The 69,101-nt window shown below is 52.9% G+C and overlaps 2 protein-coding genes across 3 annotated transcripts; one reads left to right on the top strand and one right to left on the bottom strand.

Moving 5' to 3' along the window:
* Positions 1 to 9,383: 9,383 nt before the first annotated feature.
* Positions 9,384 to 32,063, bottom strand: ALPL (alkaline phosphatase, biomineralization associated). Its single transcript, XM_070956310.1, is given in 12 exon segments — positions 9,384 to 10,007; positions 10,009 to 10,196; positions 10,483 to 10,602; positions 10,912 to 11,103; positions 11,202 to 11,336; positions 13,194 to 13,263; positions 14,220 to 14,363; positions 20,921 to 21,096; positions 25,939 to 26,113; positions 30,354 to 30,469; positions 31,744 to 31,863; positions 31,997 to 32,063. Coding segments are annotated over 12 exon segments (1,584 nt in total). The 3' UTR covers positions 9,384 to 9,926.
* A 10,968-nt stretch (positions 32,064 to 43,031) lies between these two features.
* ECE1 (endothelin converting enzyme 1) lies at positions 43,032 to 68,419 on the top strand. Of its 2 annotated transcripts, none has more exons than XM_070956352.1 (18): positions 43,032 to 43,055; positions 53,355 to 53,438; positions 56,698 to 56,839; positions 56,937 to 57,140; positions 58,386 to 58,513; positions 58,907 to 59,053; positions 59,157 to 59,222; positions 60,018 to 60,209; positions 61,110 to 61,252; positions 61,381 to 61,495; positions 61,908 to 62,018; positions 62,313 to 62,489; positions 62,606 to 62,709; positions 63,661 to 63,771; positions 64,957 to 65,024; positions 65,198 to 65,388; positions 65,470 to 65,565; positions 66,093 to 68,419. In XM_070956352.1, the coding sequence occupies exons 1-18, from the start codon at positions 43,053 to 43,055 to the stop codon at positions 66,267 to 66,269; spliced, it is 2,259 nt and encodes a 752-aa protein (XP_070812453.1). In that variant the 5' UTR covers positions 43,032 to 43,052; the 3' UTR covers positions 66,270 to 68,419. The 2 variants fall into 2 exon arrangements, with proteins under 2 accessions (XP_070812453.1, XP_070812454.1); XM_070956353.1 differs by lacking the exon at positions 43,032 to 43,055 and adding an exon at positions 45,458 to 45,546.
* The last annotated feature ends 682 nt before the right edge of the window (positions 68,420 to 69,101 follow it).

Raw genomic sequence — 69,101 nt, 5'->3', positions numbered from 1 at the left:
GCCCTTCCCGTGATGCCTAACCCACTGGCTTTGGTTTATTCCTGGTTAACAAAGGTGCTTATTTATTTATTTATTTATTTATTTATTTATTTATTTATTTATTTATTTATTTATTTATTTGCTTGTTTATTTATTTGTTTGTTTGTTTGTTTGTTTGTTTAGTATACCGCCCTAAAATTTAAAAGCAGTTTAAAAGACATTAAATAATTTTGGCCATCAATTTAAAACAACCCAGTTAAAACCAATTTAAAACCAATTACAAATTAAAACCGCGAGGATGGGATCAAGCTAGCCCGGCTAGATGGAATAGATGTGTTTTCAGGGCCCGACGAAAAGTCCGGAGGTCTGGTATCGTGCGTATCTCTGGGGGGAAGGTCGTTCCAGAGGGCAGGTGCCGCCACAGAGAAGGCTCTCCCCCTGGGGGACGCCAGCCGACATTGAGTCCTACGGGAGAAAGGCGGTATAGAAATATAATAAATAAATTGTCTGGCCGACGGCACCCTGAGGAAGCCCTCTCTGTGCAAGCGAACTGGCCGGTGGGAGGCTATTGGCGGCAGAAGGCGGTCTCGTAGATACCCTGGCCCTAAGCCATGGAGCGCCACTGGACTTTCAGGAGGCCACTGGACTTTTCAGGAGGCCACTGGACTTTCTGTTTTTTTTTTTTCTTTTGAAGACGCTTCTCTTCTCATCCAAGAAGCTTCTTCAGCTCTGACAGGATGACGGTGGGGAATGGAAGGGTTTACATTCCTTGCAGGCAGCTGGTCATTGGCGTCCTTTTTAAGAGAGCCGTTGAGGCCACTTGGAGATTTATCTGTGTCCTCAGGGTCACCTACGTAGGGCAAATGGTTCCTGTAGTCTTCAATTTTTTCTCTCTGGAAATCCCTTCCTACTCCCACACCATTCAGAGAGTGTTCATCCCAAATTATGTAGCTAAAAGTCTGTAGAGATTCTCAGTCACCCAGGTCGTGGTTGTCCCAAATATGCTTTTTTTCAGGAGGCAAATGGACTTTCTGGTTTTTTTTCTTTTGAAGACGTTTCTCTTCTCATCCAAGAAGCTTCTTCAGCTCTGACAGGATGATGGTGGGGAAGGGAAGGATTTCTATATTCCTTTCAGACAGAAATCTGGTGAGCTTTTTCTTGGGTATTGTAACCATCTCTGGCTAAAAACCATCTCTGCCTGCTTTCTATTTATTTATTTTATTTGCGCTCTCTGAACCCAAATTTGCCCCTCCTGATTAAACTGGCCGAGGGTTGCCAGGTGATTTGAGCGGACAGTCCGTTTTTTTCACATTATGTTCACTATTTTTTTTCACAAAATAGTGGACATTTTTTTTAATTCAAAAGCTTTATGATGAAATGGTACGTAATTTAAAGCTGTACAGTCTAAGAGAATAAGGATAGGAGAATCGCGTTTTGTCTTTTTTTTTCATAAGTTACTGAAACTGTTCCAGTATTGGGCATCAATTCCGGTATCAAATGCAAACGTTGAACGAATTTTCAGCGTCATGGGAAATTTGTGGACTGACGAAACGTAACCGACTGCTTGTACCATCGGTTCGAAGTGAACCTTGTATATTTTTTAATATTGCTCAACGTTGTACTGAAATTAAAGAATTATTCCTTAAACACAAAGAATTGATCAAAGCTGCGCAGTCAAATAAAAAATACACATGACAGCAAAGTAAAATGTAATTTAATACTTTACATATTGTTATAATATATTTGATGTTTTGAATTTTAAGTAAAGTTTTGAAGTGATTATTTTAATACGTGTTAAAATGTTTGTAAGAAAATATATAATTTAATTGTAATTTTTTTTTTTATTTTTTTACTACTTAACACACACCCCGCCCCCCACTTGTCTGCTATTTTTTGGAAGCAGACCTGGCAACCCTAGGTAGCCCCAAGCTCGCCCCAAAATGCCAGGACCCGATGTGCCACATGCTGCTGCTTGGCATTGGAAGAGAGCTTGTGTTTGGCTCTGCGAAAAACAAACCCACAAAAAGTATTTTTCAGGGCACTTCCCTGTCTCCTGTCCAGTTGCTATTCTTAGTGCCCGGGCAGCCTCTGCCTGGTGGCTCGGGGAGGACAGAGGCTTCCTGTGTCCGATTTTGCCAACCCTCCAGGATGACCTGACTGGTTGGTTTTGGAAGGGGCACCGGCCTCTTCTCCAGGCAGCAGGCTAGGTGCCAAGTGTTGGCACAGCCCCTTTGCTGCCACCTCTGTTTCCTCTCTTATCTGGCCATCAAATTCCTTCTCTCACCTGAAGCTTGACAGAAGTTGCTTGGCCCCTTCTCACCTCCTTGGGCACCTGCCCTCTGGAGATAAATATTTATCCAAACTCTCCTGCTGAACAAACTTTTTCCCAATCTGGCTGCCAATCCAGCTGGCCTGGGCTCTCGATGGTCAGCCATTGGTCCAGCTAGACTCTCTCCTTCCAAGCCGCGCATTGTTGCCTTGGGTGCCATCTGCCAGGAAAGGAAAGGCTCGGTTTAAGCCCCATTTCTGACAAAAGGAGGTTGAAAAAGCCAAAAAGAGAGAGAGAGAGGTTTCCGCAGAGGGAAAAGTTTCAAAAATGAACCTCAGTAGGGGGGGGGGGGTTGGTGGCCAGGCTGTTGGCAGACCTGACATTCAACTGGGCAGACGGTGAAGCCGATCAACTCTGGCCTGTCCCTTTGTCCACAGGGCTGGCTGGGCCAGGAGACCTGGTGGAATCTGACCGATAACCGCAAGGCATTTGAGGCCGGGAGGGGAGGAGGACCCATCGTCCCCGGTGGCCTGCTTGTGGGGCCTGGCAAGAATTGGAGCCAGAAGCAGCCCAGAGGTTCCCTTGTGGCCTCCGCTGCGTCGAAGGACATCTGCCCATCCGGAGTGGACCAAGAAAAGTGCCCTTTCTTCCTTGCCCCCCTGCCCTTTGGTGCCCACCCGGAGGCAGGAGGGGATGTGGAAGCAGGGGCTTCTCTTGAGGCTCTCCACCCTCCCACAGCCGCCCGGACAGAGGGGCCCAAGTGGCATCTGCGGACACAGAGGTATCTATTGTGTGGCTTGGGGTTTACTTTAGCGTCCCTGCCTGGTTGCACGGCCTGAGATTAAGGCATGCGGAGGGCGTTTCTTCCCAGAATCTGACTTGCTTGGGGGCATCTTGTAGGGAGAAAAAAAAAAATCAACCTGGAATTTCATTTCAGGAACCGTAATTGCGAAGGGGTCTGGAAGTGATCGAGAAGAGCGAAGCTGTTCTGCCCCAGCTTCGGATTCCCAGAGAATGTGACACACACCAAGCTTCGCAAACACTGTTTAATTCCAAACAAACCCCTTTCAAGAATGCAGGCTTCCCGTGAAAAGGGTCCTTATCAAAGTTATTACGAACAAAGTCCGACAAAGGTTGGCAGCCAGCCCAGAAAACCGGATATGAGAAGTCGCTCACTCTCCAAGATGCTCTGTAGTAATGAGACGTTGTTTCTAGCAAGAAAGCACTAGTTGCGTGCAACTTAAATAGGCTAAGGGAGTGGCCAATTATCCTCAAGCCCTACTCTCGAGTAGACCTCCTCCTCCTGAGTAGCCACTCCTGCCTTTTGGCAGCCCTGCGTGCTCGAGCATTGAGGAGAGGCTCCTCCACTTCGCTCTCTCCACTGGAAGGAGCCTCTGGAGGTTCTGAAGGCCCTGGCTGAGTCTCTGCCTCTGACATCACATCCTCTTCGGCCTCCTCGTTGTCTGACGCGAGTGCCGGCTGCGCAGGCTGATGGCGCAAAACCACACTAGCCTCCTTGTCGTCGGGATCAGCCACGATCCGCGCAGGCCGCTGGCGGGCCACAACAGAAGCTGATCAGTGGTAACAACCAATTCAAGCAGAGAATCCTGCAGGTACAACCCTCCCTGACCAGATTAACAGAATTGGAAGGGACTTTGTAAGGTCATCTAGTCCAACCCCCTGCCCAAGCAGGAGATCCTACATCATTTCTGACAGGTGGCAGTCCAGTCTCTTCTTGAAAGCCTCCAGGGATGAAGCTCCCACAACTTCTGAAGCCAACGTCTGTTCCATGGGTTGATTGTTCTCGCTGTCAGAAAATTTCTCCTTATTTCCAGGTTGAATCTCTCCTTGGTCAGTTTCCATCCATTGTTCCTTGTCCGGCCTTCAGGTGCTTTGGAGAATAGCTTGGACCCCTTCCTCCTCTCTGTGGCAGCCCCTCAAATATTGGAAGACTGCTATCCTGTCTCCCCTGGTCCTTCTCTTCACTAGACCAGCCAGGCCCAGTTCCTGCAACCGTTCATCGTCTGTTTTAGTCTCCAGTCCCCTCATCATCCTGGTTGCTCTTCTCTGCACTCTTTCTAGAGTCTCAACATCTTTTTTTATAGTGTGGTGACCAAAACTGGATGCAGTACCCTAGGTGTGGTCTCACTAAGGCTTTATAGAGTGGTATTAGTACCTCACTTGATCTTAATTGAATCCCTCTGTTAATGCAATTTAGGATTGCGTTGGTTTTTTTGGTTGCCACCGCACACTCCTGGCTCATATTTAACTGGTTGTCCACTAAGACTCCCACCCCAACAAGGCTCCTCAAGTTGTCGACATCTGTCTGGGAAGCACCTGTGGCATCACTTCAGGTGAGATGGATGAGGCCTCCTGTGGCCAGATCCAAGGAGGGCCAGCGCTGTTCCCTTCTGCCCAGATGTTTCCCATTAGGGCTTCCGTCCAGCTGAGGCACCAGGTGCCAGGGCTCCCGAGCTTCTCTCTCGGACTCTGAACTTTCCACTGAGGCTCTTGGCCAGTAAGCGGTTGCGATGTTCCCCCTGGCCAGGAGCCCAAGCAAACTTTAGAAAATTATGCTTGGTTGTGGCTAATTTAGACACAGAGCAAAAAGGAGGGGGGTATTTCTGCTCACAGGGGTGGGGAGGGGGGGGTTCAGTATCTGGCATTTCCTCTCCGAGATCCGAGTCGCCCTCCTTTAACCACTGGCCGAACATGCCAAGGGAAGGAGAGCAGGCAGATCTTTTCAAGGCAATTCCATTAAAGAAGTCTTGCAATGCTTCTCTTTTGAAATGGGACCCTAATGTGCGATTGTGAACTCTGACTGGCCCAGGGAGACCCTCTTGTCGGGGAGGGGGGGCTTTGCTGAGCCGAGGAGGCCCCCAGAGCTGCCGGCATCTGTCCCCTTGCCCTCCGTTGACTGCCGCCCTCCGCCTGGCGCTGCCCCACTTGCAGGTTTATATTTTACAGATTAGCAAGAGTTGAAGGGACTTTATAAGTCAGTGATGGCTAACTTTTTTGTCATCGCGTGCCAGGAGTGGGAGGCTGGGGAGGCGTGCGCGCACGTGCTCACACCCATAATTTTATGCATCCCGCCCCCACGCATGCACGCGCGACCCCTCCTCCCCCCTCCTGGCACACAATGGCCCGGTAGGCCCGTTTTTCTCTCTCACCTGGCTCCAGAGCCTCTGTAGGAGTCTGGGGAGGGCAAAAACTGCCTTCCCCACCCTCCCCGGAGGCCCATTTGCCAACTTCTGGTGGGCCCAGAAGGCCTGAAAATCAGCTGGCCAACATGAGCATGCGTGCCAGAGTTGAGCTTGCGTGCCCACTGATATGGCTACGCGGGCCACCCGTGGCCCGCGTGCCACGGGTTCGCCATCACGGTTATAGGTCATCTAGTCCAACCCCCCCTCCCCGCTCAAGCGGGAGACCCTACACCATTTCCGACAAATGGCAGTCCAATCTTTTCTCGAAAGCCTCCAGTGATGAAGCTCCCACAACTCCTGAAGGCAACTTCTGTTCCACGGGGTTGATTGTTTCTCACTGTCAGAAAGTTCCTCCTCATTTCTAGGTGGAATCTCTAATTCAACCTAGAAACGTTCTCATCCGAGAAGCTCCTGCTCTGTTATTTGTCATTTTCGGCTCCTGACACCTTTTGACTAGAGTTCTGTGCCTGGTTGCGCTTGTGGGACGCGGAGGGCAAAACCACTAACCCCTAAATATAGGAATAAATGTATTTATTAAGGTGCCAAATCAGACACTCTGTCTGTTTAGTCCAGCGTTGTTGACTTTGCTCGGCAAACAGCTCTGCAGCACCCCAGACGAGGGGAGGGCGTGTCCCCACCCCTTGTCCTCAGTAATAGGGGCTTTGGGGCGAGCAAGGCGATGTGCCCCCTCCCTCCCTCCACCTGTCAGCCCAGGTGTCAAACTTTCCCAGATTTGAGTGGATAGACATGACCTGCAAGCCACCAGCCTCTAATGGCAAATTTTTGAATCTCCTCTTGGTACGCATTCCACAATTAAAGCACCCCGAAGCCCCATGGCAACCCATCAGCCCCCCCAGGATGATACAATTTATATTGATATTGTTTCCTAGTATGATTTGATTGCTTATTTGTACCCTGTGACTATCATTAAGGGTTGTACCCTATGGTTCTTGACGAGTGTATCTTTTCTTTTTATGTACACTGAGAGCGCATGCACCGGAGACAAATTCGTTGTGTGTCCAATCACACTTGGCCAATAAAGAATTCTTTCTTTCTTTCTTTCTATCTATCTATCTATCTGTCTGTCTGTCTGTCTGTCTGTCTATCTATCTATCTATCGTTTCCTAGTATGATTTAATTGCTTATTTGTACCCTATGACTATCATTAAGGGTTGTACCTTATGATTCTTGATGAATGTATCTTCTTTTTATGTACACTGAGAGCTTATGCACCGAAGACAAATTCCTTGTGTGTCCAATCACACTTGGCCAATAAAGAATTCTTTCTTTCTTTCTTTCTTTCTTTCTTTCTTTCTTTCTTTCTTTCTTTCTATCTATCTATCTATCTATCTATCTATCTATCTATCTATCTATCTATCTGTTTCCTAGTATGATTTGATTGCTTATTTGTACCCTATGACTATCATTAAGGGTTGTACCTTATGATTCTTGATGAATGTATCTTCTTTTTATGTACACTGAGAGCTTATGCACCGAAGACAAATTCCTTGTGTGTCCAATCACACTTGGCCAATAAAGAATTCTATCTATCTATCTATCTATCTATCTATCTATCTATCTATCTATCTATCATGTTTCCTAGTATGATTTGATTGCTTATTTGTACCCTATGACTATCATTAAGTGTTGTCCCTTATGATTCTTGATGAATGTATCTTGTCTTTTTATGTACACTGAGAGCTTATGCACCGAAGACAAATTCCTTGTGTGTCCAATCACGCTTGGCCAATAAAGAATTCTTTCTATCTATCTATCTATCTATCTATCTATCTATCTATCTATCTATCTATCTATCTATCATCTGTTTCCTAGTATGATTTGATTGCTTATTTGTACCCTATGACTATCATTAAGGGTTGTACCTTATGATTCTTGACGAATGTATCTTGTCTTTTTATGTACACTGAGAGCTTATGCACCGGAGACAAATTCCTTTTGTCTGCGCAATTGCACATTGTGTGCGCAATCACTCTTGGCCAATAAAGAATTCTAATCTAATCTAATCTTCTCATTCTTTCCCTGCTCCTCCTTTGAAACGTGTGAATGGGGTGGGAAGGATGGGCCCCAATTCAACATCCGGAACCGGATGGCCCAACCGAGCAGAGAGAAGAGCTGACTCCAAAACTTTGGAAGAACCCTCTTTTGTGAAACGTCCTCAGCAGATGGCTTTCCCATTGCTTTCTTGTCCAGCTGTTTCCCAAATCAGATCTGCGGTTCTGGATACTCGTCGTGCCCTGGAAAGTGCCCCATTTGTCCTTTCAAAACAGCCAGTTCTTCAGCTGGTCCAAAATAATTTTATTTCAGAGTCCTCCTTTCCCCCTGAATTTCAATTTTTTAAAAAGTTATGCAAACAAAGACCCAAAAAAAAAAAAAAAATTCAACTTAGAGTTGTTGGTTTTTTTATATAAATTGAGAGCAACGCCCACTGATCTCTCTCCCCCAAAAAGTGCCCGTGTTCCTGCCAGTCGATCTGGGCGCCTTTTCTTTGGCACAGAAGCCTTCCATCCACCCCTCAAAGATGAAGAAGCTGCTTGTCTGACGCTTTTCTCTGTCTGGAAGCGAAAATCTCCCTGTGCTCTTAAAAGACTTTGTCCTGCCAAAGTAGCAGGGAGAGGTGAAGATTCTGTCCAGGAGTGGTACTCACTTACCTTCACTACCGGTTCGCAAATGTGCAGAGCGTCAGAAACAGGATGTGATGATGTCAGAGTGGATGGGCAGAGCCTCCCACAGCCACCGCTAACCATTCGCTCGAACCGGCTAAAACCAGCTAAATACCACCACTGGTTCCGTCCTTGCAGAGGGCAAAGAGGCTGCCCCCAACTCTGTTTCCTACACTCCTTCCCTGCTCAACAGTCAGGAAGCTGAAGAGGAAGACCGGAAGAGCTGTGAGAAGCCAAGCGGCACCCAACTGACGATGACCGGGAGCCCAGACTGGTGCTCTTGCGACCACCAGAAGCTTTTGGAGAAGTTCAGAGATGGACCAGCCTTCCCATCTCTTCCCCTTCCATGCACGCACGGCCTCTAAAGGCAAATCCTTGCCCATCCAGCTGGGAGGGGGGGGAGTCTTGCGGAAACGACTTCCATGGTGTTAAAAGATCAGTTGAAGGACAATGGATGCGCTTTGGTTGCCCCGAACCTACAGCCCATGAGAAGCAAAAGGAAAGACAAGGAATTTGCTCTCAAGGCATGAAGAGCCAGAGCGAGTCTGACCTCCAGGTGGGACATTCCCTGCCGAGACCTGTCTGACTTCAATTGTAGCCTTCCTATTTTGTGGAGGGCAGCGGCCCCCCTTCCAGTTCTCCTTTCCTTCCCTCCCCCCCCCCACTCAGCCTTCTGCACCAGGAGGGACACAGTTCATAAACAGGCTCTCCCCTCTCACCCCCTTAAAGATTTCCACCACGGCCCTTGTAAGCAGTCCTCCTCCCATACACCCACCGCAAGGTGGAGTCTGCAGTCGTTCCTGTCCACCTCTCAAATTAAGCCAATTTTTTTTTTTTTTTGCCTTTAACCAGGGTTTGCTGAATAAGCTGCAAACAGTAACCGGGTTTGTACACTGTGCTAATCTGCAAGCCAAGTCATTTACAAACCGCAGTGCGTAACGAGAGTTCACACTGGGGTCCTTACCCACCCTGGTTTATTACGATGGCACCCACTGCCACCTCCTCGCTTCACCGGATTCCTTCCCCTGTGGCAGAGATCTCTGTTTTAAAGTCACATTCTTAGCGGTGGAGGAGTGGATGTAAAGCACGACCTGTTTTCAAAGCCTTCAGAACTGCTAGAAAGGGCCATCCTGTCCCAGCTGTTGGCAGTGGAAAAATTTGACTTGATAGGGGTGAGGCACAAATCTACTTTTTATGGGGGTTTGGTAATTTATGGACTTCCCTGCCTGGGATGTCCTGTGACTTGCTTCCTTTTGGGGTGGGGGTGGGGTGGGGGCACTTGGAAGCTGCTAGGAAATTCTTCGAGCTCAAATCAAATGCGATTGCCTCTTGAGTTCCGCCACTTGCAAGCGAAAGGGAGTCAGAGCAGGCAACCGGGACGGCAGGCAAATGGGACGTATTTCTGTTCTGGATTGGCTTTGGAAGAGTTTTGGGGGAAACACTCTTTGGAAGAGTTCAAGGCCCGGAGATGCCTACGGTCTGTCGAGGTGAGCCAGGCACGTATGCTCCTTCCTTCTCCAATAGGACAAATCCTTCTCTTTTAAGAGGGGTGAGGAGGGGAAAAAAAATATCCCGGCTTTTCCAGCTGCTCCGATTGGCACCGATCCTAACACCACGGACTGTTCTGTTCCAGAGCACAGCAGTTCCTGCCGAGTTGTCCAATGTGGTTTTCCCCCTCCATGATGCCAGAAACCCCCTCGAGGGAGGTTTGAGGCTGGAAATCTCAAAACAGGCCCCCAAAAAAACAAAAACAAAAAAACACCTCGATCCGAAGAGTCCGAGGAGCTGGAGCCTTTAGAATAAAACTCGGAGCAGGAGGATGGAGAAGATGGCCGAAATCAGAGGGATGGATCCGGAATGGCTGCTTGGCGCGCCCCGAACGGCAGTGCGCCCGGTTCTCACCGATGCAGGCTGCGTAAGCCATCACGTGGGGGATGTAGTTCTGCTCGTGGACCCCGTGGAGGAGGTGAGCCATGGGGCCCTTGGCGAAGACGGCCACGTCCTCCCCTCCGTGGGTTTCCATGCGCAGTGGGACGGCTGACTGCGCCTGGTAGTTGGTATCGGCTGCGGAGGGAGAGAGAGAAAGTGAGTGCCCTCCAGAGGGAGGGGGAGAAAGACGAAGGAAGGCAGGATACGGAGCCGGTACCCGTTGGCATTCGGAGATGAGTCAAGGGAGAAGAGATGCCCCGGCAAACCTTTGGATGGACAAGCGCCATGGCTGATCCAGGGGTTCTAAAACAGGGAGAAATCCAGCCTGGACTGGCCCAAGGGCCATTGTAGATGACCCTTTGGAAATGAACAGGGGTCTCGCTGAACCCCGTTTGCTGGAAGGAAATTGACTGGTACTCACTGAAATTGACCGCAGAAATGTTCTCTCTCTCTCCGGCTATCATTTTGTATCCGGGTCCGTTTCCGTACAGGATGGAAGTGAATGGCTTCTTATCCATGTCGCTCTGCATCGGGGCCAGCCCTAGAGAAAAGGGAAGCCATCTTTACCAAGGCTTCTCCCATAACCTCTTTGGGGGCCTGTCTCTATGTGGACATGAAAAGATCGATCTCGGCATTAAATGAACCCAGAATTTATTTCCCAGCCCCCTTTCGCCCGGGGCAAGGGAGACCCAGTGTTATGGCACCAGCTGGGACCAAGTGGATGTGACCCACAAGTTGGGCTGTCCCCCAGGGAACTGTGCCCTCTGCTGTCCAAGGGGGCATTTCGCTGACCAAGAATTCAAGCATTCACACAGTGTTACAGGCGTCAATGGATGGAGACGTCACGTACCGAAAATGGAGTTGCCACGGGTTGTGTAGCCCCCAAATGTGAACACGTGGGAGTGGTCTGCGGTCACCACCGTCAGGGTGTCTTCGGAAGAGGTCAGGATGCCAGCCTTGCCAATGGCCCGGTCCATCTCCACCGCCTCATGCAGGGCCTGCTTGGCCTTTCCCTCGTGGTGTCCGTGGTCAATCCTGCCGCCTTCAGAGAACAAGGAGGGTGAATTCCAAGCTTGGTTCCTTCTCCCCAGCCCTCTTCAGTCACCCCTCTCCCCCCACAGCCCCCTTCCCGTGGCTCACCCTCCACCAGGAGGAAGAATCCACGGGGGTTCTTCTGGAGGATTCGGATCGCCACTGTCACCATTTCAGTCAAGGAAGGGTCAGTTTGGTTGTTCCTGCTGAGTTCATACATCATGTCGATGGGCTCGAAGAGACCTGCGGAGAAGAGGGACAGGACTTGGCAAGAGCTGCCCAGAAGATGCCACCCAAGCAACTGAAGAGGGGGATTTCACCAGGACCTCCACCCTTCAGTGTCTTGCTGTCCTGGGGATGAACTGCTGTGTGCATAGCTGCATGTCAAGACACTGTTGTGGCCCGTCAGCAGCCAGCAGAGCTGGCAGCAGATTCGGACAGTGAGGAGGTTGGGGAGGAACATGGGCCAGTCCTGGTATCTGGAGAAGGCTCGGATGAGGGCTCTGCATCGGAGGCAGAGAGGGGGCCAGCGCCGTCTGACAGTTATCAGCTGCCTTCGGAGTCAGACATCAGTGAGGCAGACGAACAGCTGGAGCCTGTTCCCAGAGTGCGCATGCGCAGAGTTGCCAGACGAAGGGAACAGCTGAAGAACAAGGGTCGACTCAGGATTAAAGCCACAGGTGGACGATGAAGGGCCCCTCCCAGAGTGAATAAAAGAGGAGCGAAAGGTGAGGGGAGTTTGCAGGAGACAATTAGTTCGCTTAATTGGTTCGTGACTCCTTGTCATGTTTTGAAGATATCGGCCTGGCAGCTCTCCAAGCCAGATAAGGTCTGTAGCTGTAAATTCTCCCTTGAAAGACTTGGCTGAAGGTGAATGAAAGGAATTCACAGTAACTTAATAAAAAGGGGTTTTTGTCAGGACAAGGAGTCTGCTTCGTGCTCTTGGGAAGCCAAGGTCAGAACAGACACATTCTGGTTGCTCTTGCGAGGGTCTGATCCTTGCCAGGGTGCCAACCTTCATCTGCCTGTCCTCCCCTCTCCGGAACTCCCCTACGCCCTTCCTTGCAAGAGGAAACTTTCACACGGAGTGTAGAACCTCGTAGCAATGAATTATCCCAAAGGCAAAAAAAACGGACTGGCAGCATCCTCAGAAGAGATCGGTCCCCCCCCCTTTAACCCATTAAATGAAAATGAGGCAGTGGGCAAGGCGGCTTCTCAGGGCTTTAAATTGCCCGCAAATCCATCCCATGCTGGAGGGCAAACGACATGCCCGAATTCTTAGGTCCGTGATGGAGAACCTATGGCACGCGTGCCACAGCTGGCACGCAGAGCCCTCTCTGCAGGAACGCAAGCCATCGCCTAGCTTAGCTCCACCACGCATGCGCACATGTGTGCCTCCCGACGGCCAGCTGATTTTCGGGATGCACGGGGCACATGCGGGAGATGCATGCACATGCACAGGGAGAGGGAGGGAATGCAGGGGGGTGCGGCGTGCCCCCTCCCAGCCTGCTTTTGGGCCCAGGAGGCTGCAGGGAAGCCTGCTAGGCCCAAAATGGGGAGAGGAGGGAGCAGCCCGCCCTAACCTACGGCCCATTTTTGGGCCCAGGAGGTTGTAGGGAGGCCTGCTAGGCCCAAAATGGGGGGAGGGGGGGCAGCCTGCCCTACCCCATGGCCCGTTTTTGGGCCCAGAAGGCTGTAGCGAGGCCTGCTAGGCCAAAAACGGGATGGTGGTGGGGATGCGCTTGCATGCGTAGGGGTGCCTGGGGGGGTCATGCACGCATGGATGGGGGGAGTGTGCGGGAGTCTTGCACACATGCGGAGAGGGCGGCACATTGCATTACATGTGCGCACTTTCGACACACGGCCCTTCCCCCCCCCTAATTTTTTCCATTTGGGCTTGGAGAGCGAGCGTTGTCCTTTGCTCGTGTGATAAGACATCTGGCACCGGGACAAATTCAGTGGCGGGGTCGGCCAAGCAAGTCATGCCAAGAAAGGTCACTCCAGAGGCCTTAGGGGCTCTCGAGGGGGGAGAGTCTCTGCTAAAGGGGGCCCAGAACCCTGAGAGTCCACCTGAGCTCCCCACCCGTCTGCCAAACTCACCCAAAACATAGTCGACTTTCGCTGGGTCCAGCTCCATCAGCCTCGCCCGGTTCCATAGATAAAGGGCATTCTGGGAGAAGAGGAGAGGGGGGGGGCTCAGCCGAAGGATTTTGGCAGCCGGATCCCTGCCCACTCCCCCTCTAAGGACAGCCAGGGCAGCTCACAAAGGAGGTTGTGGCTCAGGAGCGCCAGGCTGAAGACGGGCTTCCCTGACATAACTTGGGCGATCCTCAGTGGATCTCTCGCCGAGAGAGTCCAGGAGGACGAGGAGTGTGGGGTCCTTGGTGCTTTCGGAGACATTTCATTATCCAAACCAGGTAACATCATCATTGCTAGAAGGGAATGGGGTTGAAGAGGAGGAGGAGGAGGAGGAGGAGGAGGAGGAGGAGGAGGAGGAGGAGGAGGAGGAGGAGGAGGAGGAGGAGGAGGAGGAGGAAGAAGAAGAGGAGGAGAAGGAGGAGGAGGAGGAAAATGACTGTGGAGTTCTTGGTGCTCTCTGAGCTTCGTTTTTTTTTCTCGGAGACGTTTCATTACCCAAACTAGGTAACATTATCAGTGGGAGGAGGAGGAGGAGGAGGAGGAGGAGGAGGAGGAGGAGGAGGAGGAGGAGGAGGAGGAGGAGGAGGAGGAGGAGGAGGAGGAGGAGGAGGAAAATGACTGTGGAGTTCTTGGTGCTCTCTGAGCTTCGTTGTTTTCTCGGAGACGTTTCATTACCCAAACTAGGTAACATTATCAGTGGGAGGAGGAGGAGGAGGAGGAGGAGGAGGAGGAGGAGGAAAATGACTGTGGAGTTCTTGGTGCTCTCTGAGCTTGGTTCTTTTCTCTCAGACGTTTCATTACCAAACTAGGTAACATTATCAATGGGAGGAGGAGGAAACCAGTCAACTGCCTGTCTCCTGAGTTTTCTCCCAGATGGATCTGATGCCCAGGAGGAATCTAAACTACAATTCTCCTCGGTTAAACCTCCTCCTCTCATCCATCGTAATCAGAAACCGCTTTGCCGAGCTGGCCGCCTGCTCCCCTCACCTTGTCTTTGGGCTTAGTGTCTTTCCACTCCTGGACCAGGTTCCTATTGTCCAGCCTGGTCCCTCTGTACTTCTCCTCATCCGGGTACTCCACGTCGCTCGTGTTCTTGGGGAACATGTACTTCCGGCCGCCTCCCATGATGACCTGAGTGATAATCAAAAAGGGTCGTTTGCGCCAAAGTGCCCGGGGTCAGTTAAGCACATCAAACCTGCAGGCCAGAGAGACCCTCGGGAGGACAGAGCATCGTTGAGGGGAGAGACGGCACCTAGAAATACAAGGCCCTGAGACGCAGAGGCTTCCCCGTAACGGCACAGCGAGGCCTCCATCGCCTCTGATGCTGGCCCAGCCAGCTCTCTTATCCGGCCAGGGATTTGGCAGAGGCTGCGGGAAAGAGGCCCAGAGCAATTTGAGGCAACCTGAATGCTGCCCAAGGGCTGGGTTGGCGCCTTTAGGATCCTTCCCCAAACGAAGAGGATTTTAATTCAGCTGGGCAAGCATCTGAGGCGGCCTTGATGGAAAACATATTTATTTAACCACAGTCCCTTTCTGCTGGCGTTTCCAGCCTCTTCTTTGGATTTAGAGTCTTAGAAGGTGAATCACGAAACTGCAGCAGCGACGAAATAATCATAATAATTACACACCGAGAGATCTATATTAAATAGAATTGGCTGCCTAAGGTATAATTATTTCCAGCCTAGGAACAAAGTTAAAATTATATATTAAAAAAATGCCCCTATTAAGCTACTTAAATGACAGATTTAGCTCTCCTTTTCTCGGAGGATTTGTTTTCAAACGGAAAGGCGCACCTATTTATTTACCACAGGAAAAAAATGCGGTGCCCGATGCCACGGGCTGACGTTGTCACCGAAGCAGGCACGTCCCATTGGCCGGCTGGCCTAAACTCACAGGGCAGCTGCCCTGTGGACCCGAGGGGCACCCGGTGCCAAGGGCTCTGTGGAGGACAGTTGTAGGCTCCCAGCACCCGGAAGCAGCTGGCATGGCCATGTGCCATGGTTGAGCCAGGTCTTGGGAAGCGAAAGTAGCTGTTTCAGGGCCTCCTGGCATCTCCTCTGCCAAGGCTACCTTCCCATGCCAGCCAAGGGTTTCATAACCAGTGCAAGGAGTGAGATCTCTGCTTATGGGGAACTGCATTTCCAGCAAGGCCACAGATTCTGAGAACGGCCCCCGACCAGGAACCGGCCTCTGGGATAATCCAGGATAATTCCTTCTGAGAATTCCTGCTTCGTGTCCAATGAGCTTCGGTAACCTGGGTGTCTCTTGCCCCATCTGTTGTGGCCCGCCAGCGGCCAGCGGAGCTGATGGCAGACTCAGACAGTGAGGAGGTTGGGGAGGAACATGGGCCAGTTCTGGAGTCTGGGGAAGTCTCTGATGAGGGCTCTGCGTCGGAGGCAGAGAGGGGGCCAGGGCCGTCTGACAGTTGTCACCTGCCTTCGGAGTCGGACATCAGTGGGATAGAAGAACAGCTGGGGCCTGTTCCCAGTTTGCGCATGTGCAGAGCTGTCAGGAGAAGGGAACAGCTAAGGAACAAGGGTCAACTCAGGAGTAAAGCCACAGGTGGACAGTGAATGGCCCCTCCCAGAGGGAATATGTGGATTGACACACCGAGCAGCCCTTAACCTGCTTTTCTACTCCTGATGGTTGGTCGTTTTATAGAATCCAGATGCTGCTTGGGATCAACCAAGCAATTTTTCTTCTCCAGGGGGGTGGGTGGGTGGGTTGGAGGGCTGGACCCAAAGCAACTTTCCTTGAAACGAGGGAAGCCGTTTGGAAACGAAAGGGTGCACGGCTCCTATTGAGAACCACATATGCCACGAAGCACCGCTCGGCTCCTCTTGCAATGTGCCGCCTGCTCCGGTAAAGCGAGGAAGAAACGTTGTTGTGGCCAGAGGGTGCTGCGCCCTCTCTCTGAACCGGGTGGCACTCATGGGATAGCAGATTGGTTGGGTTTGGGCAGGGGTGGGATTTAAAAATTTTAGCAACCGGTTCTCTGCCCGGTTGCTGGGTGGGCGTGGCCATGGTGGGCGTGGCCTACTCTGCCTCCTGCACCACGGCAGAGGGGGTATTTTCGCCCTCCCCAGGCACCGGAGGCTTTCCTTGAGCCTCTGGGAGGTAAACCTGTCTCCCACGCTGCCATTCTGACCCCGCAATCTGCTTCAGCACCCACGGGCACCCTTTGGCACAGCTCCCCCAGGCACTGCCTGCATATCAAACCGAGTCCAAAGCCAAGTGATTCCTGTTTCCACAGTACCCAGCCCTATCACACATCTGTGGAAGTGGGTGCCCGACCTAGTTTTCAGCTCCGAAGAACAACACTTCTGGAAGGTTATCGTCAGGCGTCATAGAAAGAATTCCTTGCCGGCTTGAAAACTGGAAAAAACTGGAGGCTTCAAAAAACCCCTGTTTAAAAAAAAAAATTGTTCAGAAGCTCAGGATGAGAGCAGGAGAACTCCGGAGTGGAATTAGCACACAAATGCACGCAAACAAGAAGATATTGTTCCAATTGTCTACTTTGGCTGAACTAATAGATTTCATTTCAGGCACATTCAAAACTCATTAAAGCCACAACGGTTGCCCAGTCACGAAAGTTTATTTTAATAATGGTTTTATGCAATCGTTCGGGCTCCAAAGGGCGTGTTCCAAGAGCTGGAATTAATTCACGTGGGTGGATTAAGGCTGCGGTCTTTAACGTTTTTTTTTATACGGTGTTAATTTGTTTAACACTCTAAACTTTAGAGGACGCTGGCCCTTCAAGGATGGCCAAAGGCGATTTGATGATTCCTTGGTGAACTTTGGATTGCTCTCTCTTCTTTCTTCCCTTTTCTCTGGGCTAGGAGTTGTGTTTGAATCAAAATTATCCGGGTTAGGAGTTGTGCTTCAATCAAAATTATCCGGGTTAGGAGTTGTGCTTCGATCAAAATTATCCGGGTTAGGAGTTGTGCTTCAATCAAAATTATCCGGGTTAGGAGTTGTGGTTGAATCAAAATTATCCGGGTTAGGAGTTGTGCTTCAATCAAAATTATCCGGATTAGGAGTTGTGCTTCAATCAAAATTATCCGGGTTAGGAGTTGTGCTTCAATCAAAATTATCCGGGTTAGGACTTGTGCTTGAATCAAATTTATCTGGGTTAGGAGTTGTGCTTCAATCAAAATTATCCGGGTTAGGAGTTGTGCTTCAATCAAAATTATCCAGGTTAGGACTTGTGCTTGAATCAAATTTATCTGGGTTAGGAGTTGTGCTTCAATCAAAATTATCCGGGTTAGGAGTTGTGCTTCAATCAAAATTATCCGGATTAGGAGTTGTGCTTCAATCAAAATTATCCGGGTTAGGAGTTGTGCTTCAATCAAAATTATCCGGGTTAGGAGTTGTGCTTCAATCAAAATTATCGGGATTAGGAGTTGTGCTTGAATCAAAATTATCCAGGTTAGGAGTTGTGCTTGAATCAAAATTATCCAGATTAGGACTTGTGCTTGAATCAAAATTATCCGGGTTAGGAGTTGTGCTTGAATCAAAATTATCCGGATTAGGACTTGTGCTTGAATCAAAATTATCCGGGTTAGGAGTTGTGCTTGAATCAAAATTATCCGGATTAGGACTTGTGCTTGAATCAAAATTATCCGGATTAGGACTTGTGCTTGAATCAAAATTATCCGGATTAGGATTTGTGCTTGAATCAAAATTATCCGGGCTAGGAGTTATGCTTGAATCAAAAGGAAGAAAATCCGAGCTGCCATCGAGCCCTCAATGATTTAAACCAGCAGCCGAATCAAAGGCGAAGAATTACTCATGCTGAGATTCAGAAATGTCGTAAATCCGGAGAGGAAATTTTCCAGGAACACCCGTGTTCTGATTTCATTGCCAGAAAGAGCCATCCAAGCCATTAATAAGCAATGTTGCAACCTGTAATTGAGAGTGGTTTTTCCTTACAAAAAAAAAACAAAAGCCGAGTTTTTGTTAATGTGGTTGGTTTTCCTTCATGCTCATATATCAACTTTGTGTTTATAGTAAGAGTTGGGGTGTTGAAAAGCCCAGAGTCAGATTCGATTACGCAGAGCAAAGAATGGTGAAGAGACCAACAGGAGGACTGTACTGTCCCCCAATGGGGGGAGAGGAGGGGGGGGTTTCTGGCCATGGGAACTATCCGTGGCTGCCAAGATGACTCAGCCCCCTTCATCCTGGCTCTGGGGCAGCCGCCTGCCTCTTTCTTTGCACTTTTCCCTTTCTCAGCAGCCAGCCTTGAGTGGCCCACAGGAGGATTTTTTAACTTCTGAAGGAATTTAAGGAGTTGCACTTCAGGATGACACACCGGGAAGGGAACCAACAGGAGAGTTCTGAAAGACATGTTGGCTTGGACTCAAGAAAGTGAGCCAAGCTTGTTGTACTGGAAGTGCTCGTCACTCAACTGAAGTCTCCTTGTGGGTCTTCAAGAGGCAGGTGTCCCTCCCCGCGAGCCGTCCCTCTCTTTCCCACGTTTTCTTCCATCAATACAGGGCCCGGCTTGCCTCATGGAGGAACTTGATGTGACCGACAGCCGTCTCGTTCCGAGCCTCATTGGAGGCTGATCAGAAGGAAGTGAGCTCTGTCGAAATCCTGGCCCAAGAATGACGTTCTTGGCCGCCGTCCATGAGACAATGATCCACATCTGCCCTTAAAACAGTGTTTTGACCTAGGCTTCCCCAAAAACCACGAAGCAGAATTCTGGTCCCGAGAAACAGTCTTTCAAAGGTGGATTTATGACCACAGACCTTATCTGGCTTGGAAAGCTGCTATGTAATTTTTTTGCAAATGCAGTGCTGTGCAAGGAAAAACTTGGCACAGAGTCTCTGAGATTCATGGATCTTTACACCCCTGAACCGAACGAACGAATGAACGGTTTCCTGCAAAAGCCCACTCCTCTTTTCTTTCCTATGGGATAGGTCATTCATCATCCATCTGTTTATGAGCTGAGGTGGCGCAGTGGTTAGAGTGCTGTACTGCAGCTACTTCAGCTGACTGCTAGTTCAGCAGATCAGCAGATCAAATCTCACCGGCTCGAGGTTGACTCAGCCTTCCGTCCTTCCGAGATGGGTAAAATGAGGACCCAGATTGTTAGGGGGCAATATGCTATTTAGTATACTGTCGCTTGTTGTAAGACGCCCAGAGTCCTCGGAGAGTGGGCGGCATAGAAATATGATTAATAAAATAAAAAAAATAATAAAATAAAAATCTGTGGCTTTACACCCAAGTTGACCCTGATTTCTTAGCTGTTCTGGCAGCTCTGTGCAGCTCTGGGAACAGGCTCCAGCTGTTCCTCTGACTCACTGCTGTCTAGCTCCAGAGGCAGCTGATAACTGCCAGACAGCCTTGGCCCCCTCTCTGCCTCCGAGGCAGAGCCCTCATCCGAGCCTTCCCCAGCCTCCAGGTTCCTCCCCAACCTCCTCATTGTCCAACTCTGCTGCCAGCTCCGTTGGCGGGCCACAACAAACAGATCAGTAGGTATCTTCTTTGGGGAGATGGCTTGACTGGTGAAAGTGGGCAGATGGAGGCCAACCAAGACTGGGATTCGGAAGGAAGGGTGGTCCTCCCAATCAATGTGAGAGGCAGAGAAGGAAAATCCATCTTAGAAGATCAGAGGTTGTTGGGTGGAACTGAGATCCAGTGTTTCTCTCCCTTTTGGTTTTGTTTTCTTTTGGTTTTTTTGCTTGACAGAAGATCAAACAGGTTGTCAGACTACGCTGCTATCTCAAAATTAAATGAATTTCCAAACTGCCAATCTTTAAGGAAATCTTTCTTTAATTGAGCACAGCCACCGGATCATGACTCCGCGCGGACAAGACTGACCTTTTGCCCCCCAATCCCTCCCTTTCCGATCCCCAAATCTCTGCTTCTCATTGGCTTCAGACTTGTTTTCTCATCATTTCCCAGGAATGTGCCCCCTCCCCTCATTTCCACGACAACCCGACTTCAAAGGGATTTGGCAGGCAAAAGTTTCAGAGTTTATCTCTCGCTCTCCTCTGCTCTCTATGCCAGCGTTGAAACGCTGACACAGGTGAGAGGGGAAGTCTCCATCCCATTCTCAGCTCCTGGGTTCAAAATGCAGCAAAGCAGACCCAGGCCCGGATCCTGAAGGGGCTTCTTGGTCTGCTCACCAAAGCCTCCTTGCTGCAGATGGAGAACCGAAGTGGAGAAGGAAGGGACCTCCCGTTGCTCAAACTGGGTGGGAACACCTGGCTCATTGTCTGTCTCCTTTTACTTGGATAAGTCCTGGGGGGGTGTCTCCCTGGAGGGTCTTCATCCAGGGAGCCCTCCAAGGAAGAGAAACGGCACTCTGGACCAGGGGTGAAATTCAGCAGGTTCCAACAGGTTCTGGAGAACCAGTAGCGTAAATTTTGAGTAGTTTGGAGAACCGGCAAATGCCACCTTTGGCTGGCCCCGCCCCCATCTATTCTCTGCCTCCCGAGTCCCAGCTGATCGGGAGGAAATGGGGATTTTACAGTATCCTTCCCCCAGGAGTGGGGAGGGAATGGGGATTTTGCAGTAACTTTCACCTGGAGTGGTGTGGGAATGGAGATTTTGCAGTATCCTTCCCCAGCCACACCCACCAAGCCACGCCACACCCACAAAACCAGTAGTTAAAAAAATTTGAATTCCACCACTTGCAGCTCCCCTGCCCTAAATCAGCTTCCCTGAATCGCTGGACTCACCTCGATGTCTGGGATGTTTTCAAACAGCTGGTGAGCGATGTCTTTGCACCCCTGCTGAAGCGCTTCCGGGGGCATCTCGTTGTCCGAATACCAGTCCCGGTCGGCCGAGTGCGCGTAAGCAGCACTCGGCGTGGCGTGATTGACGCGGGTGGTGGTGACAATGCCCACAGATTTGCCTGCCGGTCGGAGGAAGAAAAGGCACATTAATCACCGCCACCACGGAGGGTATTGGGTCTTGTGGGCACAAAGGGCCCCTGGGAGGATGCTAGGCGCGGGCAGAGCTCCTGGGTTGCAGTGCCAAACTTTTTCTTGGCTGCTGAGCTAAATCTTTCTCTGCAAGGGGTTCAGCCTTTCCCAAAGTTTATCAACTTGGCTGAACTGTTTTTTTTTTTTTAATTTTTTAGCTAAACTTTGCACTGCTGGTGGTCTCGCTACAGTTCGCACCCATGGAAAGGACAATGGGACTCTGTCCTCCCGTCGGCTCTTCCCCTCTCCCCCCCCCCGCCTGTGGAAGCTGGAGGGGGGAAAAAAAAATCCGGACATTTATTGTGGTTACTGATTTTGACTCTCCATTAAATGAAACTCTGAAGTAGACAGCTGGGCCCAATCTGGGCACTGAGAAGCATCAAACTCTAACCTTTGAGCGCCAGTTAGTTAATAAGTCCCTGTTGGGCATTTAACTAGAGATTTAATATTTATCTCCCCTCTGAAATTTGGCTGTTTAGAGTGCACGGAATCCTGTTGAAAAAGTTTTTTTAAAAAAAAAGCAAGCCGTGAATGAAATGTTTCTGACTGTGCTTTTACCAGCAAAGAAAGTGAGAACTTTCCTTGTTACTGTGTTTCCCCGAAAATAAGCCCTCCCTGAAAATAAGCCCTCCCCTGAAAATATTTAAGTGCATGCACAGCCAGTCCCCGCCATTTCCTCTGGTTAGGGTTAGGGAGACAAAGCTGGAAATCAGGTAAGACGGCAAAAGGGGCCTCGTCTTGCTCCACGTGCCCCAAAATAATAAGACCTCCCCGAAAATAAGGCCCAGCGCTTATTTTGGGGTTAAAAAAATTATAAAACAGGGTCTTATTTTCAGGGAAACATGGTAGATAGAAAGTAAATGAAAGTAAAGTAAATGATAAAGTAAATTAGAGAAAAGTAAGATCATAAATGTTAGTACTGAAAATAAGAAAATAAGGTAAATAATCACAGCATTTTAATGTAAGAAGAAACTCAGCTTAAAAGCTTTTTGGTTATATTATTACTATTGTTACTATATCATTATTATTATTATTAGCTTTATGTCAACGTTGTAACAACGCTTTTTTGAGGGGGGGGGTCTTTTTTATTTGTAAATGGTATACCCTGACAATGCACTGTTTTTCAAAAAAAGGCCAAGCACTTATTTCGGGGTTCAACCAAATATAAGACAGGGTCTTATTTTCAGGGAAACACGGTATCTTTTCGTAGCCTTGAGGAATTCCCTTGGTTCAGGCAGCCACGTTCTGGGAAGTTTGCTGGTCTGTGGCTTAGTGTCCTGTGGACCCCCTCCCCACGTTCTACAGGCCGCGGTTGTCGTGCCTTAATGTCGTGCGTTAATGTAGCCCGAGGTGGCTTATTCAGCAAGCACGGTTCTGAGCCACATCCTTTAGCAACAGGAGAGTCTTTGCTGTTTTCACGCCAACATTGGAGGTGCTAAACTTTCTCCAGGGCGTATGATCTATTTTCTGCAAATCTTAACGCTTAGTTGGGAAAAGGGCCTCCTTCCCGATTTCATTTTATCGAACGTCTCCAAGGTGCATACCAGAAGGGAAGCCTCTATCACCAGGAACGTGAAGTAATTCCTCTGAAAATCTAAGAATACGTCTCTTTCAGGGATGGGCTGTTGGGGGTTCGCAGGGGTTCGGGAGAACCTCTAGCTAAGATTCTGTGCAGTTCGGAGAACCCCCAAATCCCTCTCCTGGCTGGCCCTGCCCACCCTCCCCTCCCCTCCCAGGAGTCCCCATAAGTGCAGGGCATGCATGGAGGTTCGAGGAGGGTGAAAAACGGGCCTACCAGAAGTTCAAGAAGCCCGGAAACAGGCCCATTTCCGGCCTCCAGATGGCCTCCGGAGCCTGGGGAGGCCGTTTTCGCCCTCCTGGAGGCTTGAGGAAAGCCTCTGGAGCCTGGGGAGGGCTAAAACGCCCCCCCCCATGGTGCAGGAAGCCAACTAGCCACACCCACCATGGCCACACTCACCCAGCAACTGGGCAGAGAACCCCTTGCTAAAATTTTTGAAGCCCACCTCTGGTCTCTTTCCTTTCCTGCTCAGCTGGATTGTACCATTCACCCGTGTGGATTTCACAGGCATCTCAGCGTATATAATGCCCCTCATTCTCATCCTTGGTTGTTTCCCTTGAGCCAATTACTTCCTTTCCAGCCTTTACTGGAAGCTATTAAGCATCAGCTTTCCAACTCCTGGCTTCAATCCAGCTGCTAATCTGGGATTCACCTAGCTGAGGGGGTTAGCAACCTGCAGCTCTGGAGCCGCATGTGGCTCTTTCACCCCTCTGCTGCGGCTCCGTCACTCAAAATATAAGTCACACCCATGCGACACCTGCCAGCACGCAATTTGTTGAGCTTTTCAAACCCCGGTAGGCCAACCATGGATAAATCCAAGAAAAGAAAAGTTTCAGAAGAAAACAGAACTATAAGAAATAGTCAGGCATGGGAAGGGTTTTGTGGCTCCCGGACGTTCTCTTTTCTGTGGGAAACGGGTCCAAATGGCTCTTTGAGTATTTAAGGTCACAGAGCCCTGATCTAGCCAGCAAAGGGACACCCTGAAAATCTCCCCACCATTTTTGCAGCTTCTGCCATCACAATCGTCCTTTTCCAGCCTGATACCTGCTTGGTTTCCTCTTGCAAAGCTGAGTCCCTTAATTTCAGAGTTAGATGGTGGTTAACCACAGGAACAGGCCGAGAACAAAGAGCTGCAGGGCAGGAAGCTGGGTGTAGAAGAGAAGTCGTGCGGGGATGAGACGAGCGTGCCAAAGCACCTGCTCCTCCCTTTCCCCTCTTGTGGGCAAGGATTTTCCCCACCTTCCCCCAGCGAGGCTGTGGGTTGAACCTCAGCCCTTCCTATCCAGGGCTGCTGCCACCAACTAGCGACGGATCCCTCGCGCAGCTCCGACGCCACCGAGCAAGGGCGCAAGGCCACGTTCCACACGTCGCCACTTTCTCCCGGCCCCAAGTTCAAGGCCATCCTCACCCCTCTGGAGGAAGGTCAACTTTTCTATTCTTCCTTCCGGTGTCTGGACCAATTTCCAAATTGAGCCTTTACGAGAAACCCTGCAAAGTTGGGCACTCTGGAACTTTCCCATTAGGGGAACTCCAAGGGCAGCCGAGGCTTGCCCGCAGACCGGGCAACTCTCTTCCGCTGTCTGAATGCTCTGCAGGCTTCCTTCGCCAGCCCAGCGCCCTCCAACCGATTGGATTTTGCTTTGCCTAAGCAAGCCACACTTCACCAGAAAGACAGCCGACAGAAGGAAGCAGACACGGCACTGAAATTGTGGGTGCAGACTTGACTGCCAGCCCCCCACCACTGGGATGTCTGGAGGCTGCTTCCGAGCCCCCAACCCCCTTTATCCAACAAACTTGGGCCTTAAGGCATCGAAGCTGTTCAGGCATCCCCTTTTTCCCCAAACCATCATCCACTCCCTTTCTTGCAGCCTTTGTCATCTCTAGCTCCAAAGCACGGGATATGTACGTGAGGTTCTTTGCACAACACTCCTCTGTGCCTTAGCCTTATTTGCCACTTCTTGGTGATTTCAAAACACAACACACCCAGGCAGGCAGGCAGGCACTCCATTGCATGGGCAAAAACAGCTGCCGAAGATGGTTTACAGTAACTTTTAAGGAAGAGCTTAAACCAGGGGTGAAATGCTACCGGTTCAGACCGGATCGCCCAATCCGGTAGCGATGGCGGTGGGTGGTTCAGAGAACCGGTAGCAAAAATCACTGCCTACCTCCCCATGCCCAGCTGAGCCACGCAATCATCAGAGGCTTTTTAAAAAAAATTTAAAAAGCATGTTTTCTACAACCTCTTTGGCCCGAAGAAATGCTTTTAAAAGTAAAAAAAAAAGGCCTCTGATGATCGCGCGGCTCAGCTGGGATCATCAGAGGCTTTTAAAAGCACTTTTTCTACAACCTCTTCGGCCGAAAAAATGCTTTTAAAAGTTAAAAAAAAAGCCTCTGATGATCGCACGGCTCAGCTGGGATCGTCAGAGGCTTTTAAAAGCATTTTTTCTACAACCTCTTCGACCGAAAAAATGCTTTTAAAAGTAAAAAAAAAAAAAAGCCTCTGATGATCGTGCGGCTCAGCTGGGATCGTCAGAGGCTTTCAAAAGCATTTTTTCTACAACCTCTTTGGCAAGAGGTTGTAGAAAAAATGCTTTTAAAAGCCTCTGACAGTCCCAGCTGAATTGCCTGATCGTCAGAGGCTTTTAAAAGCATTTTTTTTACAACCTCTTCGGCCGAAGAGGTTGTAGAAAAAATGGTTTTAAAAGTAAAAAAAAAAAAAAAAAAGTTGGCCACACCCACTGTCACATTACCCCCCCCACCAAGCCACACCCACAGAACCAGTAGTAACAAATTTTACATTTCACCACTGGCTTAAACCACTAGGCTTTTTCACCAGGGCCCAGCACGTTCTACAGGCCTGTGAGAAACGCCTTGGGACAGGAATACAAACATGCCAGGAGTCGATTTCTCCATCCTGTTTCCTGGTCAGCTGGCAGCGCCACCTCATCTTGAGGCAAGACGAGCCCAGCCATTTCAAAAGCCGATTGTTTATCAGACACCTTGTTGGCTGCCGACCAACTGGGAGCCGTCCGAGCACACCCCGTCCTCAAACTCTGAAGCTTTCGCAAGACCTTAAGTTCAACCCTTCTCCAGACCTCCATTCTCCCGACACAGATACTCCTCAGGAGGGAACTTGCTAGACCGCCCGTCCCGGGCTCCGCCACCCACCTCAAATCCATCTAGCTTTTCTCACCTGCTGCTTTCGCCCACTTGAGTATGGAGGTCACTTCGTTGCCGGCCGTCGTGTTGCATTGGGACCGCGTCACGGCTGCGCTGACCCCCAAGGTGCCTTCGTTGGCCTTCACGCCACATAAGTAAGCAGTGGCAGTGCCCGCGCTATCCGGCACCTGTGCGTTGGTGTTGTAAGTCTGCCAGAAAAAAAAAGAATTGTAAAATGGTGGGCGATTCACCTGTAGGAACTGTTCCTTCCCATCACGGATGCGGGAACGGCCGTGGGATATGGCTCCAGGTGCCAGCTTTTACAGATACCGTGTTTCCCTGAAAATAAGACCCTGTCTTATATTTGTTTGAACCCCGAAATAAGCGCTTGGCCTTGTTTTCGGGGAGATCTTATTATTTTGGGGCGTGTGAAGCTCTTGCCGTCTTACCAAGGATCCCAATACTCCCATGTTACACCTCTCCTGCGCGACTTGCATTAGTTGCCGGTTGCCCTCCGGGTGAGATTCAAGGTGCTGGTGTTAACCTATAAAGCCCTTCATGGCTTAGGCCTAGGATATCTGTCGGACCACCTGCAACCAGCATCGACTTCCCATCGCCCGGTGCGTTCCCACAGAGAGGGTCTACTCAGGGTGCCGTCGGCTAGACAATGTCGGCTGGCGACCCCCAGGGGTAGAGCCTTCTCCATGGCTGCGCCCACTCTTTGGAATCGACTTCCCGTGGGTCTTCGGCTGGCCCTCGACCTTCGTACCTTCCGCCGTGAGCTTAAGACCTGGCTGTTTAAACGCCCTAGCCAGGACTGATGGGGTCCTGTTTTAATTTGTTGTTTTAATTTGTATTTATTGGGATTGTTTCGTTTGATGTAAGCCGCCCTGAGTCCTTCGGAGAGAGGGCGGCATATAAATCCAATTAATAATAATAATAATAATAATTATTATTATTATTATTATTATTATTATTTAATCTTTAGTGAGATTCACAGCCTTTGAGGCCGGTTAATAGCTCAGCAGCTCGAGTCCTAACCAAGGACCTAGGAACCGTTAAGGTATCGTCGGAGGATGTAAGCTGTTCCGAGTAAGGTGGTTTTTTGTAGAGTCAAAATGTTCAAGTCCGGCAAATTTAGAATTTCTAAATAGCGGGGTAGCCCTTTGGCTATTGCTCCAAGGGCTCCGATTACAATCGGGACAACACACAATTTCTTTTTCCACAGTCGCTCAACTTCAATTTGCAAGTCCCAGCACTTTGTGATTTTTTCTTGCTGCTTATCTTCAATCCGTGCATCACCAGGTATTGCAATGTCAATGAACCATACTTTTTTTTTTCTTTTCAACTATTGTTAGGTCAGGTGTGTTGTGGACCAAGTGCCTGTCAGTCTGAATCCTAAAGTCCCACAAGATCTTGAGTTTCTCATTCTCTAAAACTTTCTCAACCTGATGTTCCCAGTTATTATTATTATTATTATTATTATTATTATTATTATTATTATTATTATTATTTCCAGCTCTGTCTCCCTAACCCTAACCAGAGGAAATGTCCGGGACTGGCTGCACATGCATTTAAATATTTTCAGGAAGGGCTTATTTTCGGAAGAGGGTTTATTTTACAGGGAGGGCTTATTATCAGGGGATGTCTTATTTTCACGGAAACACGGTACCAACACGGTCTGAGGGGGCTTGAGCCTCTCCCCTCTTCAAACAGCTGTCAACAATTTTAATTTCTCCGATTGGCGGGGGTGGGTGGGTTTCCAGCTCTTTTCATTGCCCATCGAAGCTGGCTGCCAACGCCAAAATGGCCTAAGCTACGAAACCTGTCGGAACTCTGCCTAGTACCTGGTGTTCCAGGATTTTAACAAAAGATTGATATCAATATCCTCTCAATTCCTGTTCGTGGGACTTGGTGTGCGGACGGAGCGGCAAGAAATTGGCAAAGCAAGGCAAGGCAGGGGTTGCAAAATGTTCCTCCTTTGAGCAAGCAAGCGTGGCCTCGTCCATTGTGATAACCGCAGCTTTTAAAAGCCTGCAGGGAAGGGGAGTAGAAAGAAAGCAAAAATCGTAGGTGGGATATTTGATCGGGAAAGGAAGGTTGTTCTGTACCTCTGCTCTCTTGTGGCTCCCACCTGGTAAGCTTTGCCGTTTCCATAATCCCATCCAAAAAAAAAAAAAAAGGGGGGGGGGGAGGAATTTTGATCCACCAAGGGAAGTCTTGCGTGACTCTTCCCACAGATCAGCCAGAGGCAGCCTGGCTGTCATCGCTTAGGCAAGAAAAAAAATCCAAAAGTACACATATGGACTGGGTGAAAGCAGGCTTCATAGCAGTAACTGCGAGAGGGATCTTGGAGTCTTAGTGGACAACCAGTTAAATATGAACCAAAAAGCCAATGCAATCCTAAATTGCATTAACAAGAGGGGTTCAATCAAGATCAAGGGAGGTACTAATACCACTCCATAAAGCCTTAGTAAGACCACACTTAGAGTACTGCATCTAGTTTTGGTCACCACACTATAAAAAAAGACGTTGGGACTCTAGAAAGAGTGCAGAGAAGAGCAACCAGGATGATTAGGGGACTGGAGGCTAAACATTAACAGATTAACCGAATTGGAAGGGACCTTATAGGTCATCTAGTCCAACCCCCTGCTCAAGCAGGAGACCCTACACCATTTCTGACAGATGGCATGTCCAATCTTTTCTTGAAAGTCTCTAGTGATGAAGCTCCCACAACTTCCGAAGGCAACTTCTGTTCCATAGGTTGATGGTTCTCACTGTCAGAAAGTTCCTCCTCATTTCTAGATTGAATCTCTCCTTGGTCAGTTTCCATCCATTATTCCTTGTCTGGCCTTCAGGTGCCTTGGAAAAGAGCTTGACTCCTTCTTCTCTGTGGCAGCCCCTCAAATATTGGAAGACGGCTATCCTGTCTCCCCTGGTCCTTCTCTTCACTAGACTAGCCAGGCCCAGTTCCTGCAACCGTTCATCGTATGTTTTAGCCTCCAGTCCCCTAATCATTTTGGTTGCTCTTCTCTGCACTTTTTCTAGAGTCTCAACATCTTTTTTAAAAACATACGATGAACGGTTGCAGGAAGCGGGCATGGCTAGTCTAGTGAAGAAAAGGACCAGGGGAGACAGGATAGCCGTCTACCAATATTTGAGGGGCTGCCACAGAGAGGAGGAAGGGGGGTCAAGCTATTTTCCAAAGCACCCAAAGGCCAGAAAAAGGAATAACGGATGAGCTACCAAAAAGAGCCTTGGTAGCACAGTGGACTAATGCACTGTTATTAACATCTGCTGCTTGCAATTTACTGCAAGTTCAAATCCCACCAGGCTCAAGGTTGACTCAGCCTTCCATCCTTTCTAAGGTAGGTAAAATGAGGACCCAGATTGTGGGGGCAATAAGCTGACTTTGTATGAATATACAAAAGGATGAAAGCTATTTTTTTTTTCAATTTGATTTATATGCCGCCCTTCTCCAGAGACTCAGGGCAACTTACAATGCGTTAAGCAATAGCCTTCCTACTTTTGTATATTTTATACAAAGTCAGCTTATTGCCCCCACAAACTGGGTCCTCAATTTACCTACCTTAGAAAGGATGGAAGGCTGAGTCAACCTTGAGCCTTGGCGAGATTCGAACCTGCAGTAATTGCAGGCAGCTGGTCTTAATAACCAGCTTAATAACAGGGTGCCTTAGACCACTGTACTACCAAGGCTCTGTACTACCAAGGCTATTGCTTAACGCATTGTAAGCCACCCTGAGTCTCCAGAGAAGGGCGGCATATAAATTAAAGCAAAAAAAAAAAAGCAAAAAAAAAAACTGACCAAGGACTGGGCCTCCCTTCCTAGGGCCACTTTAGGAGGGGAAAGAGCTGGGAGAAGGCTCGGAGAGGCTCCCACGGGGACCAGGGTGTGATGTTTGGTCTTTTAATCCACACCAGCCAGTCTTTAAGCACGTGATGGCAGAGCAACAGGTTCCTCGGGAGATTCCCGGACGCCGATCCTGTGCCCTTTCGGTCTGTGACAGATTGGTAGACCCACCCTCTTTGTCTACCAAAGGTAGCTTTTGTGTTTTGTGAGAAGCAGCCTCGCTTCCTTCAGGCTGCAGAAGTTTGGCATCTTGTGCCCGTGCGCTCCACGGAAATTTTGCCTTCCGTCTGGTCCTCCAAAGCCACACCTTAGCAATCAGATGTCTCTGTGTGTGATTGTTTTCTACTTAGGGAAATGAACTGCCGACACCGTGACATGAGCTAACCTTGGGGTTCCCGCTGCCCTGCCAGCCGCTCCCTCTGGGCCGGGGTCCGTATGTGTCACCTGGAGCCTTGCCAAATTTTGGGGAGGTTTCCCGGGAACAGGTGAGGCACGAGGCTCGGAACTCTTCCTCTTTCGGCTTCCCTTCCTCCTCCACCCAGCAGCCGCCAGTCTGAAGAAAGACGGGCCCTGCTTACCTTAGAGAGGGCCACATATGGAAAACGGTCCATTTCTAATACAGTTTCCTCTCCGGTTCTCTGTTGCAGCTGGCCCTTCAGGATACGAGCGGCCGTCACGGTGGAGATGCCCATCCCTGGCGCAGGAGAGCCTCGGTGAGTAATTGACCCCCACCAGTTAAGAGATCCCCAGAATGCCCCGGAAGCTGCCTCAGTTTCCCCATGGCCGCATGGCAGCCCAGGACAGGGGTGGGCTTCAAAAATTTTAGCAAGGCGTTTTTGCCCTCCCCAGGCTCCAGAGGCTTTTCTCGAGCCTCCGGGAGGGCGAAAATGGCTTCTCCAGGTTCCGGAGGCCATCTGGAGGCCGGAAAGGGGCCCATTTCCAGCCTTCCTGAACTTTCAGAAGGTTTTTCGCCCTCCCCGAGCCTCCACCCGCACCCCACACTTATCTGCATCCAAAACGGGCTGCGTGGGGACTCCTGGGAGGGGCGGGATGGGGTGGGTGGGGCCAGCCAGGAATGGGATTTGGGGGCGGGTTCTCCGAACTGCACAGAATCTTAGCTAGAGTTTCTCCCGAACCCCTGCGAACCCCCAGCAGCTCACCCCTAGCCCAGGAGCAGTGGAGAAATCCAATTTTTTTTACTACCGGTTCTGTGGGCGTGGCTTGGTGGGCGTGGCAGGATACTGCAAAATCCCCATTCCCACTCCACTCTGGGACCAGGCAGAGGTGGTATTTGCCGGTTCTCTGAACTACTCAAAATTTCCGCTACCGGTTCTCCGGAACCTGTCAGAACCTTCTAGATTTCACCCCTGGCCCAGGAGCCTCGGGGTCTCCCCAAAAGGCCAGCTGAAGTAACTCAGCCATGACATCCCTCGAGAACTTTTGTAATGCCCCAAAATGTCCTCCATTCCAGTCTGCTTGCGGGGTGGGAGGGCGCATTCACCTGACGGCCATTTCCACAAGCTGTGTGGAAGGCTCTCTCTCTCTCTCTCTCTCTCTCAGCCCAGCCCACCTCACCGGGTTGTCGTTGTGGGGGGGAAAAAAAGAGGACGGAAAACTACGCTCGTCGCCTCAAGTTGTTTATAAAAAATAATAAAAAGCAGAATATTTTTTTAAAAAATGTTTAGGAAAGTTTCTCTTGGAGGATCCTTCTCTCTTCTGGGGGGACTTCCCCCCTCCTCCCCTCCATTCCTTCACAGTCTTCCCTTTCCTACATCCAGGTGCCAAAGGGAAGATTAATTAGCGTGTCCTCCTTAATCACCTTCTTTGCACAGCTGTCCAGTGGGTTAAACAAAGGGAGGGAAGGCAGAGCCCGAAAGGGGCCAGTGAAAACAGCCAAGAGGCCGATCACCCTTCTCGGGCTGGCCTGCGACTAAGGAGAGGCAGACTCCGCCATCTTGCAGCACCCACCGTCTCCGAGGAAGAGGATGATGTTCTTGGCCACGTTGGTGTTTAGCTTTTGAAGGGTCAGGGCTCTCTTCAGAGTCTCCTGAGCCTGGAGCCGCCAGTACTGAGGATCCTTCTCCTTTTCTGCAATGGGAGAGGGGGGAAAGGAAGTGGGTAATAGCACCCCAATTACATGTGCCCCCCTCACACAAGGCTTCTGCTCGGCAGCCTCCTTCCCCAGGCCTGGCCGAGCACCCCAGCAAACCTCCTCGCTTACCTGGGACCACGAAGGAGAGGGATGCCTGCGCCAAGAAGGGGAACAGCAGTAGCAGAAGGGGCTTCATTGCGAGGTCTCAGGGAACCGGTTTCCCCAGCACAGGAAAAAAATCCTCCGGGTCCTGCAAGGGGTACAGGGACATCCCCATCAGCTACAGAGATCAGGACGATCCCTTAAATGTGTGCTAGCAGTGTGCGGTGACAGCCAAAAAAGGCAATAGCAATAGCACTTAAGACTTATATACCGCTTCATAGTGCTTTTACAGCCCTCTCTCTAAGCGGTTTACAGAGTCAGCCTCTTGCCTCCCAAACAATCTAGGTCCTCGTTTTACCCACCTCGGAAGGATGGAAGGCTGAGTCAACCTTGAGCCCTGTCAGGATCGAACTGCTGGCAGTGGGAATGCAGAGTTAGCCTGTAATACTGCATTCTAACCACTGGGAGGGAAGGAAGGAAGGAAGGAAGGAAGGAAGGAAGGAAGGAAGGAAGGAAGGAAGGAGGAAGGAGGAAGGAAGGAAGGAAGGAAGGAAGGAAGGAAGGAAGGAAGGAAGGAAGGAAGAAAGGAAAATAGCAATAGTACTTAGACTTATATACCACTTCACAGTGCTTTATAGCCCTCTCTAAGTGGTTTACAGAGTCAACATATATTGCCCCCAACAATCTGGGTGCTCATTTTACACACCTCGGAAGGATGGAAGGCTGAGTCAACCTTGAGCCCTGTCAGGATCGAACTGCTGGCAGTGGGAATGCAGAGTTAGCCTGCAATACTGCATTCTAAAAGGAAGGAAGGAAGGAAGGAAGGAAGGAAGGAAGGAAGGAAGGAAGGAAGGAAGGAAAATAGCAATAGTACTTAGACTTATATACCACTTCACAGTGCTTTATAGCCCTCTCTAAGCGGTTTACAGAGTCAACATATATTGCCCCCAACAATCTGGGTGCTCATTTTACACACCTCGGAAGGATGGAAGGCTGAGTTAACCTTGAGCCCTGTCAGGATCGAACTGCTGGCAGTGGGAATGCAGAGTTAGCCTGCAATACTGCATTCTAAAAGGAACGAAGGAAGGAAGGAAGGAAGGAAGGAAGGAAGGAAGGAAGGAAGGAAGGAAGGAAGGAAGGAAAGATAGATAGCAATAGCACTTAGATTTATATACCGCTTCACAGTGCTTTTATAGCCTTCTCTAAGCGGTTTACAGAGTCAGCCTATTGCCCCTATAACGATCTGGGTCCACCTCGGAAGGTTGGAAGGCTGAGTCAACCTTGAGCCCTGTCAGGATCGAACTGCTGGCGGTGGGGAGAGTTAACCTGCGATACTGCATTCTAAAAGGAAGGAAGGAAGGAAGGAAGGAAAGAAGGAAGGAAGGAAAATAGCAATAGCACTTAGATTTATATACTGCTTCATAGTGCTTTTGCAGCCCTCTCTAAGCAGTTTACAGAGTCAGCCTCTTGCCCCCAACAATCTGGGTCCTCGTTTTACCCACCTCGGAAGGATGGAAGGCTCAGTCAACCTTGAGCCGGGTGAGATTCGAACTGCTGAACTGCAGCTAGCAGTCAGCTAAAGTAGCCTGCAGTACTGCACTCTAACCACTGCGCCACCTCGGCTCTTATCAATCGGTTGTATAAACAGAGGCATAGAATCAAAAAAAAAAAAAAAAATCACGTGAAATATAAGTACCGCTTTAGAAATCCTTAGTAAAGACCACGCCTGGAATGCCGCGTTCCGTTTTGGTCACCGCATTAGGTGGGAGACCTAAATAGATCTATTTCTAGCTCGTTTGCTTTCATCAGTAGGCCACACCCATATCTTATGTATCCTCCCTGTAAATTTTCTTACTCCTTCATAGGGTTTATGTGTGTTTTTCTTCTAGCCAGATTTTCCTGTCTAGAAGAATATATATATATATTTAATTTGATTTATATGCCGCCCTTCTCCGGAGACTCAGGGCGGCTTACAATGCGTTAAGCAATAGCCTTCATACTTTTGTATATTTTTATACAAAGTCAAGTTATTGCCCCCACAATCTGGGTCCTCAATTTACCTACCTTAGAAAGGATGGAAGGCTGAGTCAACCTTGAGCCTGGCGAGATTCGATCTTACTTTAATTGCAGACAGCTGGTGTTAAATTACAGTGCTTCTGTCTGTTGAGCTATCCAGGCTCCCCAATTTGAGAGGCTGCCACAAAGAAGAGGGGGTTCAACCAGAAGGCAAGACAAGAAACGATGGATGGAAACGCATCAAGGAGAGAAGCAACCTGGAATCGGGGAGAAACTTCCTAACAGGGAGCACAATTAACCGGTGGAACAGCTCGCCACTAGGAGTTGTAAGGAGCTTCCATCATTGGAGGTTTTTTTAAGAAGAGACGGGACAACCACCTATCTGAAATGGGATAAGAGTCTCTTGCTTGAGCACGGGGTTGGACTAGACCTCCAAGGTCCCTTCCAGTTCTATTCTGATTAACAGCAAGAGACGCGTGGGCAAGTCTCTATTGGAAAAGCTGCAGGAGGAGAAAAACATGCCTGCCTGCTTCTGAGACTCTCTACACTCCCCCACTATTTATTTATTTATTTATTATATTTCTATACCGCCTTTCTCCCGTAGGACTCAAGGCGGTGTACAGTCAAGAAAAATACACACAAGGGGAAGGCTGCTTTGAAATGTTATATTAATATACACAAAAGATTAAATATTAAAGTAGGATTTATTATATCGTTTTAAAGTGGAAGGTTGTTTTGAAATGTTGTAATAATGTACAGATATAAGTTTGGGGGAGGAGAAAAAGGGCAGATTATTGCTAAATTGGGAGTTATAATAATATTATGCTAAATTAGAAGTTATCATACAATGTTATAGTAGAATGCTTTTTTTTTTTAAATGTATGGTAAAAGGGGGAAGTAATAATATTAATAATATTTTTAGCAAGTAAGGGTCAGTATTTAGAGGAGGGAGTAAGGGGATGGTAAAATATTACGTAATCTGTTATGAATTAGGTTTTTGTTGTGAAGAAGTCACGGGGGGGATGGGTGGTGAGGGGGGGTTAGGGAGGAGGAGGGGGAGAAAAAAGGGGGAAAAATTTGTATTTGAAAACTTTTTCAATTAAAAAAAAAAAGAAAAATACACACACAATACCTCCCCCCCCCCCAGCTGTAGCACCAGGATTTCTTTCCGGGAGAAAATTGCAGGCCAGGCCTCGGTGGCTGGCAGCCCCCTAACCCTGCCTTGGGCTGTCCTGCGGTTTCAGCTCAGCTTCCTGTGTCTTGCCTCACGGGGAGCACTTCCTCGAAAGGTTGCGGGGGGGGGGGTGTCAGGTGCTGCAACAGCCGCCTCCTGGGGAAGCAATCTCCCTTTGGCTTCCAGGAAAAGGACAGCCATTAACCCCTCCGGCAAGCTTGGAGCTGAAGAAAAGGGTGGAGGAACGGGGTGGGGTGGGGGGGGCTTTAGAACCTTTGGGCCCCCTCCCCTCCTCACCCGTAGAGGAGAAGGGAAGCGAGCTTTTGAGCTTATCTTTGGAGCCCATCGAAGGGCGGACCTGGAAAAAGCTGTGGAGCCATCACTGCTTGCACGGGGAGAGCGCCAAGGGAGTTCAGAGTCATAATCTGGAATGGAAATCTCAAAAAACAAACAAAAAAACAAAAAAAAAAAAACCTGAGCTCGGTCAACCGCCTCCGTATCTTCATCACCAAGACGGCCGCATGGTTTGTTCAACTCAAAAAGAAGCTTAAATTCCCTCTCGGTCTTTTGCAACGCAAAAAATCCAAGTTGGCGTCTTTAAGATAAAGGATCCCCTTGCACATATGTGCTAGTCGTTCCCGACTCTAGGGGGCGGTGCTCATCTCCGTTCCAAAGCCGAAGAGCCAGCACTGTCCGAAGATGTCTCGGTGGTCAGGTGGCCGACGTGACTCGACACCAAAGGCGCACGGAACGCCGTTCCCTTCCCACCAAAGGTGGTCCCTATTTTTTCTCCTTGCATTTTTTACGTGCTTTCGAACTGCTAGGTTGGCAGAAGCTGGGACAAGTGACGGGAGCTCACCCCGTGATGCGGCGCTAGGGATTCGAACCGCTGAACTGCCGACCTTTCGATCGACAAGCTCGGTGTCTTAGCCACTGAGCCACCGCATCCCTAATCTTTCGTTGGGCTGTAAAACTCGCGAGACCGGGCAGAACCAAGCCAAGGAAGTTGCCAGAGCAAGACAAGCTTGTCCGGATGGTCGCAGAAGAGACTGTCCAACTGGACAGAGAGCCGAGGAGAGGCCTGGACGGTCTTGGTTGGAGGAACTGGCGCTCTTCGCCGATTTCGGCCAACAAGGCCCCACACCTCATCTTGGCTGATGCAGGCTCCCGAGGAAAATGTTCCGGAGAGGAGCTCCAACGAAGCGAGAGAGAGTTCGGGATGCAGCTCTCCTCCCTCACAACCACTTGTGATTTTCCACACACACCCCTCCAATCTCCTTTTTGTGCATCCGGACGGCCACACGAATCTTTCCCAGAGGGCTGGGCTGCCCGAGAGAGAAGCAGCCTCCCTCTCTGCCTGTCCCAGTCCCTTCCTTGCAAAATCCTCTCTGGGAGGGCCTTGGCTCCCACTCCGCCACCTGCGTGTAGGGCAAAGCGGCTTTCTCCCCCCCCCCTCGTAAGCCTCTCTTTGCTGCCACTAATTCTCTGGGATTATTCCCCTAAGCGCCGTTGAATCCATCAAATGCGCTTAAGAGAGCCTTTGGCAGGCAGGCAGGCCTGAAGCCAATTCAGCCTCCCCCCCCCTCTCGCCTCCGCCCCAGTAAAGAAAGAGCCGGATGGAGGCATTTCCCAGGCCGCTTGGCACCTGGGCTGGCCGGAGCAGCTGCTATGCCTCTGCCCATATGCACCATCCTGCCTTAGCAGCTACAGAAAGCAGGGGACGGGGACGGCCGAGCCAGCCTCCATAAGCAGGATCTGGGGGCTTCCTCTGCAGGACAGAGATGGAGTTTTTGGAAAGAGAGACTGTTGTGCCACCATCCTTCCTAGCAGGGTTGCTTTGCCCTCGTTGCCTAGAGACGGGAACCAGTCTGGGCAACCCAATCTGCCCACGGCAGAGGCTTTCCCCACCGGCCTTCAGGGGCTCCAACTCGGGGATCTCCTGCAACAGGGAAGAGCATCTCGGAAGTGGAAGGACATCCTCCCCGTTCCGGGGTCTTGCAACACATAGGGAGCTGCAGCGGGTGAAACCGATTCTCTCGCCTTGCCCCAGGAGCCTCTGCTTCCCACCGGACGGAGGCAGCCAGCAGAGGTAAACCTCACGGCCCACCTGCCATGTTCTCGAAGAAGGACCATCAGCCATGCTTTGGCACCACTGCCGGCCTTGTTCCCTTGCCTCCTTCCCTGGCGAGGCGGGCCGTGCGAGACTCACTCCGGGCAGGGCTGGCCCAGTTGGCGTGGGGGAGCTGCTTTGAGAAAGTCCCCCAGGCATTGTTGTAGACACGGAGTGACCCTAGGCGACGTGGCCTAAGGAGAGGGGAGGGGGGTCCTCTTTGGGTTGGGGAGCCAGGTAGAAAAAGTAGAGGAGAGGGTGGGGGGGTGGGGGAAGCAGCCAGATGGACGCTGATTTCATGGGCCACTTTTTTGAGCTTTTTCTTTGCTCCGTGGCGTCCCTCTTGTAATCCCAGGGAAGGTCCTTTCTCTAGCTGGGGGGGAGGGGGAGGGAGAGGGGGATTCTCGCTGCTCTGGGGGTGCGGCTGTAGCTCAGCTCGAGAGGATCCTTTTCTGCTTCCCTGCCCACAAAAGAGGCACAACAGGCTGGCCTGTGACTGTGCATTCGGGGGAACCCCTTTCTCTTGGCTCGCTCTGCCGCCTTCCAGGATGAAGAATCGGCAACAGGTGTGGTCCTTTGCCTGCCTTGTGAGTGACATTTGGCAAGGCTGGCTAATTCTCAGGTGAATGCAGAATCTCTCGGCTTCTTCCTGTGGGGGGAGGGGGGAATCCACTCTGCTGCTCCTTCCGCCCCCTCCCTCCCACCACCCGCTCTCTGCCATCCTTCCTCACCCAAGTCAAGCGTTCCTTTTAAGATTTGCACACCTGCCCCGCACGCCTCCCTGCCCGCGGCGGCTGTTCTCTCTGGCACCCTGACACGGGTTGCGATTATTGGGAGCTCCAGTCCAGACTCTCCTTCACTGGGACACTCAATTCAGTCCGTCCGTCCGTCCGTCCCCCTGCCACCACCACCCCCTCGGGAGCTTGCGAAGGACAAAAGCTCTCGCTGCCCGGCCAAGGGAGCTGCTTTGGCCAAATTGCCTGGCGTTGCCTGGGAGCCTCGCTCCCACTTGCCTGGCACTGATTCTGGATGCCAGCCATGGGCAGTTCTGCCCCCAAAGGTGGGGGTGCTTTCTGGGGAGAGCAGAATCCTAATGGGGGGGGGGAAAGAAAGGGGGAGTCTCTGGAGCCTCACTTCCCTGAACAACCCAAGCTGAGCGCCCTGCCAAGGGATTCACGGGAGGGTACCCCCAAAATTGTGCCGCTTGGAAGCTGCAGGGTGGGATGGGATGGCGGGGGGGGGGGGCGGCCAAAATAGCCCCGTTGCTTTCTAGTCTCTTGCGGACGATGAAAAGTAGCGATTGGGGTCTTCTTCGCAAAGCCGGTGTGACCGCATGGACCTGGCATCTTTTTGGCACCGCTGAGCCTCGGGATGGGATGGGGTGGGGGGGCTGTACTGAAGCAGCCAAAAGTACCCCCCCTCCCCTCGACACACGAGATCCGGTTCCCCGCTCCCTTCTTCCCCGGGGCGAGGGGCGCCTTTCCTCCGAAGCCCGCCTGGCTTTGACCAGCTTCGCCCTCTGCCCCGTACTCCTTGCCATCCTTCGGGAGCCCAGCCAAGATCGTCGGGGTGAGAGTGGGTGGGAGAGGGAGGGCAAAGCGGGGTCCCTCACCTGCCTCTCCGCGTCTTCTGCCTCCGCTCCGGCCCCGTCGGTCTCCCGGGCAAGCTGCAGGGTCCGGCGGGGCTTTTTAAAGCGAGAGGCAGCGGAGGGAGGCGGGGAAGGAAAGGGAAGGCAGGCTCCCCGGCGCGCCCCCCCCCCCAACTCCCCGCCTTGGCTCCCCGAGCCCGGAGAAAGTAACGCTGCCCCCTGCCGGCCACTGCACTGCACCGCCACCGCCGCCTCTCTTTCCCCGACGGCCGCGGAAGGGCTACGAATCCTACTGCCCTAAAGAGGAGCCCTTGGCCGGCGGGGGTCGCTGGACGGGCCAAGGGAGGGCGGGGGCTAGGACGATCAGCAAGGTCGGCGGTTCGAATCCCTAGGATAGGATAGGGTCTCCTGCGTGAGCAGAGGGTTGGGCTAGATGACCTCCAAGGTTCCCTTCCAACTCTGTGACTGTTATTATCCCTCGGGGATCGCGGCCGCTGCCCTTCCCGGCGGGCTCCTGTGGGGACCTCCGGGGCGGTGCGCGCCTCCGACGGGATCGGCCAGCCTCCATAAAGAATTCGCTTCGGTTGTGCCGAATTTTACCTGTTAAACAGGAAGAGTTTTCTTCCCGGATCTAACACGAGGAACTCCTTTACCAAAAGCGAGTGGGGGGGGACTCCCCGATTTATTAGGATCGCATGGGGCAAGGCTGGGCGTGTCCCTCTCCCATCCATGCCTGCTTTTTTTTATTTTTTATTTTTGATTTATATGCCGCCCTTTATAAGCCCCGGAGACTCAGGGAGGCTTACAATGCGTTAAGCAATAGCCTTCATCCTTTTGTATATTTTATACAAAGTCAGCTTATTGCCCCCACAAACTGGGTCCTCAATTTACCTACCTTAGAAAGGATGGAAGGCTGAGTCAACCTTGAGCCTTGGCGAGATTCGAACCTGCAGTAATTGCAGGCAGCTGTTAATAACAGGGTGCTTTAGACTACTGTACTACCAAGGCTCTTTTTCTGACCTGGGATCCTTTTCCCGCACCCTAAAAATCCAGCAAAAGGAAAAATCGGCCCCTTCCCACTCCCCCCCACCACCACTTTGGATGCCGTGCATGGCCCCGGGGGCGGTGAAATAACGGGCAGCCCCTCCCTTCGCCTCCGCGGCGCAAAAGTTTGCCGGGTGCAGCGCTGCGCTCTCGCCAGAAGGGGGCAGCCTTGGCCAAGAAACAGTAGAAACAGGCTAGTCTGCGGAGGGGCGGGGCTTTCCTGCGCTACTCCAGCAGCGGAGCGGAGCGGAGCTGAGTGGCGAGCGGGCGCCGAGAGATGCCGGCTAAGGGTCTCGGCCAATCGTTGGGGGGCAAATGGCAAGGGAGGCGCTGATCACCGGCGGGGTTTTCTTGAAGCGCAGAGTTGGAAGGGACTTCGAAGGTCATCTAGTCCAACCCCCTGCTCACAAACAGGAGATCTATGCTAGGGATTCGAACCGCCGACCTTTCTGATCGACGAGCTCAGCGTCTTAAGCCACTGAGCCACCTAGCCAGGCTCTTCCGTGGCTCTTCAGTTGGGCCAATCGCTGGTCGGATGAAAGTAGGTGAGAGATTCTTGAAAAGGTCTGCAAGGGGATTTTGTTTGGGCTTCACCAGGATGGGAAGCGTGCCAGCTTGGGCGTCTTCGCGGGACCTTGGGCATATTTCCGTGCCCAAGGCTGCAGGGCACAGCCTCCCTGGCCGCTGCAACACAATCGGCAGACTTTGACCCTGGAGCATGCGCACGCTTCCCCCCCCCCGCGCCAGCCCCAGCCCTGCAAGGAAACGATCAGAAGTTGCCAGTCCGGAAAGGAGAAAATGCCAGCCCGCGGCTGCACAGCTGTAAAAACAAGAGCGAGCTAAACATTAGCCCGGTGAGAAAACAACAGCTGTGTCCTTTCAACACACACACACACACAGAGTACACACTGCACCAAGAAATGCTCCCTCCGCAGCGGCAATTCCTGCTTCCAGGGAGAGATTGGAGGGTCCTGCTTGCCTGCCTGCCCCCCTCCCCTCCCCTCCATGCAGGCTGGGGAGACGGTTGCAGCATCCTGCCTGGGTGGGCAAAAGGCACCAGGTTTTCCAGAAGGAAAGACGTTTTCCTATCTGCCAGGCGTGGAGAAAGATTATGGAGGGCTTCGGACAACTACGGTTGTCTTGAGATATAGCTGACTAGGTGGCTCAAATGGCTAAGACGCTGAGCTTGTCGATCAGAAAGGTCGGCAGTTTGGAGGTTCGAACCCCTAGTACAGGTTTCCTGCGTGAGCAGGGGGTTGGACTAGATGACCTCCAAAGTCCCTTCCAACTCTGTTACTGTTAAAAAGAATGAAACCACATAAGGGCTGCCATGAGGTTCCTGCAGGTTCGTCTTTGCAAGCCCCTGGGTCTTGGTCTTACTCATTGCACCCGCTGGCACTCTCCTTGCCAGCTCACCTTTCCTTCTCTGGGTTTGAACATCTGGATCCCGAAATAAGGGCAGCAGATATGGGGGGGGGGAAAGTGTGGTGCTTTGGATGGCTTTTATGATTGTGCCATTGGGACAGAACCGGCTGGAGTGGTGCCAGTGTCCAGAAATGGGGTAGGTCCCAAAGGACAGACCCACAGGAGGGCACTGTTGTTCGGGGAGGGGGCAGATTTGAGAACCAGACTGCATCTCCTATCATCCTTGATTGCAGCTGAAATGGGGGGGGCAACCCTGGTTCAGGAGGCGCTGTTTGGGTCCACCATGCCTTCTTGGCAGCCAAACAGCTGAGCCCAGTTCGAGCCCCCCAGCAGGCTCCTGCCAAGAGGAAGAGATCTGGGCTGGATGAGGGACAGTTTAACTGCATGCAAGGAGGGTCCCCTTGCCAGGCTGCCAGGGAAGTCTTTGGGTCTGTTCCAGTGGGGAAATCCAATTTTTTTTTTACTACCGGTTCTGTGGGCGTGGCGGGGGAAGGATACTGCAAAATCCCTATTCCCTCTCCACTCCTGGGGGAAGGATATTGCAAAATCTCCATTCCCACCCCACTCTGGGGCCAGCCAGAAGTGGCATTTGCCAGTTCTCCAAACTGCTCAAACTTTCCGCTACCGGTTCTCCAGAACCTGTCAGAACCTGCAGGATTTCATCCCTGGTCTGTTCCCAGAGTCCCCCTTAAGATCGGGGGTGGATGGGTGGGAAATATCTTCTTCCCAAAACAGCCAGACCGAGCAAAAGGTTTTTCCCCCGGGGCCGCCTCCTTGCCCGTTTCCCACCCCCAGGGCCCGTCACAGGATGGGAGGCGGCCTTGCACAACTTCCTTCCAGGAGGGTAACAATGCCAAACTGTTTCAAGGAAAAAGGAAGGAAATTTCAGAAGTTGCCCTCAAGTCTGGAAGCCACCAAACGATTCGGATGGATTTTAAATTTCGGGGCGGCCTTTGTGATGAGCTGCCCTGGCGTTTTATCCTGAGAAGCCAGACCCTGCTGGGGGGGGGGGGGCTGGAGCTCCCGCCCCGGCAGGGCTTGGGAGATCTGGTGGGATCCAGCCTGTCGCTAAACCATCCGTGTATCCCGATGCTCTTTTGGCCACGGGAGTTCCAGTGTGAATAATGTAACTTAGGCGACTTATGGGCGTTTGTGGCTCACTCTTAATAAACATAACTTTGCAAAATAGGGTGAAAATAAGAGAGCTCTTCCGTTTTATTCAACGGGATAGAATCGGTTTTACAGCCAAGCATCACAACTTGGTATATGCGCATACACGCAATCCACACAAGGGTTGGATCGGGGCTGAGAAGCGCGGGGCTGTTTCCGCGGGACCAAAGGAATCCTCCTGCCCCATAGCTTGCCGGGGAACGGGGTGACTTAGCCGGAGGGACTTCCAAGATCGGGGTTTGGGGGGGGGAAGGGAAGAGAGTCCAGGCTTTCCCCGCGCGGCCAGGTAAGTGGGCGGGGCTACCTCAAGCGCACCTGGCCAGGAGCAATCGTCTGCTGTTCAAACTCCTCCTCCCGCTGTAAGAAGTTCCCGCCCCGCCGCTTCGGATTGGCCGGGTGAAACCAGGTGTGCCCAGCTGCCCGGCTTGCCATTGGGCGGCGTCCGTGCCGCTCGGTTTACTCGGGGGCGTCCTCGCGAGGGTGGCGAGCGGCGGCCGCCCCGCAGGCTGACCCAGGGGCGCGGAGGAAAGGAACCCTTTCTGAGGAGACGACGGCCATGGTGAGCCGGGGAAAAGGCGAGGTCGGGGTTTGGGGGGGGGCTGATATATGGGACCCTTCCCGCTATGCCCTGCGGAGCTCCCGCCGCAGCCCTCCTTCTCCTGTCCCCTCCACGCGGCTAGTCCTCAGCGAGCATGAGTTTGCCTGCTTCGCTGCGTCCGGCGGCGACGGGAAGGCTCAACCGCGGAGTACCCGCGGATTCCTCCTCCCCCTCAGACGCTCCTTGGAGGGCGGCAGCCTCCCCCACCCTCCTTCGCCCAACATGGTGCGTTCTCCCGAGGCCGCTGAGGGAGCGCGTGGAGCCAAGGGCGGAGCCGCACATGCCCGGCGTCCCTTCGGCCAGCGAGTTTTCGGGCCTGAGGCGCTGGCCGGGCTCCTGACGAGATTTTCCGCGCATGGCCTCGGCTTCACTGTTTAGCCGGGCCGGCTGGCGCGTTTATTAAACTGCCCGGACTGGAAAACGGGGCTCGCCGTTGGGTTCAGCTCCCGGGTAGGGAGGGAGAAGCCGCCTTCCTCAGGGGGGACCGTGACGGGCCACTGCGAGCGAGGCTTGGCCGGGAGTCTCTTCTTCTTGGCCGACGTTCTCCACGGGATGGGCTCCCCGGCCGAGCTCTGGAAGGTCTCGCGGGTCGCCGGTGCCTCCGAGGAGCCGGTCCTGTCCGCGAGCAGGCAGAGGTGGTCTTCGGAGCGATGTTTCTCTTCTCTCGGGTTTTCGGGAGAAATTCGGGCTTCCTACGCAGAGTCTCCGGGGTTCCCTCCTCTTGGCTCTTCACTTCAGCTCTGGTCAGGTACCCTCAGCCGCCCCCCCTTTTATAGGCAAGTTTCCCTCCAAAAACTCCCGCTGGCCCCTGATTGGAGGGCCCGCCGCGTTCCCCCCCCCTCATTGGCCCTTCATCGCCAGCGCAATGGTCAATGGCCCCGGACTGACTAGGTGGCTCAGTGGCTAAGACACTTGAACTTGTCCATCAGAAAGGTCGGCGGTTCGAATCCCTAGTACAGGTTTCCTGCGTGAGCAAGGGGGGTTGGACTAGATGATCTCCAAGGTCCCTTCCAACTCAGTTACTGTTAGAAGAATTGGGGGCAAAAGGAAGGGATGAGCCCACCAGCCCAGCCGTCTTCTGTTCATCTTCCAGTGTCATCTGAGGGAACGAAGCTCCCCCACTTCTCTGGAGGGTCCTCAGTGTTGTAGGTGCAGAGACGGGGGGGGGGGCATACAAAGTTTGAGGCTCCTGCTAGCTGGGGTAGCCCCATCAGGTGCTCTTGTCTCCCCCACCCCAAACATCTTGCCAGAACTCCCCTCCAGCAAGGCTACTTTAGTTTTCGGTACAAGCAGGGGTGAAATCCATCAGGTTCTGGAGAACCGGTAGCGGAAATTTTGAGTAGTTCGGCAAACTGGCAAATACCACCTCTGGCTGGCCCCAGAATGGGGTGGGAATGGTGATTTTGCAGTATCCTTCCCCTGGAGTGGGGTTGGAATGGAGATCTTGCAGTATCCTTCCCCTGGAGTGGGGTTGGAATGAAGATTTTGCAGTATCCTTTCCCCCCAGGAGTGGGGAGGGAATGGAGATCTTGCAGTATCCTTCCCCTGGAGTGGGGTTGAAATGAAGATTTTGCAGTATCCTTCCCCCCCAGGAGTGGGGAGGGAATAGAGATCTTGCAGTATCCTTCCCCTGGAGTGGGGTTGGAATGGGGATTTTGCAGTATCCTTCCCCTGGAGTGGGGTTGAAATGAAGATTTTGCAGTATCCTTTCCCCCCAGGAGTGGGGAGGGAATGGGGATTTTGAAGTATCCTTCCCCTGGAGTGGGGTTGGAATGGAGATCTTGCAGTATCCTTCCCCTGGAGTGGGGTTGGAATGGAGATCTTGCAGTATCCTTCCCCTGGAGTGGGGTTGGAATGGAGATCTTGCAGTATCCTTCCCCTGGAGTGGGGTTGGAATGCAGATTTTACACTATCCTTCCCCTGTGATGCCCACCAAGCCACGCCGACAGAACCGGTAGTAAAAAAAAAAAAATTGGATTTCACCACTGGCTCCAAGCCCTTTTGCAAGCAAAACCCGCGATCCTGGGGCGCCTGGCCAGAGCGGCCCTCTTGAGAGAAGGGGGAGAACGGAGGCCACCGGTGCCCTTGTTCCTCCCAGCCGTCTTCTCTTAAGAGGCCTCTTGTGATCTTTGCCCCCTGTCTCTCCACCTAGCCGGGCCCTGGCCTCTCTTCCTCCTGGGGCCTTTAGATGAGTTACGTAGGTGGAAAAAACCTGGAACCCTTCCTCTTGATTGCTGACGCCGCTTGACGTCTCCTCCTCGCCGGGTGCCAGGAAAGGTTGGGGGTGGGTGGGATGGGGACCGGGAAGACAGTAAACAGCAGCCGCTCAGCAGCTGTTTCCCAGTCTCCCTTCTGGCTAAGAGAGGGAAGCCTAGCGTGGCTTGGCCCCTTCCGACTGCCTTGCGGCGCTCTACACGGGAGTGGTCAGAACGTACTTTTGGAGAACTGACGGGTAAGGTGGCCCAGTCTCGTAGCGGGCAGAGCTAGTTTGGAAAAGAGGCGCGTAAAGCGGTTTTGTGTCTCCTGTGAGCCTTGAGGCAACGGTGAATCTTTTGCTGCTTCGGGGCAGGAAGTGTGATTTTTTTTTAAAGCCTCAGTTCCAGGAGTGAAATCCAGCAGGTTCGGGAGAATCGGTAGCGGAAATCTTGAGTAGTTCGGAGAATCCGCAAATATCACCTCTGGCTGGCCCCCAGAGTGGGGTGGGAATGGGGATTTTGCAGTACCTTTCCCCAAGGAGTGGGGAGGGAATGCGGATTTTGCAGTATCCTTCCCCTGGAATGGGGAGGGAATGGGGAGTTTGCAGTATCTTTCCTCCAGGAGTGGGGAGGGAATGGGGATTTTGCAGTATCTTTCCCCCAGGAGTGGGGAGGGAATGCGGATTTTGCAGTATCCTTCCCCTGGAATGGGGAGGGAATGGGGATTTTGCAGTATCCTTCCCCTGGAGTGGGGAGGGAATGGGGATTTTGCAGTATCCTTCCCCTGCCATGCCCACCAAGCCACGCTCACAGCACCAGCAGTAAAAAAAATTGGCTTTCACCACTGCTCAGTTCATCCTCTCGTCTGTAGCCGTCGTGGCACACGCACCCCGTCTTCTCCCACAGTTGCCGTCAGCACTTCTGTCTGTCCGCCCGCAGAAGGGCGACTTCTGCCCTAGGCCTTCTCCTTCCCTGGCTTGGGTTCCGGGGCTGGTAGGGGTGCACAGCTGATGCTCCGGGCCCTTTTTCAACCTGACGGCTGCCTGGCCCTTGCATTGCTGAGGCCACGGGTCGCTCCTTGGGAGGGCAGCGAGCATCCTGCTGGGGCCGAGCGGCTTGTGCTGTTTTTTCCTGGCTTTGCCAGATTGCCAAGAGCGTTTCCTCTTGCAGGGACGGAGGCTCTCTGCCTCCCGCTCAACCCCAGGAAGGGGAGCCGGTCCAGATGGAACGGAGCCCTGCTGGCGGCTGCAGTGGGAACTGCGCGGCCTGTTCTCTTCCAGGCCCAGTGAGAAACTCGAACAGGAAGTGATTCAGGACCAGCAACGCCTCTGGGCTTCGTTGCCCATTTTCCCTTGTGTCGCCGTACTCAAAGAGTACAACACTCCCTTATTTTTCAGGCTGCTAAAGAGGTTAGGGACGCGGTGGCTCAGTGGCTGAGACGCTGAACTTGTCGATCGAAAGGTCGGCAGTTCAGCGGTTCGAATCCCTACGTATAACAGGGGTGAGCTCCCGTGACTTGTCCCAGCTTCTGCCAACCTAGCTGTTCGAAAGGATGTAAAAAAAAAAAAATGCAAGTAGAAAAACAGGCACCACCTTTGGTGGGAAGGGAACAGCGTTTCGTCCGCCTTTGGCGTTGAGTCATGCCGGCCACAGGACCACGGAGACGTCTTCGGACAGCGCTGGCTCTTCGGCTTTGAAACGGAGATGAGCACCACCCCCTAGAGTTGAGAACGACTAGCACATGTGTGCGAGGGGAACCTTTACCTTTTAAAGAGGTTGGGTGGGTCTCCAATCCATCTTCCTGGGCAGGTGGAAGGACACAGCAATGTCTTTTTGAGCAGGACACCTACCAGCCAGACTGTCTTCCCCAGGAAGGCCTTTGCTGAGCTCCTGTCCTAGGGGGGCCCCACGTCCTAGGGGGACCCTCTAGCTTTGGTCAGGTAGGAAGCAGGTGGTCTTCTGGTCCAGTTGCCATTTCCCAGGACAGAGGAGTGTTGGGGAGGAGGGGGAAGAGAGGTGAGATGCTGAACAGATCCCTGCTGGTAGCCCAAATATGCTTTTTTTTCAAGAGGCCACTGGACTTTCTTGCTTTTTCTTCGAAGACGTTTCGCTTCTCATCCCGAGAAGCTTCTTCAGCTCTGACTGGATGGTGGGGAATGGAATGCTAGCAGACGAGATGAGACGGGATGGTTTTCCCGGGAATCTCCCTGTTGGCATGGAATATTTCTTGCAAGGAACGGCGTCTCCTGTGGGCTGGGAAAATCCTCTGACTAAATCTCTGGGGTCTGGATGGTGCTGGGGGGAGGGCGATAGAGAGGGAAAGGGTCAGGGGTGGGTTCTAAATTTTTTTTACTACCGGTTCTGTGGGCGTGGCTTATTTTGTGGGTGTGGCTTGGAGGTCATGTGACTCGGTGGGCGTGGCTAGCTGGTCAGAGTCATTTCTGGAAGGTCCTCGCGCTTACGACCCGACTCATTTGTTTGCTTTTAACACTGATCAGCTGTAGGGCGGCCCTTTGAAGCCCCGCGGCAAGAATTTAAACAGTTTTTTTCCCTCTAGTCATCAGCTGGGACTCAGGAGGCAGCAATAGATTGGGGGTGGGACCAAATAAAAGGTAAGAATAACGTGGGTGGGTGGGAGGGCGGGGGGGGGGGAAGAACTGGTTCGGTGACATCATATTGTCACCGCTCCCGGCTCAGCCGAACCAGACCGAACCAGGAGGAACCCACCACTGGAAACGGTGGGCATCAGGGATGGGATTCAGCCGGTTCTGACTGATTCGGGCATACCAGTACCTCCGACGATCAGCTGAGAGCGAACAAGTTTGCGCTGAGGATCAGATGGGCCTGCCCGCCCCTGCGCTATAACCTACCTACTGTATTTTTCGGAGTATAAGATGCACCGTTTCCCCCCCAAAAAGAGGGTGAAAATCTGGATGCGTCTTATACTCCGAATGTAGCCCCGCCTGAGCTTCTCAAACGGAGGTTTCAGAGGCTGAAAAAAGCATCAGAAAAGAAGCCCCCAAACAGAGCTTCAGAGGCTTTTTTTCTGAAGCTGTTTCAGAGGCTTTCAGAGGCAGGAAATAAAGTTTTTTCTCAAACAGTTTCAGAAGTTCTAGAGGCAGAAAAAAAAAGAAAGGCCCAGAGCTCACAACCAAGGAACCTGTTGCTAAAATTCACCTCTGGGAACAGCTGATTGGGGGTATTCCCACCTGCCAATCAGCTTTTTTCTTATTTTCCTCCCCAAAAACTAAGGTGCGTCTTATACTCCGAAAAATACGGTATATTTCTTTTGTTTGAAGCCCAGCTGATAGGCGCTCCTCAGCTGTTTTATTCACTCTGGATTCAGTAGAAGGTAACTTTCGATTGTAACGAGCATGCACGGAAGTGCGAGTTTGATGTGTGTGCGAGTGCAGCGCGCATGCAGTGAACTGGTTGTTACAACCAGTAAATCCCACCACTGGTGGGCATTTGCAGGCAATGCTGGAGGCATGAGAAAATCAGGTGGCTGAGGCTTCCGGAAAGTGGAGTCCTAACCCTTCGGAGTGGGCTTGGCTTTTAGGCTCCCCAAAAACGGAGTCTCCCCCGCACCCCTAGTCCCAAGCTTGGCACCGAAGGCCCCGTCTTTTAAAGAGAGAAGCGAATGGTTTGTCCTCACTGGATAAAACATTGGTCTGAGTTTTTGTAAGAACGAAACCAGCTTTTATTTCATATCCATAGGGAATCTCGGTTGCACTTGAATATATATATATATATATATATGTATATATATATATATATATATATAGTTAATTGTCATTGTACGTATTTACACAGTATACTCATACAACGGAATTCACAAAACACCCAGAGTGCTATGGTCCGCCAGCAGCCTGGCAGTGGAGTCGGACAGTGAGGACGCTGAGGAAGAACGGGGGCCAGTCCTGGAGGCTGGGGAAGGCCCGGATGAGGGCTCTGCGTCAGAGGCAGAGATGGGGCCAGGGCCATCGGGGAGTGATGTGTGGACTCTGTAGCCTCCAGAGGCTGACAGCAGAGAGGCAGAGGAACAGGAGGAGCCTGTTCCTAGTGCACGCATGAGAAGAGCTGCCAGAAGGCAAGAGCAGCTAAAGCTAAAAGGACGACTCTGGAGTAGGACCAAGAGATGATTGGCCTCTCCCATAAGGCTTAAAAGACCAGCAACAGCTCTTGGGCTCTTTATCGGAAAACAACGTTGATAGATTTGCTTCTTGTCTTGTTGCATTTATTTCTTGTCGGTGTCTTCTGCTCCTGAATAAAGAAAAGCCTTTGGCAGGTTGCCTAATTAGACCCAAGGTTGGTGATAAGGCTGAAGAATTGTGTTATGAGGAATTTGTTTTGATTTAATTGGACGACCCTGAGAATGAATGAATCCTCAGCTGTTCTAATAAAAGTCTGTTTGTTTTTGAACTGATTGCGTCTGATAATACCTACTTGGGCCTGGGTCACAACACAGAGACCAAGCCCAACACACATGGCAATCCCCAGACACACCCACACCCACCCAAAATTCCCCACCCCTAAACCACCCAAAATGTAAGTGGAAGGGCACCTACTGAAGAAGGAATCCCAGCCGGCTGATGGAGGAGATCCTCTGCCTTCTGGGACATGTTTGTGGTCGGCTCTATTTTTTTTGGGGGGGGTGCTCCGTGGGAGGAGGAGGAGGAAGGGTGATGGTGGGAGAACTCCCTTTGAGGCATGCTGGTTGTGCGCCAGAGGCTTTGGAGAGTGTCCGAATTGGGCAAGCCTGTCGGCAGCGTTGGTTTTGTGCCATTTCTGAACTGGACGGGGGTTGGGGGGCACATGTGGGAAGAATTGTTTTGTTTCTTGCAATGATTTGGTGTCCTGCTCAGGCACGGTGGGTGGGTCGTTCTTGCAAAGAGGACTGCCCATTTTCAGAAGACGGAAGGAATACCGAGGTTAGGGTTTGGCTAGCGTCCTCTTGGCCCAGGGCTTCTTCGTGGGCAGCCAGTGGTTTTGGCGAGGGAGAATGTGTTATGGGGGGGCAGAGGCAGCCACCCCACATTCCTTGCTCGTGGCCTGGGGGGGTCAGAAGCTGCCCTTCCCCCCTTTGGTTCAGAAGGGGGAAGGTTGTTCTCTTTAATTCGGAAGGAGCAGCTGAGCCAATTGTCTGTGGGGTGATGGGGGAGAAGCGGGTGGGAAAATCTGGCCCAGATAGTCAGCTGAGCTGAGTGGGTTTTGGCCCCCTCCTCCGGACAATGCTGAGAAGCGGGTGGCCCTTTTGCCTTCTCCTCCCACCCACCCCTCCTTTCCCTCCTGGCTTCTTTGTTGACCAGAGGCCTCGTTTGCTCCTCCGGCCGGCCTTCGTGTGGGACGTTCCTTGAGCCTCCACCAGGCTGGCCTGTGACTCGCTCTCCCTTTATAGGCTCCCGTTGTCGGATGGGGTGGGCGGTGCGAGTTACATAAATTCCAGCACGTGCGCCTGGTCTTCGGCCGAAGGAAGACGCTTTGTGTGTGTGTGTGTGGGGGGGGGGGAAACATCCCAGCTACAGCAGCCATTGCGGTGAGCCTCTGCGTCCTCAGAAGGGGGTCAGCTGTAGAGAAGGAGAATTGGGACGGCACGTATTTTCCCTGGTGGTCCATTTGCAATTAATTCCAGGGGAATTTATTTGCGTACGTGTGTGTGTGGTATAATTGGTACAGGGTCTCCTGCTTGAGTAGATCGGGGGTCTCCAACCGTGGCAACTTTAAGCCTGGTGGGCTGGGATATTCTGGGAGTTGAAGTCCTCCAGGCTTAAGATGACCTACAAGATCCCTTCCAACTCTTGTTATTCTGTATTCTTTCTCTCCCTCCCTCCGTCCTTCCCTCCCTCCCTCTCTCTCTCTCTGTGTGTGTGTGTGTGTGTGTGTGTGTGTGATGGGAAGGTTGGCTACTCCATGGGGCCCTTCCTTGACGCTGCTTGGGCTACAGTCAGGTGCACCAGCTGCTTTTCTGAGCTGGACAACATTCCTTGCTTGTTTACCCTGTAAGAAGATCCACCGGCTGGCTGGCGGTGCAACAACCAGAAATGAGTGTGCGTGTGTGTCTTCCCCAAATAAGGTCAAGGGGCAAAGAGGCATCCCCTCCTCCTCCTCTTCCTCCTCCTCCTCCTCCTCCTCCTCCTCCTCCTCCTCCTCCTCCAGCACAAAGCACCCCCCCCACCCCTTTGAATTGAAGGGAGCCTTGTTTGGCCTGGCCTGGAAGTCTTTGGCCAGGGGGCGAGCATCTCCCTCGGCCAAGGCTATTCCCTTGATATCCCCCTCACCCGCTTCGCTCGCCTTCCCTTCCTCTCCGAACGAATGAATGAACGTGGGACGGGACCAGATTTCTCCTTCCGCCTTGATTCTGTCAGGGTGAATTTGCCGGTTGGCTGACCAAGCTTAGTTCCTACCCCGGCAGCTTCTCCGGTAGAGATTGCGGTGGGTGGGAGAGGAAAGATTTGCAAGAAGAGCTGGGACGGAGGAAGAGGCTGCCGCTGCGAAGCCAACCAGCCAGCCAGCCCAGCCGGAAGTGGTAGGACAGGGATTGGGAAGGCTTTTCGGTAAACAAGCTTTTTGTGGGCTCTTCCTGAGAAGAGCCGGCAAGCAGTGGGGGGGGCTGTTTTTTAGCCAGGCAGAGCCAAACAGGACCCCCGCTGATGCCGGGAAGCATCAGCGGCAGGGCGACAAGGCGCTGCTTCCCCAGCAGCAGCTGGGGGGTGGGGGGAGGCTGAGGAGAGACCCCTCAGGGCTTCCAGCTGGTCTCACTCTCGTGAGAAGGAAGCTTCAGCTTGAAGGTCTGTCTCTAGCCAGACTTTCCTCCCGAGAGAATTACAGCCTGCGATTCCCCAGGCTCTGGTTTACGCGTCGCCCTGAGCCCGCTAGGAACTTAGTTAATGAGCAGATCACGGTCTTGTTCTGCCTGCAGGGAAACGGCCCGGGTTGGTTCCTTCCAGGTTCCCTCCGAGATGCGGCAATAGCCTCTCTCTGGGCCACTGAGAGATACACTGTCCCTGAGCAAGGAAGCTTCGCCAAGTCCTGTCTTGGTCTGCTTCAGAAAGTCCCACCTTGGGGCTTCTGGAATTGCTATTGATGTTGCCCGTTGTGTGGCACCTCCCCAGAACATGTGTCTGGAAAGGGTTTGGGCTGGCACTTGGGGCTGGGCTGAAGGTCCAAGGAGAGAAGCCACGGAGTCTCGCGAGCTCCGGCCTTGGAGCCTTGTATCAGCCCAGGCGCCACCAGCATTGAAACAGGAAGCCGAGTGGGATAGATAAGCCTGCCAGACGCTGTGCCAGGAGCCAGGGGGATGGAAGGGGGGGGGAAACCTTCCCTAGGGGTGCTCAGCCAACTTCCCTTGGACCCCAGGGAGAAGACAATATCGGGTCAGTGAGGTAGCCGCACTTTTATGTCACCCCTTCGGGCAAATTCGGAGCCTAACCGGAGCTGTGGGGCTGGAAAAGTGCGGTGGGGCAGTGCCAGGTCAAGGCTGGGCAGCCCGGGAGGGCGGGAGGTGGTGGGGTCCCGGCAGAGTCTGCTCAAGCATTGGGCAGCCACGTGCCCGCCGGCTTGGCGCCGAGAGGCAAGGCAGGGCCTCCCATCTCCAGACAACGGGCATCTCCGGTGGGCGGGTAGGGAAAGGAGGGCAGGCAGGGGAGGGGCAGGCAGTTGTGGAGCTGGCTTTCCAGGAAGCGCCTCTCCGAAAGGAATGCGGCTTCACAAACCCCCGGGTATCCGCCTGCCTGGATGGGCTTCCTGTTTTGGAGCTCTCTTGCCGGCCCTTCCTTGCCCAAAGGCCATCCCACTCCAGCAGCAGGAGGAGGAGGGAGGTCTGAGCTGTGTGGGGCGAAGGGAGCGAGCGTGGGGCAGTGGTGGGGATACGGACGGACGGACGGACACTGAGGCTAGGAGGGAATTGCACACTGGGACCCCACTGCCACCTTTACGGGAGGGCTTGGCTGCTTTGTGGTCAGAGTAGGCCCCTCCAGGTGCGCAATGTGTGGGGCCAGGTGGGGCACAAGAGCCCGGTGTGGGGCCCAGATGTGCTGAGAGCCTCTTTCTGCCCTTTGCTTTTCAGATGTCCACCTACAAGCGGGCCACCCTGGACGAAGAGGAGCTGGTGGACTCTCTGGAAGGGGAGATCTACCCCAATGGGGTCCAGGTGAGAAAAGGCACGGTAGGAGGGAGGGTAGCCAGGGGTAAAATCTACTTGCCTTCCTTACCGGTTCAGAAGTGCGCACGAGCGAAGCATGCGCAGAAGGTAAAAAATCACATTACTTCCTGGTTAAAACCAGGAAGTAATGACACTCCGCCATTGCTACCGGATCGCCAAACCAACGGCCAAGATCATTACTGGGCCGGGCGATCCGGTCCGATCCAGGAGCATTTCACCCTTGAGGGTAGCCCCACCCCTACCTCGGCAGAGGGTTGCCTGGGACTCAGCTCCACCTCCTTAAAGACCCCTGAAATCCACCCCCCATCTTTGTCTAATCCGCTGTAGGGCTGCCGAGAGACTCATGGGAAGGACTGGCTCGACTCTGCCCTTGTTCCCCTGGCCAAGCTGCCCGGTCTTCCGCCACATCTCGGGAGCCATGACGGGAGGGTGGGATTCCCCTAGCACCGGGATGGCGAACCTATGGCACACGTGCCACTCTGTGGGCATGCATGCCGTCGCCCATCTTAGCTCTACTGTGCATGCGTGCACGCGCCTCCCGCTGGCCAGCTGATTTTCGGGATGCGCGGGGGGGTGGCGCACGTGGGAGACGCTGTGCATGCACAGGGGACCGGGGATCGCATGTGTAAATGCGGGGGGAGCACACACACACCCGGCCCATTTTGGGCCCAGGAGGCCGCAGGGAGGTGTACTAGGCTCAAAACGGGGAGCGGGGCATCACGGGCGCATGTGCAGGAGGAGCGTGGTGGGGTCACATGCACATGGACCTGGGGACGTGGCGGGGGTCATGCGTGCATGTGGGGGGGCCACGCATTGCATTATGGATGCCAGCATGTGCGCAAACTGCCATGCGTGCGCTTTTTTGCACACGAAGAGAAAAAGATTAGCCATCAGCAGAAAGCGGGAGGTGGGAAATGATGCCGGCTTTCTCTTGGGTTTGCTCGCTTCTCTTGATGCCCAGAGCCCTAAGGCGAAGGGCAGGAGATGAGCCTCCTCTGCTTCCTTTAGGCTAACCTTTTTCTCTTTCGTGTGTGAAAAGTGTGCACGCAACAGGGCACGCGCGTGCCGGCACCCGTAATGCAATGCGTGCCCTCCACGCATGTGCATACGACTCCCCCACATCGCCCCGCACATGCGTGCGCAACCCTCCCACATTCCCAACACGCATGTACGCACGAACCCCCCACCCCCACCTCCCATTTTGGGCCTAATAGGCCTCTCTGCAGCCTCCTGGGCCCAAAAACAGTTGTGGCCTTGCTGGTGTTTGGAATTCCCACTCCCGAATCTTTGCCTGCCCAGACTTAGTCTCTGCTTGGCCCTGGGCTGACCCCTGCCTCTTGGGGGGAGGGCACAAGTAGAGAAAAGGTCAGCTCAGGAGGTGCCCTCGTTTGCCCAAGCCATTCCCTGTTCGTTCGCTCCTTGCTTTTACACTGTTTTTTTAAATTTTTAATTTTTTTATTTTTTCAAATTTGATTTATATGCCGCCCTTCTCCGGAGACTCAGGGCGGCTTACAATGCGTTAAGCAATAGCCTTCATCCTTTTGTATAGTTATACAAAGTCAGCTTATTGCCCCCACAAATTGGGTCCGCATTTTACCTACCTTAGAAAGGATGGAAGGCTGAGTCGACCTTGAGCCTTGGCGAGATTCGAACCTGCAGTAATTGCAGACAGCTGGTGTTAATCACAATGCTATCAGTCTGCTGAGCCACCAGGCTCTTTCTGTGTCAAACATGGCACCGCAGGCCGTTTTTGGGGGGAGCAAAACAGAGTCAGAATTCCTTCTGCGGAAAAGTCTCCGCAGCCCCGAAGCAGCAGCCGAGGCGGAAACTCCTCGTTTGACTCTGCTCTGGGGGCCGCTCGGGAGTCTCTGAGCCTTCCCAGACCTTCTTTTTCCCTGCTGCCTGCCTCCTGCCCTTTCCCTCCCAGCTCCCTGGCCCTCCTCCTCCTCCTTTGACGGAGGAGCTCTGGCCAAGGCAGAGCAGGAGTGGCCGCAAACCCTCCTGCACTCCCTCCCTGCACCAGAAGAGGGGGGCTGCCTGCGGGGAAACTTGTCCTCTGGCTCCCTTGCCGTAGAGGAGGAGGAGGCCACTATTGCTGCTGTGGGAGTGCCGGGGACCCTTCCTGAGGTCAAGCCCAAAAGTCAGCAGCTCCTTAATCCGGCCTTCCCAGTTCTGCCTGGAGGGCCCTTTTGGCCGCTTATTCTGGGAATGCCATTTCTCTCTTTTAATTGATTTGAACGGTCACACCCACTCTGTGATCTCAGAGGCTTCCGGGCAGCTCGGAAGGCGAAAAGCTGGGCAGCCAAGGCCAAAAAAAAAATCTGCGGCTGTCGGTGGAGGGATGGGCAGCCTCAGCCATCACCGCAACACTGTCCGATGCCCCTACTGAAGCCGGGACATCAGCCTTCCCAGCAGAAGATTTGAAGGTCTTGTGTGGCCTTCCTTGGCAGTCTCTGCTCTGGGCTGCTGTCCCCCCACCCCATCGCCCCCAGAAAGGGAGGTTTAGTTTAGTTTATAGTTTAGTTTATTGTCATTGCGCCTCGTACAACGAAATTAAATGCCATCTTCAGTGTACATTATAATTATAAAAAAATAAAAACACGGACACGCATCCTTCACATTATATATAATTGAAATTGAAAACCCGGTATTGCATTAATATTGCATTATACTGTAGAATTCAATATAGTTAACTGCCCTGGGAGAGAAGCTGTTTTTCAGCCGACAAATGTCCTTGTTTTTATTATCCTGTACCGGCTACCAGATGGTAATAGTAGTATAATCTCTGCTGGGCCCTTTTGACCAGTGCTGCAATGTGAGTGCCCCAGGTCAGGTCCTCTTTTTATGATAACACCAGAAACTTAAAACTGGCCACTTGCTCCACTCGGTCTCCATTGATAAGGAAGGGCTGGATGTCTGATCTATTCCTTCTATAGGTTTTTCTGTTTAGCCGAGGCAAGAAGTGGCCCCTGGCACCCAGCTGAGCGCATGGCCTTGTTTCGGAGGGGCCCGCTTGTGCTCTTAACGTTGGATGAAGCTCCTGCTTTGGCTCTCTTGCAGCCCTGAGAAGGGAGGAGGGTGCCTTGCTGTCTTTCTGTCTCCTTTGAAGCCTGGGCAAGGCTCTGGAAGCTGGAGCTGGCGAGGAGACAGGGAGGGCTCTCCACATCTCTGCGCCCCGTGGCGGAGGGGGGCTGCTGCTTCTCTGCCTTGGAGGGCCTGAGTTTCCCTCCTTCCTTCCTTCTCCTAGGTGAACTTCCGCGGGCCAGGGGGCAGAAAGGGCTGCTGGGCGCAGCGGACACGGCCGGAGAAGCGCCTCCTGATCTTGACGGTTATCCTGTTCTTGGGTCTGTTGGCGTGCCTGGCCGTCCTGCTCTTCCAGTACCAGACGCGTGAGTCTGCTGGCCGTCCGCCCGGCCTGTCCCCTTTGGGGTGGGTTTCCCCCAACCCTTGCCTGCGGTGACGGCAGCCTCCTCTTCCTCCCCTCAGAGCCCTGCCTGACCCAGGCCTGCATCTCGGTGACCAGCTCCATCCTGAGCTCGCTGGATCAAGGCGTGGACCCCTGCGAGGACTTCTTCAGCTATGCTTGCGGCGGCTGGATCAAGAGCAACCCCATCCCGGATGGCCACTCCCGCTGGGGGACCTTCAACAAGCTTTGGGAACACAACCTGGCAGCCCTCAAGAGCCTCCTGGGTGAGTTGGGGGCAGGGGTCGCAGCTAGGGATGTGCTCAGAGGTGGGCTACTAGGGGTTCGGGAGATTCTGTGCAGGTCGGAAAACCTCCAAATCCCACTCCTGGCTGTCTCCGATCCCCACGCGGCCCATTTTGGATGCTGATAAGTGCAGGATACACTCAGAGGCTCGGGGAGGGAGAAAAATGGGCCTACCGGAAGTTCGGGAAGAGCAAAAATGGGCCCATTTCCAACCTCCAGAGGGCCTCTGGAGCCTGGGGAGGTCATCTTCGTCCTCCCGGAGCCTCGAGGAAAGCCTCTGGAGCCTGGGGAGGGCAAAAAGCCGCCGCCCCCCGCCGTGGTGCAGGAGGCCGACTAGGCCATGCCCACCATGGCCACGCCCACCGAGCAACTGGGCAGAGAACCCCTTGCTAACATTTTTGAAGCCCACTCCTGGATGTGCCCCTCTGGAGGGGCTTGCAAAGGGGCCGAGATGCTTTCTGGGGACTGAAAGGGGGGAGCCCCCCAGTCTTGGGCTAAAATGGAAGGGGCGAGGGGGTGCCAGATTATCCCTCTTTGGAGGCTGGGGGGGGGTTTCTTTCTCCTGGGGGGATGGTCTTTGCAAGGGAAAGAGAAGGACAGAGACCCCTGAAGAACTCTTGTGTGTGTGTCTTTCTCTCTCTCTCTGTTTGTGTGTTTCTCCCTTTTCTGCGTCTTTTCGTTCCCCAACAGACCCCTCCCGCTTCAGTTTTTCCATGACTGGGCCTCTTGCCATTTCCCAGGAATGATCCCACCCCCACTCCCCAAAGATGCATTCATGTGTGGAGAGGAGGGGGGGGAGAATTCCCCTGATTAAATATTCCTCTCTGGGCAGTGAAGAGGGGCGCAGTCTGGAGGGGAGGGGGTTTCCATAGCTACAGACCCTTATCTTCCTTTATCCGGCCCAAACCCACGGCTGCCCTGTCCATCTGTCTGGACTTCTGAAGTGCCCGATCCTCCCCTCCAGCAAAACCGAAGCAAAGCCTGCACAGCCAAGGCTGGGGGTATCTTCCGTGCCCCATAAGAGGGGGTGGGGTGCCCCTCGAGGGAGGCCTCCCTGGGAAGGAGTGACTCTTCTCCCCAACTGAGCCCCAAACAGATCTCAGATGTTGGAGCGTGGGGTGAAAAGAAGGGTCAAGGAGGAGCCCCATGCCTCCCTTTCAATCCGGCGGGGGAAGGGCCGTGGGATGCAGGAGCCTGGAGTCTTCACTGGTCTCTCCTCTCTGCAGAGAACACCACGGCCACCTCGTCGTTGAGCGAGGCCGAACGCAAAGTGCAGCGTTATTACCAGTCCTGCATGAACGAGAGCCGAATAGAGGAGCTGCAGGCCAGGCCGCTGATGGATCAGATCCAGAAGGTAGCTGGATGGGTCTTGGGAGCAAAGGCCTCGCTTGGCAGAAGCATCCAGCTCTCTCTCTGCCTTCCGCAAAGCGCTCTCTTGGCCAAACCCTTGTGGGAGTGAACAGAGGCTCCGGGGCCCTCCTCTCAGCATCCTGGATGCCTCAGACTACAGCTCCCAGAACTCCCAGCCAGAGTTGGGTCCGGTTCAGAGTGATGGGAAGTGTAGTCAGAAGCCAATACTAAATCAAACTGGCATCTCCCGGAGCACAAAATAACTTTGCAATTGATGCTCTTTTAAGATTTTCAGTCCGGATGACAAGAAAGCCAGGCTGGGTGGGGCTTGGGCCCCTTTGGCTCTCCTGCTCTTGACCTTGAGGGGATCTCTCTCTCTCTTCCCCCCCCTCCCAAGCTTGGAGGCTGGAATATCAGCGCCCCCTTGGGAGAGGACAGCTTCAATGAGATGCTGCTGGCTCTGGTGGCCCAGTACCAACTGACTCCCTTCTTCTCCATCTCTGTCAGCGTCGACTCCAAGAATTCCAGCAGCAACATCATCCAGGTAGGGGACCCCCACCCGCACCCCCCAGAATCACCTGCCCACCCTCTCTCCTCTGCCCCCTCTGCCCAGGGTCACCCCTTTCTCGCTGCTGCTTCTCTTCCAGATTGACCAGTCGGGGCTCGGGCTGCCATCCAGGGAGTACTACCTCAACAAAACCCAGAATGAGAAAGTGAGTTATCATCTGTTGTGGCCCATCAGTGGCCTGTGCAGCTAGTAGCTGATTCCGACAGCGAGGAGGCTGGTGTGGTGCTGCGCCAGCAGCCTGTGCAGCTGGCACTCAAGTCGGACAGTGAGGAGGCTGGAGAAGATGTGGTGCCAGAGGCGGGGACTCAGCCAGGGCCTTCAGAACCTCCAGAAGCTCCCATAAGTGAAGAGGACGAAGAGGAGGAGCCTCTTCTCGATGCACGGGCGTGCAGAGCTGCCAAAAGGCAGGAGTGGCTCCTCAGGAGGAGCTCTCCTCGAGAGTAAGGCTTGGGGCTAATTGGCCACTCCCTTAGCCTATTTAAGGAAGGACGACGACTGAGGCAATTTGCAGGGAACAACTTCGTTCATTCTCCTTCGCGTCTTGATCTTAGTTCTCTGCAAATTGCTTCTGGGCTTTCTGCCAACCATAGTAAGATTATGATTCTTTATTCTTTGGATTCTTGTAGGCTGTTAAGAAAGTTAATTAACAGCCTTTATTTGAAAAAGACTGATTTAATTTAGTAAACTAAGGTTTGTACAGACTTTGTGTGTGCTGCGTTCTTTGGAGTCCGTAGCTGGGGCAGAACATCATCCTGCACCCAAGGCCCACTGTTGTGCCTCTCAGTGCCTCTCGTCACCTTGTGAGGGTGGCATGGCCTTGTTTTGTGGCCCTCCAGAGCTGTGAAGAACCCGAGGCATTGTTGGCACTGCTGTCCTGCCCAAACACAGGGTCTTTCCCGGTGGAGCTGATGATGCCACGTCCCTTTCCTTGGTCCTGCAGGTGCTGGCAGCGTACCTGAACTTCATGGTCCAGCTTGGCATGCTGGTCAGCGGGGAGGAGGAGGCCACAATCCGGCCACAGATGCAGGAAATCCTGGACTTTGAGACCGCTTTGGCCAATGTCACCACTCCCCAGGAGAAGCTCCGGGATGAGGAAGTGATTTATCACAAAATGCCCGCTGCGGAGCTCAAGGTGAGGCAGACTCTGGCCGGGTGGGTGGGTGGGAAGTTGGGGGCTCTGCTATCAACTCTGCATCGGATTGGCCTCCTTGGGAAGGGATGAAGGATGGGGGCATCCCAGCATTGTTTCTTTGGGTGGAAAAATGTGCCAAGTAGCCCTTCAGATGAGGATTATTGTGGACTGTCGGCTGCCGGGCCCTCCAGCAGCCAAATGAGGAGGAGGCATGGGAGTCAGGGTCAGCATCAAGACAACTTGAGGGCTCCGAGCTGTCAGAGAGAGAGAGAGAGAGAGAGAGAGAGACAGAGGCGGAGCCTGGGCCATCCGTCAGCCCTCAGATGGAGAGTCAACAGCTCCCAGGTCTGGAGGTAGTTGATGATGAGGAGGAGGAACAGCTGGGTCCAGTGCCTGACGCGTGGATACACAGAAGGCAGAGGAGAGGAGAGCAGTGGAAATCTATGGGCCGGTCCTTGGGATGGAAGAGCCACTGCTCTTAGCAAAGCCCCATCCTAGCTCTGGGGATAAAAGGTAGGGGGCGGAGATGAATAGATGTGGCAGACAACTATTCATCTGCTGGCCGGACTTGTTAGCCTGCGGTGAGAGAGAAACTTTTTGCCGGGGTTGCTGGCGCTCCTAATAAAGGAATCTTTGAGTTAACTTCAGAGGGTTTGTCGTGTTTGGGGAGCTGGGTCAGAACAAGGATGCAGGAGGATCCCAGGTCTCCTGGGTACGTTTGTTCCCATCTGAGAGGAGACTTAAAAAAGAAATAGAAGTCAAACCCAGCGTCCCTGAGCCCAGCTCTACTCTTGGGGGCCCAGTCTGATCCTCTGGCAGCTGTACGTTCCCAAGTGGCGAATGGGTGGAAGGCAGGAAGGTGGAGATCCGACCCTCCGCTGCTCTTTTCTGCCCCGGAAGGACCTGGCCCCGGCCATCGACTGGATGCCCTTGCTCAAGGAATTTTTCGACCCGGTGGAGATCAATGAATCGGAGCCGGTAGTGGTCTACGCCCAGGAGTATCTCCATCGCGTCTCCCTGCTCATCCTGAACACGGACAAGAGGTGAGGGGGGGGGCAGAAACTTTGGTGGGGGGAGGGGCACTGCACCAGAGGACCTCGGGGCGGTCCTGGCCAGGGCAGAAGAAAATCCCTCCCCGCCTTCCTGAGCCCTTCTCTTTTGCCTGTCCCAGGGTGTTGCGTAACTACATGATTTGGCATCTGGTGAGGAAAGGAGCAAATTTCTTGGACCAGCGGTTCCAAGACGCGGAGGAGAAGTTAACCGAAGTCATGTACGGATCGAAGAAGGTGGGTGCCGGGCTCGGCTGCAGAGGAGGATGTAGGACGGGGTGGCTGGGGTTTGCGGGGCGGGGGGGGGAGAGTTCCGCTGGATGGGAGGGAAAAGATTTCCCCTGCCTCCCCCCTGCTTCTTGGGATTGGCTGCCCTGGAGCGCCCTCTGCTGCCAGCTACCAGCCCTGCAGCACCACACCCACCTGGCTCTCGGCTACCCTGGATCGGAAGGCTTTTCCCGCCACGGCTGGTGCCTTGCAGCCACGGGCATCCTTTTGGGCACCGGCTGGCCATGCTCCCTCCTTTCCTCCGCCGCCTGAACCCAAAACAGCAACTCCGGCACAGGGCCACGGGACAGGGCCATCTCTTGTTAAGTGGGCAGCCAGAGGCCGGAGCTGGTGCAAGTGACACCCCCACTTCCCCTCGCAGACTTGCGTACCCCGTTGGAAGCGCTGCATCGGCGACACAGATAACAGCCTGGGCTTCGTCTTGGGCGCCATGTTTGTGAGGGCCACCTTTGCCGAAGACAGCCGGGCCGTCGTAAGCATGCCTTCTCCACCCAACCTGGCTTGAGCCATGGCAGCTGCCCCTCTTTTGCGGGGTTCTTAGAAGAAGGGTAGGGGTGGGCAGCTCCGGGTTCCCACTTCATGGGTTCCCGTCAGAGTCATGGGCTTCCCCTGGAGCAGGTCGGGGGTTCCCCACCCAGGAGGAGAGAGGAGACCCCCCCTCCTTCCTAGAGCAGCCTTGCTCCTCCTCCAGCTTCAGATGCCCTCCTGCCGTGGGGCACCCCCCACACTGCCAGAGAAGGACCGGCTACCCTCGCTCTCCCCACAGGCTGAGGAGATGATCCTGGAGATTAAAAGGGCGCTGGAGGAAAGCCTGGCCAGCCTTGGGTGGATGGACGAGGAGACCCGGCGGTCAGCCAGAGAGAAGGCCGACGCCATCTATGACATGATTGGCTACCCAAAGTTCATCCTGGACCCCAAAGAGCTGGACAAAGTCTTCCACGACGTGAGTGTCACACCTGCCTTGCGGGGAGGGAGCGAGGGGTGGGGGTGGGGCGCACCGCCTTCATGGAACCCTCTTGGGTGGGCATCTGGATCTGACGAGGCTCTCCCTCTTGGCAGTACGACCCCGTGCCCGACCTGTACTACGAGAACGTCATGCAGTTCTACAACTTCTCCGCCCGGGTGGCTGCTGACCAGCTTCGCAAGGCTCCGAACCGCGACCAGTGAGTAGGAAATCGCCCGAGAACCGTCCTCTTGGGCCAGATCAATCAATCAATAGGAATAGAGCTGGAAGGGACCTTGGAGGTCTTCTAGTCCAACCCCTCTGCTCAAGCAGGAGACTCTATCCCATTTCAGACAGATGGCTGTCCAGTCTCTTCTTAAAAACCTCCAATGATGAAGCACCCCACAACTTCCGGAGGCAACTTCTGTTCCACCGGTTAATTGTCCTCACTGTTAGGAAGTTTCTCCTTAATTCCAGGTTGCTTCTCTCCTCGATTAGTTTCCATCCATTGTTTCTTGGCCTGCCTTCTGGTCCTTTGGAAAACAAGTTGAGCCCCCCCTCTTCTTTGGGGCAGCCCCTCAAGTAGTGGGATACTGCTATCATGTCCCTCCTAGTCAGTGATGAAATCCAAATTTTTTGACTACCGGTTCTGTGGGCGTGGCTTGGTGAGCGTGGTGTGGCTTGGTGGGCGTGGCAGAGGAAGGATACTGCAAAATCTCCATTCCCTCCCCGCTCCTGGGGGAAGGCTATTGCAAAATCTCCATTCCCACCCCACTCGGGGGCCAGCCAGAGGTGGTATTTGCCGGTTCTCCGAACTACTCAAAATTTCCGCTACCGGTTCTCCGAACTACTCAAAATTTCCGCTATCGGTTCTCCGAACTACTCAAAATTTCCGCTACCGGTTCTCCTTAACCTGTCAGAACCTGCTGGATTTCACCCCTGCTCCTAGTCCTCCTTTTCTCTAGAGTGGCCAAACTCAATTTCTGCCAGCGTTCTTTGTATATTTTTTTAGTCTCCAGGCCTTTGAGTCATCTTAGTTTGCTCTTCTTTGCACTTTTTCCAAAATGCAAAGATCCAGGAATTGGGGAGGAGGCGGCTTAAGGGGAGAGCTGAGCCGTGCAGCTTGGCCCTTGGTCCTGACGAATTCTCTTGGTTTTTCACCTTTCCCCAGGTGGAGCATGACCCCTCCGACTGTGAATGCTTATTACTCCCCCACCAAGAACGAGGTCATCTTCCCCGCGGGAATTCTGCAGTCTCCGTTCTACACGCGGAATTACCCCAAGTACGAAAGGCCTCTCTCCTCCTGTCTCTTGGCATCGGGGGGGGGGGGGGGTGGGTGGGAAGATGAGAGGAAGGCAGAGGTACCTGGTTTTCCTCCAGGAGCTGCACCAGCTGCCCCTTTTGATGCCCAAAGGCATCGTGGTCTGTGTGTGTGAACATCCAATGATGTCCTTCACTCTCAGCCAAAATCTCATGGGGGTTGGATGGTGGAGAAGGGGACTGAACCATGTTGAAATGAAAAAAAAAAAGAGAAGATTTTGATGGGTCGAAAGACGCACGCTGCAGGGCAGCATTTTGGGGGACGATGTCAACCGTCCCGCTCGGTCATCTAGCAAAGAAAGATTTGATTTTTGCAAAGAGTATACTTTACTGAAGCTTCAATGGGTATGTTCCTGACCCAGCTCCCCAAACACGACAAACCCTCTGTAGCTGAAGCAATGATTCCTTTATGAGGAGCGCCAGCAGCCCCGGCAAAAAGTTTCTCTCTCACTGCAGGCTAACAAGTCCGTCCGGCAGGGGAGATGAATAGTTGTCTGCCACATCTATTCATCTCCGCCCCCTGCCTTTTATCCCCAGAGCTAGGATGGGGGGCTTCATTAGTAGCAGTGGCTCTTCCATCCCGAGGACCGGCCCATTGATTTCCACTGCTCTCCTCTCCTCTGCCTTCTGCGCATCCGCACGTCAGGCACTGGACCCAGCTGTTTCTCCTCCTCCTCATCAGCCACCTCCAGCCACCTGTTGACTCTCCATCTGAGGGCTGGCAGACAGCCCAGACTCCGTCTCTGTCTCTCTCTCTGACAGCTCCATTCCCTCTCCCTCCTCGGAGCTCCCAAGTTGCCCTGATCCTGACCCTGACTCCCACGCCTCCTCCTCCTCTGATTTGGCTGCTGGAGGGCCCAGGCCACAACAGGTTATAGAAATAGTATAAACCGAATCTGAGGTTTTCCCGTGGAAACAACACAAAGGAAAGTTCCTTATCCCTCCCTCTACGTTCCCCCACCCCCATCCCGGCCATCCCCTGGTTATCTGCAAATGTCCAATCAGGTGTTTTCTCCCCTTCCTTCACATGCCAATCCTTCCCTCCCCCGCGCTAATATCTGCCAATCAGCTCCTGAAGCTTAGATAGGTGAGATGCAGCCAGGACACTGTCCAATCGAGCCCTTCTGTCTTGTGGCTTCTTTTACAGGGCTATCAATTTTGGGGGGCTGGGCGTCGTGGTGGGCCACGAGCTGACGCACGCCTTTGACGATCAAGGTGAGCGCGCGAGGCTCCTTTGGTGGGAAGCGGGCTACCGCTTTCCCTCCGGATAAATCGGACCTGGGTAGCAAAATCTTTCCAGGCTGTTTGGGCAGGCCTGGCTCTCCTCTCCTGGCAAACCAAGACCAGCTCTGATCTTTGTTGGTGTTTCTCCTCCCCGGGCCTGGCAGGACGTGAATACGACAAGGACGGCAACCTCCGTCCCTGGTGGAAGAACTCCTCGGTGGAGGCCTTCAAGCAACACACCCAGTGCCTGGTGGAGCAGTATGGCAACTACTCCGTCAATGGAGAAGCTGTGAACGGCAAGCACACTCTGGGGGAGAACATTGCGGACAACGGGGGGCTGAAGGCCGCCTACCGGGTGAGTTGAGGGGTGTGGCCCTTGTGGGGAGCTCCAGCCTGGCTACGGGTACGGCTCACTCTGCTCTTTCCTCGCCCGCAGGCCTATCGGAACTGGGTGAAGAAGAATGGGGAGGAGGCGTCTCTGCCCGCCCTTGGCCTCACCAACGACCAGCTTTTCTTCGTCGCCTTTGCCCAGGTGGGAGTTCTAGTCCCTTCTCTCCCCCTTTCCCCGCCACAATTCCCCCAAAGGTCTCTCTCAGCCAGGGATGGGTTTCAAAAATTTTAGCAAGGGGTTCTCTGCCCGGTTGCTGGGTGGGTGTGGCCTAGTTGGCCTGCACCACAGCGGTAGGGGGGCGTTTTTGCCCTCCCCAGGCTCCGGAGGCTTTCTTCGAGTCTCTAGGAGGGCGAAAATGGCCTCCCCAGGCTCTGGAGGCCCTTTTCCGGCCTTCCCAAACTTCCAGTATGCCTGTTTTTCACCCTCCATGAGCCTCTGCGCGTGCCCTGCACTTACCTACATCCAAAACGGGCCGCATGGGTACTCCTGGGAGGGGAGGGGCAGGGCGGGGTGGACGGGGCCAGCCAGGAGTGGGATTTGCGGGTTCTCCGAACTACACAGAATCTTAGCTAGAAGTTCTCCCGAACCCCTGCGAACCCCCTGCTCTCAGCCTCCCACCCCTCAGCCTGCCCCGCTGAGTCCTGTCTCTTGCCCCTCGCTTCTCTCAGGTCTGGTGTTCCGTCCGTACGCCGGAGAGCTCCCACGAAGGACTCGTCACGGATCCCCACAGCCCTTCCCGCTTCCGAGTCATCGGGACAGTCTCCAATTCCGGGGCCTTTTCCAAGCACTTCCAGTGCAGGCCTGGTTCGCCTATGAATCCCCCACAGAAATGTGAAGTTTGGTGAGTTTTCTCCCACACAGGAAAAAAAAAGGGGGGGCACCCACGCAGAACTGTCCAGCTCTCCACTTTCCTCCGTGTTAAGGACAAGAGGGAGACTGCCCCTTTCAGGGCTCCCTGAACCCCCCCCCACTCTTAGCTGCAAACGGACTCCGGAAAACCGCTTTACGTGGCACCCCACTCGCCACAGAAACCTTTCCACCGCATCTCCCGTGGACCGAGAGCGTTCGTCGGTGCGCCAATCCTTCCTTTGCAAAGACCTGAGCCAGCTTTTAAAGTCTTTTGCCACTTTTTCCAAAGGGAGAACCGCTCCGCTGCGTTAACCCACACTGGCCTCGCTACACACTACAGGACACAACGCAGCTTTTTGTAAAATACGGAAATTATTTTTACAGCCTTGCAGAACACTGGAAATTTTGGGCGGGTGGAGGGGTGGAAGGGGGAAACGTATGGAATTTTTAAAAATTTTATGATGTTCTTTGTTTTACTGTCGCTCGCTCGCTTCCTAATGAACAGATTTCGGGAAAGGCAATTATTTTTTGTTTTGATGCGTATGTAAGTTGCCCACCCTCCCTTTGAAGGGGGAAATGTGAGATTTGTGAGATGCCCTTCTGGCTTCGGGGCCAGGATCTGCCGGGGTCCCTGCCAGGCATTCGGGTGTCGGGCGTGAGGTGTGGGGTTCTCCTCAGAAGCTCACAGCTGATCTGTCTCTCAGTTCACCTTTTCTCAGCTGTTCCTTTTCGAATTAAAGAGAGGGGATGAGGGCAGAGCTCCAGAGTTAAGCAGGGGCCACACTAGGCTGCCGCCCCCAAATCCAAAACAAGGGGCCCTCAGCCCCAGAGTTGTCTGGGCTGAATTGGAAGAGGGGGTCTCTGAGGTCCTGGGCACAGGAAAACGTTGCTGAAAAGCAGACACCGAGCAATGTCTCCCCTTCTGGGCTGCTTGGCAGAAGAGGGGAGTGGGGTTACCTCGGGTGGGCTTCAAAAATTTTAGCAAAGGGTTCTGTGCCCAGTTGATGGGTGAGCGTGGCCATGGTGAGCATGGCCTAGTCAGCCTCCTGCACCACATCTGGGGAGGGGGGGCATTTTTGCCCTCCCCAGGCTCTGGAGGCTTTTCTCAAGCCTCCGGGAGGGTGAAAACGGCCTCCCCAGGCTCTGGAGGCTCTCTGGAGGCCAGAAACGGGCCCGGACTTCCAGTAGGCCCATTTTTCATCTTCCCCAAGGCTCAGCGTGCGGCCTGCACTTGCCTCCAAAACAGGCCGCATGGGGACTCCTGGGGTGGGAGGGGCCAGCCAGGAGTGGGATTTGGGGGTTGTCTGAACTGCACAGAATCTTAGCTAGAGGTTCTCCCGAACCTTTGGGGCGAGGGGTTTCTGAAGCCCTGACAGGAACCCTCTGCCTGCCTTAACGCCAGCAAAGCTTTCCTGCACCAGCCCTCCTTTTGGCAAAGCTGACACCTTCTGTACAGAATCCTGCAATAAGACTTTCCCAGACTGCCTTTTTGGGGGGGGGGTCTTGATCAGCGCCTCCGAAGGGGCTCCACGAGGAGCCCAGAGATCATCTCCCATCAGCTTTCCCCAAGCAGTTGTCCTCCAGATAGGTTGGGTCTCTGTGCAGCTCCGTCTAACCACGTTGGGGAAAGGTTGGTTCTGGATGGCCGTGAAGGGAGCCTGTTCCCCCTCCCTCTCCCAGGGGTGGGGGGGGGTGCTGGAGTAGGAAATCCGATGATTTTAGGGTTCCTCCAGTGCAAATGTGGGGTTTTCCACCGTGTTCCTCCTGCACGGAGCCAAATTGTATCCAGATGTGCAATCTGCTTTTGGTAATCGGATCCCCGGGAAGGCCGCCAATGGCTTCCAGATGTGCCCTTGTGGTTTTAAGGGATGGAATTTGCGGTGGTGCCAAACAGCTCTTCTGCCCCATCGCACCAGGAAAGGAATGTGTCCCCCCCTCCCTTCCCCTCCCCATAAATTCTCTGGGGTGCAGTGAATTGAGCCTTCTGAGAAAAGAAAAAGATTTTTTGCAAGGAATCTGCGCTACCCCAACTCTGGATGGATCTGCCCCACCAATTTGTTCTTTTTAAACTCTCCCTGCCTTTTGGAAAAGACTGTTAATTTTTTTTTTTTTTAAATAAACGCCTTTTTACCACGGTTTGAAACGATCGGGGTCTCCCTGCTTTTTGTTTGTGTGCGTGTTTTCCTAACTTAAAACCTCTTCAAATGCTTCCCCTTGGGTGCCCCGTCTTGTTCAGTCCAACGGATGGGCCCGAGGCCCCATTCAAAGACAGGTTGTTTAATTCACTGGACGCGGGTCCGAATAGAAAATTCCCCTTCAGTACAGTCTGCGCTTGGCGAGGGAAGTGAACGAAGTGCTCTGTAGTTCTTTATTGAGAACTTCGATCTCCTGGAGGGGGTGGGGGGAGATGCCGGCTGTGCCTGCTTGGTCCAGAAGGGGAAGAGCTGCTGGCACCAAAACACCCCCCTCCTTCCCAGTGGAGGATGGCCTCAGCCTGTTCTCCAGAGCGCCAAATCCTTGCAAGAAAATTTGAGACGGGGCAGATTGGGCAGTGTTGGCCCGGTAACTGGCCCAACTGTCAGCAACCTGCAGCTGAAAGGAGTCAGCAACCTGCAGCTCTGGAGCCGCATGTGGCTCTTCCACCTCTCTGCTGCGTTTCCGTCACTCAAAACATGCGTCACAACCGCCAATCTGCGACACCCGCCGGCACGTGATTTATTGAGCTTTTCAACCTCCAGTAGGCCAACCATGGATAAATCCAAGAAAATAAACGTTTCAAAAGAAAACAGGGTTTAATTTGACTACATATACTAGTTTTGTGGCCGCTG

The sequence above is a fragment of the Pituophis catenifer genome, unplaced genomic scaffold, assembly GCF_029215685.1.
Source record: "Pituophis catenifer annectens isolate HBS135680 unplaced genomic scaffold, rPitCat1.0.hap2 SCAF_18, whole genome shotgun sequence".
Taxonomy (NCBI): Eukaryota; Metazoa; Chordata; class Lepidosauria; order Squamata; family Colubridae; genus Pituophis; species Pituophis catenifer.
The sequence above is the reverse complement of the archived record's forward strand: the minus strand, read 5'-3'. Positions and strand labels throughout refer to the sequence as shown.

Bases quoted from the DNA above. Each gene is read 5' to 3' on its own strand.
- ECE1 (XM_070956352.1), top strand. The intron at 57,141-58,385 runs GTGAGTTGGGGG...TCCTCTCTGCAG, and splicing joins AGCCCTCAAGAGCCTCCTGG to AGAACACCACGGCCACCTCG. The intron at 65,389-65,469 runs GTGAGTTGAGGG...CCTCGCCCGCAG, and splicing joins GGCTGAAGGCCGCCTACCGG to GCCTATCGGAACTGGGTGAA.